Here is a 72,089-nt window from a genome sequence, read left to right on the forward strand (position 1 = left end):
TCAGGTTGTTATCCTCTCAGACAACCTTTCTGTTTTGACAGCGCTAGAAAACTCCAGGGATACTCCTATGAGCCGTTCCCTTCAGTCTTTTATTCCTCCACATGTTAAAGAAGTACGCTTTCAATGGGTCCCTGGGCACTGTGGCATTGTGTCTAATGAGTGGGCCGATTTTTTTAGCAAAGTCTGCCCTTGATGGACCTATTGTCCCTTTCGTCCCAAATACTGTTTACTTGACTCTAGCACGCTCTCAACGATTCCAGCGTCTCCACTCCTTGAGCCATGAGCCTCTCCTTAATGCAACGGATTTTCAACACCTGGCATTTCCTTGGAGTGTGCGGATGTGCAGTTCGAGGCAATTTGAGGTGTCCATGACCCTTTTCCGCTGCAGGATACCGCGGTTGTATCTTTATTTATGCCGATCGGGGTTTTCGATATCCAATCTTTGTGAGTCTTGTGGCGAAATTGAGTCTAAAGAACAATTTTTCCTCTCATGTGGGCGGCTCGCTGCTCTCCGTAGAATTTACTTGCAGATTCCTCTCGCTCGGCTCGGGCTTCCTCTATCTATTCAGATTCTCCTATCCTTCGGGGCAAGCGCCAAGGGATATGCCCTGAAACCAGTGTGCGATTATATTCACGATTGTATAATTTCATCTGGTAGATTCCTCTGTTAGAATGTGAATTCAGAACTTTTCCTTCTCCGTATTTTTTGTTTTGTACAAATTCTAGCTCTGCGTCCCAAAATGTTAAAAAGACTCCATTCCCTGTACATGAGTGCGTTTGTATCCGCTATGCACCCTGGCCAATCCCCCGCCGTGGGCATGTGCCATTAAGCCTGAGGACATCATCATCGTCATCATCGTCTTCTGTCTTAGGTCCGAGGCCCAAGGATGTCTGCCCTCGAGCACGGTGGTGGCGGCTATGTTCCGGCGCGTTTCCCTGCGGCCAAACGAACCATAGGCCGAGGCCGAGGTCGTGGCCGGGTGTCAAGCGCAATAGCGCCAGTCCTCGGTGTGACTTCCAGGCACCCGCTCGCCCAGGAGCTGAGGCTGCAGTCAGAGCAGGGTTCTGCGGCTGCGGCAGCACCCCAGGTAAGCCAATCATCAGTCGAAACACTAAGCAAAGAAGGTTGCCGAGCTTTTTGAAGCAGTTTCATGGACAGAAGTTTACAGTCATTTTCTGTACTGCAGCTGTATATAACGGTGCTGAATTGTACAGTTTGTAAAGCAAGGAAGGGACCAATGGATTATTTTACGTTGTCAGCAAATGCGGCAATGAGGCGGAACCCGCGGATTTCGGAAGTTAGGGTCTACTTGGCGTTACCCAGAGGTGTCGGACATCAGCCAGCACCTAGCAAAGAGAACGTCCCCACTTCAGCTGGTTCTGAAACAGCTCCTTGAAAACTTTCAAGTGTGAACAACTAGGTTATCCACACAGGTGTGAGGGCGAGATAAGGAAGTTTGAGCGCATAAAAGGACCGCGACTGGCACAGGGAACAATTGATAGGAGATCAGCGCTCGTATTGTCTTATTGGTTCTGTTAATTTCTTATTCGAGATGCCCCGCCGCAGCGGCTCAGTGGTTACGGCGCTCGGCTAATGAGCCGAAAGACGCGGGTTCGATCCCGGCCGCGGCGGCCGAATTTCGATGAAGCCGAAATTCTAGACGCCCGTGTACTTGCGATGTCAGTGCACGTTAAAGAGCCCCAGGGGGTCGAAATTTCCGAATCCCCTCACAACGACGTCCCTCATTGCCTGAGTTGCTTTGGGACGTTAAACCCCTATAAACCAAACCAATCTTATTCGAGCCGTTTTCCTAATAGATAACAAAACACTAGCTCAGATTTCCCTCCTCCTAAATATCAGGTCAGTGGTAGCGGTCTTTCTGATGCTATGGATGCATCTGGGCGTCTTATGACGATGGTGTTATATATGCTTAGCAAGCCCGGTGCAAAACTGCAAAGTTGTGGTAGTTCCTAGGATGTCTTCATTACCTTTTTACTCTCAGAGGATGAGTAGCCACGACTTCTGATGGAAGCGTCTTGTCTCGAGTTGTTTTTTTGGTTATATGGTCCAAGACTGCTTATGAGAACTCAAGAAGAGCATCGCCTTCGCCTCGAGCGTCAGTGGGCCGGCACTGGCCCCTCTTATGCGTAACCCACGTAGGCGACTAACAGGCTGTGTCGCACAGCAGGACTCACCTAGCATTCTTGAAGGGACATCTCGCTGTTAGTGACCGTGCCTCTGCCTGGAAGTTGTGCAGCCCACAAGGGTAGGTGCAGAGTGAAGTCGTTGCGCTGAACACCGTGGTCGGACCCGCAAATCGCCCCTTGATTATGTGAATATAACACCAGCAAAGTATAAAACATTCAACTAGCCAAGTAGGTTGTTATTCCTTACTTTTACCGCTGGCAACCAAATTGCTATGTAAAACATATGCTATATATCTGTCTTTCGTAAGACAGAATGAAAGCAGGAGTCTCACCATCGAAAAAAAACAAATCAGGAATGAGCCGCAGCATGATAACTAATGAGACAGTGTCCTATATTTTGAAGGGAGATGAGGGCGACGGAGAGCCTGAAGCTATGTGAACAGAAATGTCGGGGATGATTATGTTCGACTGCGAGGCAAATGTGATTGCGTCCTTGGCTCGGCAAGGACATTTGTGGTCGATTCCGATGTACCAACGTAAATGTGCCAAAATTCTTTTCGTCCTGTTTCTCAAAAATGTCATGGCTTCGTTCTCCTGATCTTCTTGCTGTCTTAATGTCACCTGCCATGTGCATACCGTTGTGCCCGGTGACCAACACTACAAGCCATCGCAACCTTTTATGGTAATTCTCCTGGCTGCCTAGGGAATCTAGACGAAACAGATTGCGCAATTTTCCGAATAGGGCCACTGAACCAACCGCGTTCACAGACAGCACAGTGATTCTGCCGCTGGCGTGTTCGCTTTTCAAATCAAATCAAATTTATTTCAACATTGCAACGAACATTGCAATGCTGCGAGTGCAGGCAAAAAGCCCTCAGAAGGCTTGCCGTGACTTACACTCTACTAACAAACACTTGGCTGAAACAGCTGGGGTGATCACCCTATTAGGAATGAGCACGAAAGAATAGAAAAAGTTCGGAGGAACACAAAAGAAACAAAAGAGAAAACGAATGACTTGCAATCTTCTTTCAGAGTGAGGAGATACATTCCCAGTTAACATTAGTTGGCAAACAGTACTTAACATTTGACGCCCGTAATTTGTTCGGCTGCGAGGAACTGCTCAGCGGTCAGTGCTACGAGTGTTGTACACATTGGTTCGCAATGCTAATGAAGCAAGATCTTTGAGGTATTTGTCATTTTTGGATATATAGCAACACGAGTAGTATAGCAACCACGGGTAGTAGAGCAACCAATACTTTCATTCTGTGGCTTTCCAGAGTGCCCTCTCTGAAATTGGCCTTAGCAGTCTCGAGAAACTTATTGGTGGCCGTGCCTTCAACATACTCTGATTTAGCTCGGCAATTCTATTTCCTACATACCAAGGCTTCCCAGTTGCAGAAAGCCAAAGCTCTGTCATTTGTGCAGTCACACCCTTCAGGACACAAAGCATATAATCGGGATGGGGGGTGGGGGAAGCCCCAGACCAAGACCAAAATTCCTAGCTTCGTAACTGGAGATGGCCCCTTCATACTATCAACAGAGCGCTTTCTTGTAACTGCAAGGGACATGGCTGACAGCACAGTGTCGTGGGACCTTTCAACCATGGCACCGCCTTCAAACGTGTACTTTAAGGTACCTAGAACAAAAACACAACAAATCATTAACATCAAAATTCACTTCATGCCACACAGATTAAAGCAGTAGTAAAGAACAAATGAAAATAATTAAAAATGTGAATATAACACCAGCATAAGCGGGAAACGACGCGACGTGATTCTAGAGTTGAGAGACGGAGGGACTGCTTGAGGGCGGTGACACTGGCTTCTCTTGAGTAACATGAAGTGATGAACCGAGCTGCACGATTTTGGATTGATTCCAATTCGATGGTGAGATACGATTGCCATGGGTGCGAGATGGATGATGCATACTCTAATTTTGGCCGCACAAATGTTTCATACGCGAGTTGTTTTATGTTAGGGGATGCAGATTTCAGATTTCTTCTCAGGTAGCCAAGTGTGCGTGAAGTGTCGGAGCAAATAGTTCTAATGTGGGTGACACAAGAAAGTGTTGATGTGAGATGTACACCTAGATATTTATAAGATTTTGCAACGGTTATAGGGACTGATGAAATGCTGTAAGCGTGATTCGTCAAGACGTGTTTGTGAGTGAAGGACAACGATTTGCACTTAGTAACATTAAAAGGCATCTGCCATTTATCGCACCATGATGCAATAACGTCAAGGTCCTATTGCAAAGTGAGGTTATCGATTGGGCTGCTTATTGCATTATAGATGACACAATCATCCGCAAAGAGCAGCAATTTGCATTGAATATTAGAGGGCAGATCTTTGATGTATATTAAGAAGAATAATGGTGATAACCCGGCCCCTTGAGGGACACCAGATGTTACATCTGTTAAGGGTGCCTGGATGTTATTGGCGGATGTGAACTGCGAGCGTCCTTTTAGAAAATGTTCGAGCCAGCATATCAGATTGGCAGGAATTCCCAGGAACGAAAGTTTCGCAACCAGATGATTGTGAGGTACGCGATCAAATGTCTTCGAGAAGTCTGAGAAGGTTGCATCTACTTGGAGGTTATCGTCTATGGCCTTAAGGATGTCTTGGGTGAACTCTGCCAGCTGGGTTTCGCATGACAATGATTTCCTGAAGCCATGCTGATGAAGGTCAAAGAAATTGATTGAATCAAGGTGGGACATTAAGCTTGATCATATAATGTGCTCTAGAAGTTTAGAAGATATGCTAGTAAGGGATATTGGACGATAGTTAGCTGGGCATGCGCAATCGCCTGTTTTGAAAATGGGAACAATATGGGCTATCTTCCAATCGTCAGGATTGATTCCGGTGTCTAAAGATTGGATAAATATTAGGTGTAGCATCTGTCTTGATAATGATAGTGTTTTTAAGTAGTTTGCTGTTTATTTGCTCACATCCTGCAGATGATGAGAGCTTGAATGAACTGATTATTAGGAGATTCCTTCGGGGCTAATTTGAATTTCCGGCATTTCTTTTTGACTATGGGTTTGCAAAACTGTGGGTGTAGAATTGCTGACGGGCAAGAACACAGATGAGAAGTAGTCATTTAAAAGTTTTGCGCATTGATTGGTATCAGCTGGTTCGCCATCAGGTCCTACAAGATCGAACCGATTAGATTTATGTTTAGGGGAGAGGATACGCCTGAATTTGGTGGGATTTGTTCTGAGAATGGATAGCAAGTCAAGAGAGAAAAATCTATCTTTCGCAGCACTCAACTCATTTAAATACTTTGCATTAGCTGTAGCATCTAACCCCAACGCCGTTGTGCTCACTGATTCCCAGAACGCCTGTCGCAATAACGGATTAATTCACGAGTCAGGGTTGTCATTGCTGACTAAGCATCCACCCAACCAGGTCTTAGTCATCTGGTTCCCCGGTCACCTGGAACTACCAAGAGGAAACGAAGCCGCCCACAGGCATGCCCGAGCTCTTCTATACCGGGCGTCTCCCCCTGATGACCATGAAGGGTGCCGCGACCTAATAGGTTTAGCAGTGTATGCTGACAATCTTGTGCCATACAGGACAGCCAGAAAGCAGTACCCAACACCACACAAATCCCTCAACAAGTTAGAAGAGAACACCCTTAGGACACTACAAACCAACACATACCCAACAATAGGCTAAATTACACCAGTGGTACCCTACACTACACTCTCCACAGTGTCCGCATTGTGGAGCGGTAGCTAACCTCTACCATATGGTGTGGGCATGCCAATATAATCCCTTAGTTGACCCCATTCCCAACCCCTCGGAGGAGCAGTGGGAGGCTATTCTGCTCAGCAATGATCCTGACCGTCAGCACTGGCTGGTGGGGAGGGCCAGCGCAGCAGCAGCAGCCAGTGGACTATCGGACTAGGCGGCCCACCCACATGTTCTGAGAACATTGAAGAAATAAAGATGTTTGTAATCAATACTAGCGCAGCCGTGGTATCTTTCCCATGCTTCTCGTTTTTGGCTTAGTTTAGCGGAACGATAAAGCCGTTTTTTCCTACTAAGAAGGTCCTTCATGTTTTTGTTAAACCAAATATTGTTGGAATGCGATTTGACGACAATGGTTGGGATGTACTTATTTTTTACTCGCATCATTGCTGACTTGTAACTTTCCCAGTTTTCGTGAACTGTGTTGGTTAGATAAAAACCTAGGAAGTCGGTGAAAAAGAATGAAACTTCCTTATTTATGGAATCGAAGTTACCTCGCTTATAGTCGGTGATTAATTTTTTCGTAGGCGGTCGCCTATTTGAATGTAATGACGTGCAAATGTGCAGAAACATGTGATCGCTGAGGCCCGGAAGCAGAGTTACACTGTGAATGTTGTCTGAGCAAGATGTCAGTAACAAGTCAAGAGTGTGAGGACCTCTTGTGGGGCGTTTGATGGCTTGATGCAGATTGAAGTCCAGTGTTAAGTCAAGAAATTGTTTCGATTCTTTGGAAGGTGAATGGCTAGATACAGAGAGGGAAGCCCAGTTTATATGTGGATAGTTAAAATAACCGAACAGAAAGATGTTCGAATTCAAATATGTGTTTGTAATCGCCGTTAATGCGTCATGAAGGGAGTCACAGAAGGATGAATCGCTGTCTGGTGGCCTGTAGCAAATGCCCAATATTTCTTTCAGTCCGAAGTTGTGCACGCATATCCAGGTTAGTTCTAGTTTGGTGTCGTGACAGATGAGTGATGATGACAGGGTGTTTCGGATGGCGATAAGCACTCCTCCGCCCCTCCGTCGGCGCCGACCACGACGATAAAGAACGTAGTTCCCGTTTGAAGGGAGGAATTCAGTATCTTTCACGCCTTTCTGTAGCCACGTTTCTGTTAGTAGGACAATGTCAGCACCAGTGTCGTCGATAAGGCGGTGCAGTTTTGTTTCAGGCGGTGCAGTTTTGGTAAAATGCTCCGTATGTTAGTGAAGACGATATTGAGATGCTTGCAACGTGAAGGGTCGGGGCGATTTAGTGGCGTAGCATGTTTTGCGTGGTGTCAATCGGTGCTTTGTGATAGTTTGTCGGAGAGCTGCTCGGCTTGAGCACGACCAGCTGGCTGTTTTGCAGACTCAATTACACCATCAGACACACAATCATACACACCACACACATAGCATTTATGCCCTACATGAAGCTTGTCTACGTTAAGCTTGAATGCGCATTTTTAAGGCCGAATAAATTGTATCAATTTAGAGCGAGCAGATGTGTGGCAAAAGCAAAATCTTCTCTGATGGCGTAACTTGTATCTTTCAGTTTGGGACCGCAGGCTAGGATGGTGTCATTGGTTTTAAAGTGTGCTAATTTAACAATGATAGGACGTTTTTTTTTTTCAGCATTAAATTTTCCTAAACGGTGCGCGCGCTCGATGCTGGTTGGGTCTATCTCGATGTCAAGTTCATTCGAACAGAATGACAAGACTTTTGTGTCACATTCTGCCCAGTATTCATTTTCAGTGTCTTCAAGGCCTAGGAAGAGCAAATAGTTTCGTCGCATTCGATTACTGGTATCAATACCTGCGGCCTTTAAGACTGATTTTCTTGTTTAAGTTCGCCTGTTTCGTTCTGGTTGGTGTGTGTGCTCAAGTTCTGTTGGGATGGTTCCAGTGCAAGCACGCGGTTTGTTAGTGAGGATATTAACTTTTCATGGGTGATTTGGGTAGTACATAGCTGTTTCAGCTCAGTACTGAATACTGCGTGTTGTTCCTCAAGGCGCTGCAGAGCGTCCAGGATAGCTTTATCATCCTTCTTGGTAGGGGCCGCCGCGGTGGCTCAGTGGCTATGGTGCTCGGTTGCTGTCCCGAAAGACGCGGGTTCGATCCCGGCCGTGGCGGTTGAATTTCTTTGGAGGAGAAATTCGAGGCCCGTGTACTGTGCGATGTCAGTGCACGTTAAAGAACCCCAGGTGGTCGTAATTTCCGGAGCCCTCCACTACGGCGTCTCTCATAGCCTTAGTCGCTTTGGGACCTTAAACCCCATAAACCAAACCAAACCAAACCTTCTTGGGAGGGCCTGGGTTAAGTTCTACATCACCTGGGAGCAAATGCACTAATCGCGACAGCATTACAAGCGCCAGCATGTCACAACTAAGACGCATAACTCCACGCCAGTCGACAAAAATTGGGGCACGACACCGCGACAAGGCAGCGGTTGCTACTTCGGTATTCTTTACAAGGGTTTAAGTAACCAACCTGGAACAGGAGGATGGCCGTAAACATAGTGCGGCGAACGGTGTCGGGCCCCAAGTGGCTGCCGCAGCTGCTTGGCTTAAGTAGTGCCCGATCCGGTCTTGTGACTGGTGACGTTGGCGATGCGGTACGTTCCCAGGCGGAGTGCTGTATTCGGGCTGGATTCGAGTTCGCGGCGACTGGAAGGGGTTCTAGCCAAGGCGGGTTCCACTTTTTAGCTCCACTCAGGGTGAAGGCGGTAGTTAAAGGCTGGTAATCCGAGGATGGGCACGCACTGGAAGGCAGCCAGCACGTCAGCATCTGGAACAGGAGGATGGCCGTAAACATGGTGCGGCGAACGGTGTCGGGCCCGGTGTTGTGAGATACTTGCCGTTAAAATCATTATTCCGCAGTGCGCCCCTGTTACGGTGGCAAATATCTACTTCCCCGCAGGAGTCCGTAGTACGGATGGGCTCAATGCGTTACTGCGCAACAACAGAAGAGTAGTTCTAGCTGGGGACTTCAATTCACATCATGTAATTTGGGGTATCAGATCAGACTTTAGCGGGCAATTACTTTGGCCTCGGATGTCAGCAAACGATGTGTGCTGTTAAAATAGTGGCGCCATAACTTACATGAGGGCAAATTCTCGATCAGCTATTGATTTAACGTTAGCTGTTAATGGTATAGCGGTACCTTCGTGGTGTGCAGTTGACTGCGGTTCGTCAAGTGACCACTACCCCATCACTTTCAATATTGCGTGCAGTCCAGTCAGGGCGACTGGTTCGGCACAAAAATTTATAAATACTACACTGTTCAAGAACCTTCTAGGTGAGGCCCTCTCGTCTGTTGCCCCCTCCGATAAATCTGACGAGGGTCCTCAAGTATTAAATTCCCTGTAAGACGCCCCTCGGCGAGCAGTCTTTACAGTCCGGTCAATCATTAAGAATGAGACCCCTTCGAGCTGGTGGATTGACGACTGCGAAAAAGCCTATCGTCAAAGGAAAGCTGCATGGAAGAGTCTAGCGCATAACCAGTGCCCAAAGAACTGGATAAATTACAAATTCGTTGCAGCCTGAATACCTATTTGTCTAACCGAGTCAACCGGAAGTCTTTCTATGGATTCATGGAACGTACCAATGTGCTGCCCTCTTCTCATATTTCTCAGTCCAGCGTTCTTTTGTTTTAAGTGTACGTTAACTTCTACAACATAGGCGCAGTCTACAGGTGTCGCACAAGGCTCCGTTCTTTCACCGTTATTGTTTCACATACTAATGTGTGATATCCCTATTCAAAGTTTATGTGTATGCGTCAAAGTTTATGTGTCTGCGGCTGATATTGCTTTTTTTTGCTTCTGCCAAAGACATTCATATCCTGTAGCAATTACTGCAAGACTATTTAAATGCTTTGGAAGTTTGGCTAGACAGCCTAAAGTTAACTTTAAATGTCAACAAGTGTGCCGTCCTTGTTTTCCCACAGGCAACCCCTCTTTACATCTCTCTGTCGTAACACTCAATCTTGATCCCGTAATTTCATTCAACAAAATACTTGGGTATATTATATGACCCGCATTTAGACTTGCGGCCACACATTAGAAGCATTGCGCTTAAGGGTGAACGTGGCCTTGGCCGGTTGGTGAGGATCAGTAACAAGAAATTCAGTATGCGACGAGACTTTCTACTACTACTTTATAATTCCTATGTACGGCCGGTACTTGAATTCGGCTCCGTTCTCTTTTCTGGGAGCCCAAAGTACAAGCGTGAACCCCTATTTGTTATGGAGCGACGCGCTCTGCGCCTTTGCCTAGGTCTGCCTAAATCAGTAGCCAATGCTGTGTTGCACTTGGAGGCGCGGATACCTGATCTCAATGCCCGGTTTGAGCTTCTCACTTTGCGGACATTTTTAAGGTATTTGGAGCCTGTTCCTGGATTGGCTAACCCTATATTTACAACGAACCCAGCTCTCTTCTTTGGTACTACCTGGCCTTGGTATAAGCTCGCTCAGGTGGTGTTCACTAATTCCTTGCTCTCAAATATTTCTGTATGAATGAGACCTTTAGTACTAGTCAACCACAGTCGGGCTGATTCGCCAGTCTTCTTTGACAACACCCTCCCAAGGAATGCTAAGAACCTGCACGACAATATGTTAAATGGGCTCATAGAGGAGTACCTAGACAATTCTCCTAACCATATTGCCGTTTATACAATGCCTCCCCCAGCAAAATGAAAAGGCAGCTATTGGCATTTACTCAACACCTCTTGATTGGAGCTACTAATTTCGGGCCCCTGACTATACCCCTATTTTTCTACCCGAGTTTCTAGCCATTGAGTTGGCCTTAATAAGGATTCCCTGCAGTATCACTCGGGTTATACTCTCAGACAACCTTTCTGTTTTGACAGCGCTAGAAAACTCCAGGGATAATCCTATGAGCCGTTCCCTTCAATCTTTTATTCCTCCACATGTTAAAAGAGCACGCTTTCACTGGGTCCCTGGGCTCTGTGCCATTGTTTCTAATGAGAGGGACGATTTTTTAGCAATGTCTGCCCTTGATGAACCTATTGTCCATTTCGTCCCAAATACCGTTTACTTGACTCTAGCACGCTTTCGACGATTCCAGCGTCTCCACTCCTTGAGCCATGAGCCTCTCCTTGCTGCAGCGGATTTTCAACACCTGGCATTTCCTCTGAGTGTGCGGATGTGCAGTTCGAGGCAATGTGAGGTGTCCATAACCCTTTTGCGCTGCAGGATACCGCAGCTGAATCTTTATTTATGCCGATGGGGGTTTTCGATATCCAACCTTTGTGAGTCTTATGGCGAAATTGAGTCTAAAGAACATTTTTTCCTCTCCTGCCGGCGGCTCGCTGCTCTCCGTAGAATTTACTTGCAGATTCCTCTCGCTCGGCTCGGACTTCCTCTATCTATTCCGATTCTCCTATCCTTCGAGGCAAGCGCCAAGGGATATGCCCTCAAAAACCAGTGTGCGATTATATTCACGATTGTATAATTTCATCTGGTAGATTCCTCTGTTAGAATGTGAATTCGCAACTTTTCCTTCTTCGTATTTTTTGTTTGGTACATATTCTAGCTCTGCGTCCCAAAACTTTAAAAAGACTCCATTCCCTGTACATGAGTGCCTTTGTATCCGCTATGCACCCTGGCCAATCACCCGCCGAGGGCATGTGCCATTAAGCCTAAGGACATCATCATCATCGTCTTCTCTCTTAGGTCCGAGGCCCAAGGATGTTTGCCCTCGAGCACGGTGGTGGCTGCTATGTTCCGGCGCGTTTCCCTGCGGCCAACCGAACCATAGGCCGAGGCCGAGGTCGTGGCCGGGTGTCAGGCACAATAGCGCCAGTCCTCGTTGTGACATCCCGGGACCTGGTGTGACATCCCGGGACACCCTGCCGTCATACATTTGATGGACATGGAAAAGTGTCCGAAAGGCTTCTCGAACAAGCTACTAGAGAAGTACCCCGCAAATGGCAACTTGAGCCGGAACGGCCGAGACTGAAGCGGTGCCTTCACCACAGTGTGGTCTGCGTCAACCGTTCCTTGTCAGATTTGTGCGTGTGCTGTGGACGGTGCCATTCGTGATGGTGACTCGCGCCTATTTTTTCTTTTAGCCGGCGGCGCACAAGGTTGACGTAGTCGCCCCTCTTCCCCCCCCCCCCCTCTCCCTCTGGTGTTTGAAGGAACCATCACACGTGCACACTTGTTTATATTCACCCCATCCCTCATCCCAAAACTTGTTGTTTGTGGACACATTTTATGACAATAAAATATACCAAGTTGGCAAAAAAAAAAACCGAACCATAGGCCGAGGCCGAAGTCGTGGCCGGGTGTCAGGCGCAATAGCGCCAGTCCTCGGTGTGACATCCCGGGACCCGCTCGGCCAGGAGCTGAGGCTGCAGTCAGAGCAGGGTTCTGCTGCTGCGGCAGCACCCCAGGTAAGCCAATCATCAGTCGAAACACTAAGCAAAGAAGGTTGCCGGGCTTTTTGAAGCAGTTTCATGGACCGAAGTTTACAATCATTTTCTGTACTGCAGCTGTATATAACGGTGCTGAATTGTACAGTTTGTAAAGCAGGGAAAGAACCAATGGATTATTTTACGTTGTCAGCAAATATGGCAATGAGGCCGAACCCGCGGATTTCGGAAGTTAGGCTCTACTTGGCGTTACCCAGAGGTGTCGGACCTCAGCCAGCACCTAGAAAAGAGAACGTCCCCACTTCAGCTGGTTCTGAAACAGCTCCTTGAAAACTTTGAAGTGTTAACAGCTAGGTTATCCACACAGGTGTAAGGGCGAGATAAGGAAGTTTGAGTGCATAAAAGGACCGCCACTGGCACAGGGAACGATTGATAGGAGATCAGCGCTCGTATTGTCTTATTGGTTCTGTTTATTTCTTATTCGACATGCCCCGCCGCAGTGGCTCAGTGGGTACGGCGCTCGGCTAATGAGCCGAAAGACGCGGGTTCGACCCCGGCCACGGCAGCCGAATTTCGATGAAGCCGAAATTCTAGACGCCCGTGTACTTGCGATGTCAGTGCACGTTAAAGAGCCCCAGGGGGTCGAAATTTCCGAATCCCCTCACAACGGCGTCCCTCATTGCCTGAGTTGCTTTGGGACGTTAAACCCCAATAAACCAAACCAATCTTATTCGAGCCGTTTTCCTAATAGATAACAAAACACTATCTCAGATTTCCCTCCTCCTAAATATCAGGTCAGTGGTAGCGGTCTTTCTGATGCTATGGATGCATCTGGGCGTCTTATGACGATGGTGTTATATATGCTTAGCAAGCCCGGTGCAAAACTGCAAAGTTGTGGTAGTTCCTAGGATGTCTTCATTACCTTTTTACTCTCAGAGGATGAGTAGCCACGACTTCTGATGGAAGCGTCTTGTCTCGAGTTATTTTTTGGTTAAATGGTCCAAGACTGCTTATGAGAACTCAATAAGAGCATCGCGTTCGCCTCGAGCGTCAGTGGGCCGGCACTGGTCCCTCTTATGCGTAATCCACGTAGGCGACTCACAGGCTGTGTCGCACAGCAGGACTCACCTAGCAGTCTTGAAGGGACAACGCGCTGTTAGTGACCGTGCCTCTGCCTGGAAGTTGTGCAGCCCGCAAGGGTAGGTGCAGAGTGAAGTCGTTGCGCTGAACACCATGGTCGGACCCGCACATTCGCCCTTGATTATGTGAATATAACACCAGCAAAGTATAAAACATCCAACTAGCCAAGTAGGTTGTTATTCCTTACTTTTACCGCTGGCAACCAATCTGCTATGTAAAACATATGCTATATATCTGTGTCTTTCATGAGACTGAATGAAAACAAGAGTCTCACCATCGAAAAAAAAACAAATCAGGAATGAGCCGCAGCATGATAACTAATGAGACAGTGTCCTATATTTTGAAGGGAGATGAGCGCGACGGAGAGCCTGAAGCTATGTGAACACAAATATCGGGGATGATTATGTTCGACGAACGCGAGGCAAATCTAATTGCGTCCTTGGCTCGGCAAGGACATTTGTGGTCGATTCCGATGCAGCAACGTAAATGTGCCAAAATTCTTTTCGTCCTCTATCTCGAAAATGTCATGCCTTCGTTCTCATGAGTTTCTTGCTGTCTCAATATCACCTGCCATATGCATACCGTTGTGCCCGGTGACCAACACTACAAGCCATCGCAACCTTTTATGGTAGTTCTCCTAGCTGCCTAGGGAATCTAGACGAAACAGATTGCGCAATTTTCCGAATAGGGCCACTGAACCAACAGTGTTCAAGGCAGCACAGTGATTCTGCCGCTGGCTTGTTCGCTTTTCAAATCAAATCAAATTTATTTCAACATTACGACGTACATTGCAATGCTGCGAGTGCAGGCAAAAAGCCCTCAGAAGGCTTGCCGTGACCTACACTCTACAAACAAACACTTGGCAGAAACGGCTGTGGTGATCACTCTATTAGGAATGAGCACGAAAGAATAGAAAAAGTTCGGAGGAACACAAAAGAAACAAAAGAGAAAACGAATGATTTGCAATCTTATTTCAGAGTGAGGAGATACATTCCCAGTTAAAAGTAGTTGGCAAACAGTACTTTAACATTTGACGCCCGTAATTTCTTCGGCTGTGAGGAACTGCTCAGCGGTCAGTGCTACGAGTGTTGTACACATTGGTTCGCAATGCTAATGAAGCAAGATCTTTGAGGTATTTTTCATTTTTGGATATATAGCAACACGGTTAGTATAGCACGGGTAGTATAGCAACCACGGGCAGTTGAGCAACCAATACTTTCATTCTGTGGCTTTCCAGAGTGCCCTCTCTGAAATTGGCCTTGGCAGTCTCGAGAAACTTATTGGTGGCCGTCCCTTCAATATACGCTGATTTAGCTCTGCAATTCTATTTCCTACATACCAAGGCTTCCCAGTTGCAGATAGCCAAAGCTCTGTCATTTGTGCAGTCACATCCTTCAGGAAACAAAGCATATAATCGGGATGGGGGTGGCGGGAAGCCCCAGACCAAGACCAAAATTTCTAGCTTCGTAACTGGAGATGGCCCCTTCATACTATCAACAGAGCGCTTTCTTGTAACTGCAAGGGACATGGCTGACAGCACAGTGTTGTGGGAACTTTCAACCATGGCACCGCCTTTAAAACATGTACTTTAAGGTACCTACAACAAAAACACAACAAATCATTAACATCAAAATTCACTTCATGCCACACAGATTAAAGCAGTAGTAAAGTACAAATGAAAATAATTAAAAATGTTAATATAACACCAGCAAAGTATAAAACATCCAACTAGCCAAGCATGTTGCTATTCCTTACTTTTACCGCTGGCAACCAATCTGCTATGCAAAACATATGCTATATATCTGTGTCTTTTATAAGACTGAATGAAAGCAGGCGTCTCACCATCCACTAAAGCTCCCTTGTTAAGACACCAAGTGGAACTGTACCACCCGTTGTACAGCTTTGCATTGAGGAAAGCAGCTCTGGCCGGTGAGTCCACACAGCAGCACACAATTCTGACTGCAGACTCCACAACTTGATCAGCAACGATCGACGTCAGTCTGCCAACCTCTTTGAACTTGTCCACAAAGGTTTTCAAGAAGAGATGTGCAGGTGGATGCTGCTTGCCGAACCAAACTACTCCAACCAAAATATTCTTCCATCGCAGAGGAACGGGAAGCTCATTGAGGGCAACTTGTACTGGCCACACTGAACCTTTACTTGACCTAAATACCGGTGAACCATCCGTATTTAGAGTCAAAGTTAGGTCGCTCGATTTCATTTTGTGGTCGCGGCGAACTTTCTTGTACAGCAGACCATCTGTGATATCAGTGAGAGCCTCTGGACATGATGAAGCAAGCTAAAGCAGGTTGTCTCCAACTATTTTGCCCATGCATTTCAGGAGCTGTTGCAGTTGTAGCTTCAAGTAAAGTATGATAAAAAAAGCTCCTCTTCTTCAAAACCTCTCCTAGGGTTGAAACTTCTGAGAAAATTCGGCAATGCCAGTGACTGGTACCATTGCCATCAATCAAGAACTGGCAAATCGGGCAGAGGGCATGAGTGCTAACCATTTTTAATTGCTGAAGCTTCCAGAGTTTCCGAAAACCATATATGGCTGAAGGATAAACCTCTTCAGCAAGGAGGGCGTTCAGAAGCTTCAGCAAGCCGTCCACTTGTGTCCAGGGTAACTAAGCTGCCACAAGAAATAATAATGTAAGGAGCATGGCTTGAAGTCGAGATGTGGACTGGCCAGGAAGAGCCATCTTTCAGTTTCCGGCGATGAATTTAGAACGATTATCATCTGGGTCGTCAGCTTCCTCATACACATCAGGGCTTCCCTGTTCAGCATCCTGGTTAGAAGATTCAGTGCTTCCTTCTTGTTCAGAGAGCTGAGATAGTGGCAGCAGACATTCTTCATCCTCAGTTTGTTCGTCTGTAACCTCAGCGTCACCTCTTGGTACCTCATTTTCTGCAGCTTATTGCAAAGAATAAACAAAACAGGAATGTATTAGCTACAAGAGACAATGTCGAAAGCCCGAGTAGGCATGCTTTGAGAAATCTGGCCGATTAGTGTGTCAGCATCTTATCATGGCATGCAGTGGGCCTTATTAATGCTGAATAGTTGCTCCATCCTCATACCGCTTGTTCTTTACCCAGATTGAGCATTTGAGACTATTCCATCGGACAAAATGGGAATAGATTTGAGAGGGCAGCAGCTGTAATTGCGTCTGCTGCACACAACTCTGCTATTCGCAGTGATAACATGCTGACCAAGTGAACGGCTCCAGCTCTCACAGTGCTCTAAAGCGAGCTTCATCTACAGACATGAGAAGATTTGTCTGAACCGGTGTTCTGCTGGACAAAGAGAGAGACCTGAGGAGATCCGTTATGTTGGGGGCTCAGTGTTTTTACGTTTTGTCATTCTCACTGGTATGCAGAGGAATTTTCCATAAAAACTAGTACGGGCTTTAAAAAGTATCAGTGTAATCAGTGCTGCTCACAGATTATGTCAGAACAGAAATGCATGCATACTTCTCTGCATTTGTTGCATACTTAACAGCCAAGTATTGTCAGTAAACAGAGCTTTATTTCCTCGGATGTCTTTTACGCCATCGCCTAGGATGGTGAGAAATGACGGGTCGTGGCTAATGTACGACATATAAACTCATGTTTGCCACATCTACATAAAGTATGCCGATGTAGTCGACACCTCTCACACAATTCCAGGGTTTAGTTGGAGTTAGTGTTTGGCTACATTGATGTTGATGAACTCTTCTATACGCAGCTTTTTTCATTGGCGTCTGTGCTCAAGTCCCAAGATGATGGCGGTTACTTCAATTTGGCTGCTATTTGCCTGTATTTCAGCCTGCCTATGTTATTTAAAAGGCCGTCACAACGCAATATTTGGATCCACATTTCACCTCCCCAGTCCCCTTCTGCTTCTATTTCTTGTTCCTCAAAAATGGGCTGTTTTCGGTGATTCAAAAGCTGCCCTACAATGTCTTCAATCTGCCTTGAGACATAGCGACCATGAGCAACTTGTAGCGGAGATGCGATATCTCCACCACCAGGCAATCGAACAAGATCATGAAATCATCATCCAATGGGTACCAGGCCATAGAGGCATTGTTGGTAACGCCATAGCTGACGATGCTGCTCGATCGGCTCACGATACAACCAACTCTGTCCGCATACCACTTACAAGAGCTGACACAGCAAGGCACCTTCAACTGCTCGCCCGAAACCTGACTGTGACTTCGTGGTCTGCCCCTGGAGGTTGGACACCCCGCTCGCACCACTTCAACCTCTTGCTTCAACATCATATACCATTCGGCCTCCCCCGCGGTAAAACTACGCTGTTGTGCCGCCTGTGGCTGGGAGTGGCGTTCACGAACGCCTATTCCCATCTCATCGCAATGGCAGACTCTCCAGCGTGTGACCAGTGCGGTTGTGAAGAAACGATCGGACACCTCATCTATGACTGCCCTCGTTTTGAGCGAGAGCGCGGTTCCCTAATTGCTACCCTGCACCGCTTGGACTCGCGTCCTTTAACAGAGTCCAACGTTCTGGGGCCTTAGACACAACCTTCCTCACAAAGGGAAGCGGTGAAAGCGCTCCTGAGATTCTTAAGGGTCTCGGGGTTGTATTCCCGTCTATAAATAAGTTTTCATTGCGCGCCCTCTGTCCCCGTGACATAGTGGTCGCTGGACACTTAGAAAACTCATTTCATTGCTGCTCTTTTTCCTTTTTTCCCCTTTGTTCCCCTCCCCGAGTGTAGGGTAGCCACCTGGGCATCGCCTGGTTAACCTCCCTGCGTTTCCGTCCTTTCTCTCTCTCTCTCTCTCTCTTATTTCGATGCAGCGGACTGCTCTTTTTTTCGAATCATTGTACACCCGCGCTCCATTGTTCTCTTCTGACGCAATCTTTGATGCGACAAACTTTTTGCGATGGGTTATGCCGCATCAACTCGTAATTTACGTCTCCTAGCCCAATTTCTCATTTCTGCAGGCTGCATTCTGCTATCAGCCGTCACTATGCATCCATCACAGACAATGTTTTGGGCGTTGATAGGCCATGCAAGCTCCGCCTTCTCAGGAACTCTTTAGATGCTTACCGCGCAGTCAAGAGCATGACCACAGCCTGCGGTGAGTGGTAAGGACCCTAGTTTCTCGCGAATCCGCAAAAAAAAATCGGGAGATTTTATTCCCCACCCCCCTGTTCTTTCCCAAAGAAAAAAAAGGGGACAGGGGCACGCTGAAATACAGACTAAACGGATAGATCCAAGTTATTTAAAAGGCAACGCTTCAAAGGAGCGCGCCACAGACTCGCGAAGGAAATCCTCCATTACGGTAATGCACGCACATCACGCAGCAGCCGCCGCGCCGTCATGATCCGTGCCGCCGGTGCTCGGCGTTTCGAGCTGTCCAGCTCCAGCACCCGTTTGCCCTTCTTTGCTGTCCCTACTTCGCACAACTCCTGCAGTGCCTTTGATTTCACACAGCTGACTACGCCACCTGCCCGAAGCGTGCCGATGAGCAGATCGTTTTGGACATTATTCAGCATGACAGGTGCTCGCGCGCTGATGCATAGGCCCGCCTTGACAGACGGCAGTGCTCATACGCAAGTATTGCCCGCACGACCACTGCTGATGTGGAGGCAGCCTTAACTACGTCCGTTGTTGCTGGGGTGGAGAAGGCTGTTGCTGGTGTACTTGACCGCATGATCAATACGTTCAAGGATGCCTTGTCCCAGGCAATTTACGCGCAGGCTGCTTCATCGGCTTTAGGTAACCTCACCTCGTCTACCTGTCCTCCCTCCTCTGCCACTGCTGATATTCAGCCCACCACCCCTTCTGCCTCCACGTCCGTGGGTGTAAATGACTCTGACCAAGTCTCTCTCTCTAACGCTTGTCAGTCAGATGTTGAAATGAATAGTCCACCTCAGAAGCGTCGTGCTTCCTCTTCTTCTAAATCTGACCATCATCATGGCAAGACTAAGAAAGGTTCGCCTGGAATTTCAAAGAAAACAGATGTGTTGAAAGAGGCTGTTGCGGCTTCGTTTTTAAAGTAATAATCATGGCGGGAATATCTGTTCTCCAGTGGAATCGTCGCTCTATCTCATCATCTTTCCCGGATTTACAGCAGCTTATTCTAAAACATAGTCCAGACATTATTTTGAATACAGGAGTCGTGGCTCAATCCTAATCGGCCATTTGCAATTAAAAATATCTCCGTTTTTAGAAATGATCGCCCAAACGGCAGGGGTGGGGGCTTACTAACATTGATTTGAACCAAACTGTATCATCGTGCTAAAGTGTCTCACAAAATTATGCGACCTGATTTCATTTCATTTATTTCATTTATTGTTCCCTTAAAGGCCCGAAGGCATTACATAAGGGGGGAGGCATTTTGGGGTACAACGGCGATGATGGGAACATGCATAACAATAAAAAGAACAAACATACAAACAAACATAAACGGGGTTGTATTCACATCAGGGTTCCCCAACAGGTGGTACATCATTTATCAAAGATATATCAAGCAATACTCGCTACGAAGAGCGCAGAAGTGATCAAGATCTATATGAGGTGAATTTTTACTTTCTTACGGAATGTTTTGGGATCCGTGCATGCAGCGATGTCATTAGGCAGCGAATTCCAAAGTGCTATTGCGTTGGGAAAAAATGAGTTGTTGTAAGCAGACGTGTGGCCACTGATGCGTGTCATCGGGTTACCGTGTCTAAGCCGGGAGGACGTTCGTAGTGGGGCGGTTAATACAGCGTGCCGTGATCTTGTGTTATGATAAAATGTATGAAGTAAGCATAAGCGGGAAACGACGCGACGTGATTCTAGTGTTGAGAGACGGAGGGACTGCTTGAGGGCGGTGACACAGGCTTCTCTTGAGTAGCATGAAGTGACGAACCGAGCTGCACGATTTTGGATTGATTCCAATTCGATGGTGAGATACGATTGCCATGGGTGCGAGATGGATGATGCATACTCTAATTTTGGCTGCACAAATGTTTCATACGCGAGTTGTTTTATGTTAGGGGATGCAGATTTCATATTTCTTCTCAGGTAGCCAAGTGTGCGTGAAGTGTCGGAGGAAATGGTTCTAATGTGGGTGACCCAAGAAAGTGTTGATGTGAGATGTACACCTAGATATTTATAAGATTTTGCAACGGTTATAGGGACTGATGAAATGCTGTAAGCGTGATTCGTCAAGGCGTGTTTGTGAGTGAAGGACAACGATTTGCACTTAGTAACATTTAAAGGCATCTGCCATTTTTCACACCATGATGCAATAACGTCAAGGTTCTGTTGCAAAGTGAGGTTATTGGTTGGGCTGCTTATCATTATAGATGACACAATCATCCGCAAAGAGCAGCAATTTGCATTGAATATTAGAGGGCAGATCTTTGATGTATATTAAGAAGAATAATGGTGATAACCCGGCCCCTTGAGGGACACCAGATGTTACATCGGTTAAGGGTGACTGGATGTTATTGGCGGATGTGAACTGCGAGCGTCCTTTTAGAAAATGTTCGAGCCAGCATATCAGATTGGCAGGAATTCCCAGGAACGAATGTTTCGCAACCAGATGATTGTGAGGTACGCGATCAAATGCCTTCGAGAAGTCTAAGAAGATTGCATCTACTTGGAGGTTATCGTCTATGGCCTTAAGGATGTCTTGGGTGAACTCTGGCAGCTGGGTTTCGCATAAAAATGATTTCTTGAAGCCGTGCTGATGAAGGTAAAAGAAATTGTTTGAATCAAGGTGGGACATTAAGCTTGATCATATAATGTGTTCTAGAAGTTTTGAAGATATGCTAGTAAGGGATATTGGACGATAGTTAGCTGGGCATGCGCAATCGCCTGTTTTGAAAACGGGAACAATATGGGCTATCTTCCAATCGTCAGGAATGATTCCGGTGTCTAGAGATTGGGTAAATATTAGGTGTAGCATCTGTCTTGATAATGATAGTGTTTTTAAGTAGTTTGCTGTTTATTTGGTCACTTCCTACAGATGATGAGAGCTTGAGTGAACTGATTATTTGGAGATTCCTTCGGGGCTAATTTGAAATTCCGGCATTTCTTTTTGACTATGGGTTTGCAAAACTGTGGGTGTAGAATTGCTGACGGGCAAGAACACAGATGAGAAGTAGTCATTTAAAAGTTTTGCGCATTGATGGGTATCAGCTGGTTCGTCATCAGTTCCTACAAGATCGAACCGATTAGATTTATGTTTAGGGGAGAGGATACGTCTGAATTTGTTGGGATTTGTTCTGAGAATGGATAGCAAGTCAAGAGAGAAAAATCTATCTTTCGCAGCACTCAACTCATTTAAATATTTTGCATTAGCTGTAGAATCTAACCCCAACGCCGTTGTGCTCACTGATTCCCAGAACGCCTGTCGCAACTTCAATAACGGACTAATTCACAAGTCAGGGTTGTCATTGCTGACAAAGCATCCACCCAACCAGGTCTCAGTCATCTGGTTCCCCGGTCACCTGGAACTACCTGGAGGAAACGAAGCCGCCCACAGGCATGCCCGAGCTCTTCTATACCGGGCGTCTCCCCCTGATGACCATGAAGGGTGCCGCGACCTAATAGGTGTAGCAGTGTATGCTGAAAATCTTGCGCCATACAGAACAGCCAGAAAGCACTACCCAACACCACACAAATCCCTCAACAAGTTAGAAGAGAACACCCTTAGGACACTACAAACCAACACATACCCAACACCAGCTAAATTACACCAGAGGTACCCTACACTATACTCTCCGCAGTGTCCGCATTGTGGAGCGGTAGCTAACCTCTACCATATGGTGTGGGCATGCCAATATAATCCCTTAGTTGACCCCATTCCCAACCCCTCGGAGGAGCTGTGGGAGGCTATTCTGCTCAGCGATGATCCTGACCGTCAGCACTGGCTGGTGGGGAGAGCAAGCGCAGCAGCAGCAGCCAGTGGACTATCGGACTAGGCGGCCCACCCACACGTTCTGAGAACATTGAAGAAATAAAGTTGTTTGTAATCAATACTAACGCAGGCGTGGTATCTTTCCCATGCTTCTCGTTTTTGGCTTAGTTTAGCGGAACGATAAAGCCGTTTTTTCCTACTAAGAAGGTGCTTCAAGTTTTTGTTAAACCAAATATTGTTGGAATGCGATTTGACGACAATGGTAGGGATGTACCTATTTTTTAGTCGCAGCATTGCTGACTTGTAACTTTCCCAGTTTTCGTGAACTGTGTTGGTTAGATAAAAACCTAGGAAGTCGGTGAAAAAGAATGAAAGTTCCTTATTTATGGAATCGAAGTTACCTCGCTGATAGTCGGTGATTAATTTTTTCGTAGGCGGTCGCCCATTTGAATGTAATGACGTGCAAATGTGCAGAGACATGTGATCGCTGAGGCCCGGAAGCAGAGTTACACAGTGAATGTTGTCTGAACAAGATGTCAGTAACAAGTCAAGAGTGTGACGACCTCTTGTGGGGCGATTGATGGCTTGATGCAGATTGAAGTCCAGTGTTAAGTCAAGAAATTGTTTCGATTCTTTGGAAGGTAAATGGCTACATACAGAGAGGGAACCCCAGTTTATATGTGGCTAGTTAAAATAACCGAACAGAAAGATGTTCGAATTCAAATATGTGTTTTTAATCGCCGTTAATGCGTCATGAAGGGAGTCACAGAAGGATGAATCGCTGTCTGGTGGCCTGTAGCAAACGCCCAATATTTCTTTCAATCCGAAGTTTTGCACGCATATCCAGGTTAGTTCTAGTTTGGTGTCGTGACAGATGAGTGATGATGATAGGGAGTTTCGGATGGCGATAAGCACTCCTCCGCTCCTCCGTCCGCGCCGATCACGACGCGCCGATCACGACGATAAAGAACGTAGTTCCCGTTTGAAGGGAGGAATTCAGTACCTTTCACGCCTTTCTGTAGCCAAGTTTCTGTTAGTAGGACAATGTCAGCACCAGTGTCGTCGATAAGGCGGTGCAGTTTATCTCGTTTTGGCAAAAGGCTCCGTATGTTAGTGAAGACGATATTGAGATGCTTGCAACGTGAAGGGTCGGGGCGATTTAGTGGCGTAGCATGTTTTGCGTGGTGTCAATCGGTGCTTTGTGATAGTTTGTCGGTGAGCTGCTCGGCTTGAGCACGACCAGCTGGCTGTTTTGCAGACTCAATTACACTATCAGACACAGGGTCATACACACCATACACATAGCATTTATGCCCTACATGAAGCTTGTCTATGTTAAGCTTGAATGCGCATTTTTTAAGCCGAATAAATTGTATCAATTTAGAGCGAGCAGACGTGTGGCAAAAGCAAAATCTTCTCTGATGGCGTAACTTGTATCTTTCAGTTTGGGACCGCAGGCTAGGATGGTGTCATTGGTTTTAAAGTGTGCTAATTTAACAATGATAGGACGTTTTTTTTTCAGCATTAAATTTTCCTAAACGGTGGGCGCGCTCGATGCTGGTTGGGTCTATCTCGATGTCAAGTTCATTCGAACAGAATGACAAGACTTTTGTGTCAGATTCTGCCCAGTATTCATTTTCAGTGTCTTCAAGGCCTAGGAAGAGCAAATAGTTTCGTCGCATTCGATTACTGGTATCAATACCTGCGGCCTTTAAGACTGATTTTCTTGTTTAAGTTCGCCTGTATCGTTCAGGTTGGTGTGTGTGCTCAAGTTCTGTTGAGATGTTTCCAGTGCAAGCACGCGGTTTGTTAGTGAGGATATTAACTTTTCATGGGCGATTTGGGTAGTACGTAGCTGTTTAAGCTCAGTACTGAAGGCTGCGTGTTGTTCCTCAAGGCGCTGCAGAGCGTCCAGGATAGCTTTATCGTCCGTCTTGGGAGGGGCCGCCGCGGTGGCTCAGTGGGTATGGTGCTCGGCTGCTGTCCCGAAAGACGCGGGTTCTATCCCGGCCGTGGCGGTAGAATTTCTTTGGAGGAGAAATTCGAGGTCCGTGTACTGTGCGATGTCAGTGCACGTTAAAGAACCCCAGGTGGTCGTAATTTCCGGAGCCCTCCACTACGGCGTCTCTCATAGCCTTAGTCGCTTTGGGACGTTAAACCCCATAAACCAAACCAAACCAAACCTTTCTCGGGAGGGCCTGGGTTAAGTTCTACATCACCTGAGAGCAAAATCACTAATCGCGACAGCATTACAAGCGCCAGCATGTCACAACTAAGACGCATAACTCCACGCCAGTCGACAAAAATTGGGGCACGACACCGCGACAAGGCAGCGGTTGCTACTTCGGTATTCTTTACAAGGGTTTAAGTAACCAACCTGGAACAGGAGGATGGCCGTAAACATGGTGCGGCGAACGGTGTCGGGCCCGGTGTTGTGAGATACTTGCCGTTAAAATCATTATTCCGCAGTGCGCCCCTGTTACGGTGGCAAATATCTACTTCCCGCAGGAGTCCGTAGTACGGATGGGCTCGATGCGTTACTGCGCAACAACAGAAGAGTAGTTCTAGCTGGGGACTTCAATTCACATCATGTAATTTGGGGTTTCATATCAGAATTTAGCGGGCAATTACTTTGGTCTCGGATGTCAGCAAACGATGTGTGCTTTTACAATAGTCGCGCGATAACTTACATGAGGGCAAATTCTCGATCAGCTATTGATTTAACGTTAGCTGATAATGGTATAGCGGTATCTTCGTGGTGTACAGTTGACTGCGGTTCGTCAAGTGACCACTACCCCATCACTTTCAATATTGCGTGCAGTCCAGTCAGGGCGACTGGTTCGGCACAAAAATTTATAAATACTACACTGTTCATGATCCTTCTAGTTGAGGCCCTCTCGTCTGTTGCTCCCTCCGATAAATCTGACGAGGGTCCTCAAGTATTAAATTCCCTTTTAGACACCCCTTGGCAAGCAGTCTTTACAGTCCGGTCAAGCATTAAAAATGAGGCCCCTTCGAGCTGGTGGATTGACGACTGCGAAAAAGCCTATCGTCAAAGGAAAGCTGCATGGAACAGTCTAGCGCATAACCAGTGCCCAAAGAACTGGATAAATTACAAATTCGTTGGAGCCTCGTTTAAAAGAACAATATCTAAGGCTAAGGATGATTACAATGCCAGCCTGAATACCTATTTGTCTAACCGAGTTAACCGGAAGTCTTTCTATGGATTCATGGAACGTACCAATGTGCTGCCCTCTTCTCATATTTCTCAGTCCAGCCTTCTTTTGTTCTAAGGGTACGTTAACTTCTACAACATAGGCGCAGTCTAGAGGTGTCCCACAAGGATCCGTTCTTTCACCGTTATTGTTTAAGATACTAATGTGTGATATCCCTATTCAAAGTTTATGTGTATGCGTCAAAGTTTATGTGTATGCGGATGATATTGCTTTTTTTTTGCTTCTGCCAAAGACATTCATATCCTGTAGCAATTACTGCAAGAGTATTTAAATGCTTTGAAAGTTTGGCTAGACAGCCTAAAGTTAACTTTAAATGTCAACAAGTGTGCCGTCCTTGTTTTCCCACAGCCAACCCCTCTTTACATCTCTCTGTCGTATCACTCAATCTTGATCCCGCAAGTTCATTCAACAAAATACTTGGGTATAATATATGACCCGCATTTAGACTGGCGGCCACACATTAGAAGCATTGCGCTTAAGGGTGAACGTGCCCTTGGCTGGTTGCTGAGGATCAGTAACAAGAAATTCAGTATGCGACGAGACACTCTACTACTACTTTATAATACCTATGTACGGCCGGTACTTGAATTCGGCTCCGTTCTCTTTTGTGGGAGCCCAAAGTACAAGCGTGAACCCCTATTTGTTATGGAGCGACGCGCTCTGCGCCTTTGCCTAGTTCTGCCTAAATCAGTAGCCAATGCTGTGTTGCACTTGGAGGCGCGGATACCTGATCTCAATGCCCGGTTTGAGCTTCTCACTTTGCGGACATTTTTAAGGTATTTGGAGCCTGTTCCTGGATTGGCTAACCCTATATTTACAACGAACCCAGCTCTCTTCTTTGGTACTACCTGGCCTTGGTATAGGCTCGCTCAGGTGGTGTTCACTAATTCCTTGCTCTCGAATATTTCTGTATCAATGAGATCTTTAGCACTAGTCAACCACAGTCGGGCTGATACGCCAGTCTTCTTTGAAAACACCCTCCCAAAGAATGCTAAGAACCTGCACGACAATATGTTAAATGGCCGCCGCGGTGGCTCAGTGGCTATGGTTCTCGGCTGCTGGCCCGAAAGACGTGGGTTCGATCCCGGCCGCGGCGGCTGAATTTCTTTGGAGGAGAAATTCGAGGCCCGTGTACTGTGCGATGTCAGTGCTTGTTAAATGACCCCAGGTGGTCGAAATTTCCGGAGCCCTCCACTACGGCGTCTCTCATAGCCTCAGTTGCTTTGGGACGTTAAACCCCACAAACCAAACCACTATGTTAAATGATCTCATAGAGGAGTACCTAGACAATTCTCCTAACCATATTGCCGTTTATACAATGCCTTCCCCAGCAAAATGAAAAGGCAGCTATTGGCATTTACTCAACACCTCTTCATTGGAGCTACTCATTTCGGACCCCTGACTATACCCCTATTTTTCTACCCGAGTTTCTAGCCATTGAGTTGGCCTTAATAAGGATTCCCTGCAGTATCACTCGGGTTATTATACTCTCAGACAACCTTTCTGTTTTGACAGCGCTAGGAAACTCCAGGGATAATCCTATGAGCCGTTCCCTTCAATCTTTTATTCCTCCACATGTTAAAGAAGTACGCTTTCACTGGGTCCCTGGGCTCTGTGGCATTGTTGCTAATGAGAGGGCCGATTTTTTAGCAAAGTCTGCCCTTGATGAACCTATTGTCCATTTCGTCCCAAATACTGTTTACTTTACTCTAGCCCGCTTTCAACGATTCCAGCGTGTCCACTCCTTGAGCCATGAGCCTCTCCTTGCTGCAGCGGATTTTCAACACCAGGCCCTTCCTTGGAGTGTGCGGATGTGCAGTTCGAGGCAATGTGAGGTGTCTATAACCCTTTTGGGCTGCAGGATACCGCGGCTGAATCTTTATTTATGCCGTTCGAGGTTTTCGATATCCAACCTTTGTGAGTCTTAAGCCGAAATTGAGTCTAATGAACAAACATATCGCTCCGAGCCCACACATATGAAGAGGTGATCGTAAATACGGCCCTTATTGCTCAAAACATTCGGGCCCCTGATAAATACAACAACCATAGGTGAACGCTTCACTTGCATAAACAGATTCACGCTTTATTCATGTACGATACCAAATATACTGCCAATCCTTTCGCCTTAAACAATTTATGAGAAGGCCTTTTTGAAAACATAATCCCTTCGATATTTTAGGAATGCAATGCGGATGCCGGAGTGAAAGCTGCTGTTCCCGTCGAACCATTTCAGACCCGGACATCCCGCCTCGACGCCACCGAGCACGTCCTGCAGCAGGAACGAGAGCCAGAAGCGGGGACCGCGGGCTCCGTTTCCAAGTGGCGCCTCAACACCGCAGTTAACCGACAAGAAAGCGAGCACCAAGTGCCGTTGAAGCATGGCAGCAAGAACACAGGCATCGTCTGGACAACGATTAACCGTACGGGCTTTTAAATTCATATGAGCTATTTAGAGATCTCTCGCTTCGATGCGTATTTGTGCTGCGTGTTTAATAATGACACGCCCAGCGCATGCTACAGCGGAATAATTGCTGCGCTTACCACGACACAATATATCAAGAGCTCGATTTATTAGGCCTCCGCAAAGCAGAAATGTTACGTTGCTGTAAGGCTTCTAAGTGTAAAGCAACGCCTCTGTAGGTCTTACTGTTTTCATTGCGATATTCTCAAGCCTGATTTGTGTCGCGCAAGTACTTCAGCCCAGTACCTACATGCCACTAGAAGATGCGGTCGCGTTAACAGTTAGCAAATCAACGGTATGAAAGCACAGTGCTCTCCAAACTAGCATTATTTCTCTCCATCTTCATGCCATCGTGGAGTAGTAAACATGGTGAACCCGTGCATAACTTTGCAACACCGCCCCAATAATGTGTGTGTCACTGATGACGAAAATTTGAACATAAAACATAAGGGAAACTATTTTATTTTGGCTCACTGCGAAGAGTTAGCGTGCGTATTTAGAAATACATATATTGATGTGTGGAGATTCACAGGTAGTCCACTATAATAAGTGTGCACAGTTGTTCTTGGGTATTGTCCGGTCAATTTGCACAATTGACGTGTGAACCAGAGCCAGAAAAAGCATGTAATATTTAGTAATTGATTGGATATGCTTAGAATTCACATTTAAACAATTTATACGTCTAAGTTGTGGGCTCGATGAATAGAAATTCCAAATTTAAAGTAACAGTGTTCAGGGCAGACTGATGGAAATCGCTGGTGTGCTCAGGCCCGGCAGCGCCGATTTAGGACACGCTGAGGAACTGCAGCGGTTGCATGTCTTGCCGCGTTTTTTTTTTTCTCGCACAAAACTCGCATTTGCGTTCCACGTGGCCTCACGCGCCCTATAATGAACCGATGTGGGCGTCATGCTAGCACGGCCGCTTTCCAGCTCTGTTCAGAGCCCATGCGATCTCTGTAAGAGGACATACAGCAGCTTTCTGCGGGCAGCCCGATGAGGGTTAGCACAGTTTTTTTTTCTACATATATCCCGCATTTTTGTTCTATTTTACCTCAAGTACCCGACAAGAAACTGCTGTCGGCAGCGAGCTGCCACGCACGCTTTCTATTCCTGTCACGGTCATGTGGGACGTACTACATCAGTAGTGTGCGAGCAGGCCCATTTAGGCTTGCTCCCCTTATACCTGTATAGAGCCCACATTTGATTGCATCTACCCTCATGTGCCCGGCGGGGAACCCATGTGAGCAGCAGCAGTCGTTCCCACTTTACAACCCCGCGTCGGCCAATTTGAAAACTTCAATGGGCAGCAATATTTGGGATAGCCCAGGTTTGCTTGTTTAAAGGACGCATTTGCGTTGCATTCACCTTTAAGTACGCATGCAACTATACTGATGTCAGCCGGTCTTCGAACTGTGGGCACGGTTAGCGCTTGCCTCATGGACATGCGATCCATATAGCATGAACTTCCCTAAAGGCGGCTGACGAATGTGAGTGAGCCGTTGTCCCAGCCCCACTAGCCCGTTTGGGAACACAGGGGCCCCACGTTTTTTTAAACTTAGGCATGTTACGCTTGATGCACGTATTTTTCTAATGAGCGAGTTTTCGCCACTGCGTGAACAAAGAAAACCGAGTTTGTTTATACACTCCCGCAACGGGAATTCCAAACAAACGGAGCGTGTGTAGGACTGCCAAGTGTAGTGCGCTTCTCTTCTACTGTCTCGTCTCTAGAAGTCTGAGTTGGCAGACATTCTTGCAGCAGACTGGTCTGCGGCCTATGTATGCTGTCAGGGAATCTCATGCTGGGTTACGGTGCGCCAAGAGTGGATGAAAGTTGGTATTCAAGCCCAGCTCCCGTTGCGCAAAACCTGCCGCTCTTCCGCCGCACAATCAAACAGAAGAGGAAAGGAATCCTCCCCTGTTACGCAGCTCTTTTCTTTCTCGCCCGTATGACGCCCGTGAGAAAACTGTGACTACCATGGGGCACTCTAATGTGCAGAGAGGGTGGCCTTTTAACGACCACACAGCTCAGCGTATTTACCGATAACAAGAGAAAATTCTCCCACACGTTCGATCGCGACCGCGGCGGCCGAATTTCGATGGAGGCGAAATTCCAGAGGCCCGTGTACTGTGCGATTTCAGCTCACGTTAAAGAATCCCAGGTGGTCGAGATTTCCGGAGCCTTTTACTACGGCGTCCCTCATAGCCTGAGTCGCTTTGCGACGTTAAACCCTAATAAACCAAACTAATTTTGTAATGGAAGGAACATTAAATACAACATCCAGCTGCTACTCTCAATTTTAGCCATAAGGTTGCTTCGAAGTGCGAGAAAACACTACCTGAAATTTTAACGGCTATCGGTTCATGAAGCGTCCTGACATTTGTGCTGAACCAGCTAAATCACAAAGTAAATACGTAATACTAGAAATATAGGAGTTCCGAGACCACAAAGTAGACAATGACTAGGTGCCATTGAGGCTGTCAACTTGTTTTCAGCAATTAAGGTCTCTTTTTTTCGCAGCAATGGTTTGCTCATTACTTCAATTGCATTGAAGGCTACTGCTCACAAAATATTTGCTTTTAATTTGTGTTTGTAGATATACTCTCCCAGCAGTAGTGAGTGCAAGAAATCTATGTAATTGGTTAATTATGCACACGATTAAGCTCATCGTTACTAACTCTGGCGTTTGGGAGTGTTATGTTGGGCCAGTTTGTATCGTATTCTGGAAGTTACAAGCACAGGAGAAGAAAAGAAACGTGGAGACAGGACAGGAGAGACGCTATAGGCAGCGCTTGTACTGTCCACTATTGGCGTCGCTTTTCTTGCATTGCAAGTTGCATTTTCAGGCGTAAGCTGTAATCACACCGTACACTGCTTTCCACAGATCCTGATGAGTTGACAGAACAGGAGATAATGCTACTGGTCCAGGTGTTCTGGTCAAGGATCAAGGTTGATGCCCGGACCCACGAACCTGCAACTCCTTTCTGCATTCGGATCATCATAGTAAGCAACGAATGGACGCAATGTGCATGTGTCTCGCGTGACTCAGGTCGTACTCAAACGCTGGAACCTCACTCCTAGGCCTCACTTGGTGCGACTGCTCTCTAGTTCGAAGTGAGGACATGGTCTCTGAAGTGAGGAATTGAGAGCAGACTATGTCCCTCGCAGTGCACCACGCCACTTGGTCAAGAGGAGTGGCGTGAAGGTGCTACAGGAAAGTCCATATAAGTAGAAGCAAACAAAGATTGTTTTAAGGACGAGGGATGGTTGATAGAATACGACCTCCCACGTGTCCTGGTGTCTACAACCCGCTAGAGGCTGCAATACCCCTGCGGGGTTTTGATAAAGAAGTCGTGCCGCGTCACTGAACAGCCGAACACAAGCTGACGGGATGGTCCTCGAACCCCGGCAGGAGCACAGGATAAAAGAACGCGCGCGGAAAAGGGAGTGGTCCACACAGCCTTTTATTTCATGATGACTTCAGTGAAGGGAGCGGTGCAGTCCGGAAGTGGAAGGAAAGTATTGTGTTCAGAACAACAACCAAACAAGGCACGTACTTCAGTGGCAAATTATTGCTCAAAGATGAGACGATTATCGGCTGAGTTCAGGCGCAAGATGATTGCGGTCAAAAAGATGTGGTGTTCAAAAAGTAACGCGTGCAGTTTTGACGCAACGCCGTCCTGAAGTTATACACAGGGTACTTCGCTTAAGAGTTTGCACTATTTTTAAAAATAGGTTTTTTTTAGTGTGAAGAGCGCTTTCTTCGGCATAGCATTGCCAGCGGTGTAGTACATCCGAATAGAGATAACACGTGCTAACTAGCAGGGTGTTTAACCAATATTGAATCCTTAACTTTTAACTGTTACCATTAGGCTTCATAATTACTGGCGGGTGTGTAGCGCACCGTAAGCAATGTCCATATCAGTTCTTACAATTTCTAAAACGCTGTTATCCTCGGCGCTGTGGCCCAACAATTTTGCCTATTTCGACGAGTTACGTGCACTGGAAAGGTTGCTTTGCCTGGCAGCTTCTCGAGAACGCATGTGTTTGGCGCGATTTAACCAAAATTTGTTGTATTGGGGTGGGTGGAGACCAGCAGGGGACGTAAAGTGTTGTACGCGGCATCGTGGGCTCGTGAAAAAAGCGAAAGGTTCGGGCTTCCAGCGCAAGGCTGCGTTAAAACTGCTGTGATACTAGCGAAATTGGGTATGAAGCGGTGACAGTATGAGCCCGGGGCTATAAAATTGCGAACTTTGTTTAAGGTGGTCAGTTTGGTGCAGTTAATGACAGCGCGAAGTTTGCCAGGGTAAGGAAGAACGCCTTCTTTGGAGACGACATGACCAAATATTATCAGCATCGTAGCACCAAAGGAACACTTTTTCATGTCGAGTGTTAGTACACACGTGAGTACGCGCTGAATGCGCCGTAGATAGGAAGGGAAAAAATGACAGTGGCATGCAAGTAACACAGACACAGTTCCCATTTGAGCCCGTTGAGAATATCATCTATTATTCTCTTGAATGTGGCTGGGGCATTGTTTAGCCAGAACGGCGTCACATTGAGTTCTTACAATCTGTTTGGGACGAAGAAGGCGGTTTTCCGTCGGTCAGCGGCAGCCTCCGGAACTTGCCAGTAGCCGGTGTGTAAGTGAAGGGAAGAAAAATACTGCGCTTCCTGCAAGCAATCCAGTGCATCATCGATTCGGGGTAGAGGAAAAACATCCTTGCGTTTGATCTTGTTGAGACGGCGGTAGTCTACGCAGGCTCCGATGGAACCACCTTTTTTTCGTCAGCAGGACAGCAGAAAAGACAGAAGGGCTGTGATAGGGCTGTATGATGCCGCTATGAAGCATGTCGTCGACATTGCCGCTGAGGACAGAGCTCTCAGAAGGCGAGACGCGGTACGAATGCTGGCACAAGGGGGCATTGTGTACCGAAGTCACTTTCCATCTCTTCTTTGAGCTGCTTGAACTGCTGCCGGTCGGTCCCATTACAATAGTAATGCTCTTTAGGGCAACCATCATGGCTCAATACCTCACCTATGAAATGTGCAGAAATATATACGAGTGCAAAATCCATGGCGTCCTTGAGTTAACGGAATGCAGAGTACCGGTAAATGAAGAATACTGTCCATCACATGCTATGCATTACTCTAAGTACTCTCATTATATCTGTACACAAAACACAGACTGATGTCCTAACTTGCTGAAATACATTAACCACCGCCACAGGACTCAAAGCCTATCAGGTCTGGAAGCGTTCGATTCGATAGCGTATATATAGAACAGCGTCAACTTGTATATACGTTACATTCTCATTATATACAGAAAAGTCATCATGAATGCTAACATTGCTAGTTCCGCTCGCGTTCTTTCCCGGGTTCTCCATCCCGCGTTCTTTCTAACGTGGTCGTTAAGAAGCCCTGGATGGTCTAGATACTTCCGCTGAGAAGAAATGCCATACAGGTACAATATGGAAGCTGGCTGAGCGAAGCACAAAACGCAAAATGATAAAACCATTGGGTGTCTGCAAATGATTGCCTAAAGAGGCTAAGAAATGATTATCAAGGAAGGCAGTGGCAGGAAAAGTGGAGATTGTTGCAAGCATCAAGCGTTGTTGCCATCTCCCCTCCTGAAGAAACCAGCAGGTGACGGTGTTTTTCAAGCATCGCTAGCTGACTTTACACGAGCGCTCCTTATAAAGATTATACTGCAGTTGACGATAGGATGTGAGAAATGAGGACGAGAATTTTTTTTTTGCTTGATATATTAGACGCCTTCATCAACTTGGTAGCATTACCGCAGCGGGATACGATGCCCGATCACTGGACGAGGAGTAAAATAGAGAAAATAGAAAGACAAAACAGCTGCAAAAACATGAATTGAAAAATCGGTGAACGTGCAGAAAATCCAGTTTGATATAATTGAAACGGTTGTCGGGTGCAAAACAATCGCTTTTGTGGGACGATGAGGTAGAAGGCTGAAGGACTGGCGCGTGGTGACTGATAGGTACTGGTATTTTTCATCGCTGCTGCCCCATACTTGGCAGCGAGGTTGCCGTGTGTGCTCAGTGGGTGGTAGGTATTTAAGTCGGAAGAAAGCGCTGATAAAGGCTTAAGCCTTACTTGCCCCATTGACCGAAACCCTGACTGTGTGTTTGTTGACACTCTAGGTAGAAAAAGAAGGATGGCGTCCGCATGCAACACGAAAGGGGGCGGTTAAAATAATGATTGCTCGCGCGAGGTTTCTCGAGTAGAGCAACCTGGGTCGCACAAATACCTCCGGTGGCAGCACCTGCCAGCCCAGGGCAATGGCTCACCGCTTAACCGCTATACTAGAGTGCCAGGAGAGGCATGAGGACATCCAGGGATCTATGAATATTAAGTAAGTGAAGGCTAACGATTCTGTACATAGGGGCATTAATCCATTAGCTATGGCTGAGCGTGGGCTGCAGTGCGGTGGCGACTGCCCTCACGTTGTTAGCACACGTAAGCAGTCTGAACTGTCTTAGGTGCAAACACAGCCGTCTCGTTGTCTCTGCTCGAGCGTCACAATGGGCGTGCCCAGCAGCAGCTCGACTCGATGGGGCAAAGGCGAGTTGAAGAATTCCGGCAGCTGCTTGAGAACGTGTTTTATCACGCTGCAGCGCGCATCCAGGAGCAGCTGGAGTCGATGCACGGCGACTGCAGTCATAAAATCGCCAGGCGTGCTGATGTCTTTTAGCTCTTCCGGCTTTTAGAAGTAGGCAGACTAAGTATAAAGGTAATCCTTTCGGCCTTAACCCACTCCAATAAACTCATCCGCCAAAACGCAGTCTTCAAAAACTGAGATTTTAATGAATGAGGAAACATTTTACATAGGTACGTTGACCAACAACCAATAAACCTTGTCAACGGGGTAATACAGTCATTAACATGTTTTTTGGGTCGATATAGATACATTGTGAAGAAATTAATGCTGTATTCATGGCATCATTTCAAGAAAAACTAGCTTTCAGATCAGTTATCAAGACACATCTTCTTTTCGTTCAGCCGTTAAGGCCTTCGACAACACCAATTCACCTTTCTGCGTAATAATGCGATTCACAGGAAGGTTGAAATTCCAATTTCCGGCATGGCTGGTATGCGAACGGGTATACTAAACACACATAGAGGTAGGAGGTATTTCGTTAATAAAATAGTGGTAATAACGACATGCACTTTGTAGTCGTGTAAAGATGCAAACGGTGTAACTTTACATGCAGCGAACATGTTATTGCCAGAACTATCTGAGCAGGAGAGTGCATGGTTGCCAGAACAAGATTTATATCTTAGTCAGTGCTGACAAAAATATTGTGCATGTTACCCTCCATGACTCACTGAAGTCAACAGATAGCTGCGACAATGGAAAAAAAAATAATCGAAGAAGAATACATGGCAACCGCCACCTTGCCCCTGCCAAAGTAAAAAAAGCGCAAGCAGCTTTTGTGCTGGCAACGTACACCTGTTGACCCCAAATTCAATGGTATCAAATATAATCCCCAAGTATATGAGGGAAAATCATATAAGGGCATTATTCCCATAGAGAAATAGCACTATATGAAGAATATTAAGGCAGTAATAACACGGGATAAACACGTTTTGAATAAAAGTAATATGGTTTTTTTTTGTTAAACATAAGTTGTTGTTGCAGATCATGTCAAAGTACGTTGATGTTGAATATTTGTCACCTTTTGAACACCTACGTACACCAATGTTGCAGAGAACTATGGTACTTTCAGGAGGCCGAAAAGAAAATAATATAAGGTTTTAAGAGGGAGCCTTGTGCCAGAGTAGATGTAATATTGATACAGCTCAGAAGTGGATGAAGAAGAAGTGCTTCGCCATCTCGCTGGTGACGAGGAAGAAGAAGTGGTTCGTCTTCTTGCTGGTGACCGCTCGGCAGACTGGAGCAGTTCTTGTGTCTCTGTGTGCTGTGTAATATTCGTGACAAATCTGGTGGAGGTGCGGGGTACGCTTCCAGACCCGCGTAGGCTACCGACCAATACGGATCTCACCCCAGTTCACCAGCGCCGCGGCCGCCGCCTCCGTGGAGCGTCCCCTGAATTTGGACTCCTTCCGGCTGCAACCAGGGCGACGCAACCCCGGCCTTCGGAGGCACCAGCTGCCATGGCAACTGAGACCACGCTCCCGGCGCACATCCTCTGTCATCAGCCACGAACACCCCCGTCGTTTCATGGCGACGTGTTCGAGGACGCCGAGGATTGGCTCGAGATATTCGAACGGGTTGCCCGTTACAACGGCTGGAGTGACAACCGTAAGCTCCACAATGTCTATTTTGCACTTGAAGAGTCGGCTCGGACATGGTTCGAAAACCATGAAGCTTCGTTTACGTCCTGGGAAGCTTTCTGCCGCAATCTTAAAGCCACTTTTCCGAATGCAGACCGTCGAGAGCGAGCAGAAGCTGCGTTACACTCGCGCAACCAGCGCCACAACGAGAGTGGACGCATGTACTACGAGGATATGACTCGCCTTTTTAAGCGCGCGGATCCCAACATGACAGAAGACAAGAAGCTTCGCCACCTCATGCGGGGTGACAAGCAAGAGCTCTTCGCAGGACTTGTGCTCAGCCCACCAAGCACTGTGGCAGAGTTCCTCACCGAGGCGGCAACTATGGAGAAGACGCTGGAACAGCGAGCCCGCCAGTACAATCGCGACGTCAACACCTTCGGGCCTGATCCCATCTCCATGCCTCCCGGTATCGACGCGGCCTTTCTACGCGAGCTGGTCCGATCTGTCGTCAGAGAGGAACTGCAGGCCTTCCGTACGCCGTCCGAGACGCCATCTTTCACGCCACTGAGCGAAGTCATCCGGGACGAGGTGCGCCTGGCAGCACAACAGCACCAGATTTCCGAGGTTCCTCGCCAGCCTGGTGCAAGGCCCACGTATGCGTCCGACCTGCACCAGGCCCCTGGGTACGACGTCACTGCCGCGACTCCAGCAGTGCTCTCGTCGAGCTCCCCTCGTGGTGACGCTCCGCCAGCCTATCAGCGACCGCGAAAGAGTGAAGAGTGGCGTGCCCCGGATCGTCGGCCCCTCTGCTATCACTGTGGCGAGGCGGGTCACCTCTACAGGGCGTGCCCATACCGCCGCGTGGGCCTGCGTGGTTTCGCGCCGGACGACCCGTGCCCTCAGAACGGGGAACGACCGCAGGAGATAGCATTCTTCTGTCGTCGCGCCAGAACCACATCACGTCAGGCCACCAGGAGGCTCGATCACCGTCGCCGCGACGCTACCGTTCTCCAAGCCCCCGTCAAGCCGCAGGCTACTCCGGACGCCGTTCTCCCAGTCCACGCCGGGAAAACTGATTCCAGCGGCCTCTGGAGGCAAGGCCGCTGATGCCGGGACTTGTGAAGATCCTCCTGCGCCACTACCACGCGACGATGTTTCTCCGGGAGCGAGTAGCGACAGCATCCGACGCGCTACCTCCGATTTGTGCGTCAAAATTGACGGAATCGACGTGACCGCTTTGCTGGATACTGGTGCCGACTATTCTGTCATGTGCCTGGCCCTTGCCGTAACTCTGAAGAAAGTATTGACGGGGTGGTCGGGGCCTAGCATTCGCACTGCTGGGGGTCACCTGATTATCCCTGCCGGCAGGTGCGCAGCTCGTGTCGATATCCGTGGTTTTGTGTACGTCGGCGAGTTTGTAGTCCTCCGTGAGTGTTCGAGGGACTTGATCCTCGGTCTTGACTTTCTCCACACGAACGGTGCTGTCATTGACCTCCACGAATCACGGGTCACGTTCTCGACGAAACGGGCCGTGGCACGCACTGACACAGACGATTCACGCTTCACTGCTCTGCGACTTGTTGACGACGACGTAATGGTGCCACCCCGGTCCAGTGAGCTAGTATCGTGAGGAATGATTTATTCCACGACTACGAAGGTGTCGCTGATAGCCACGTACCCCTGCTGCTCGAGAAGGGAGTAGCCATCGCTCGCGGGCTCGTCCAACTACAAGACGGTTGTGCTAGTGTGCTCCTTACAATTTTTGCCAACGAGTGGCAGCACCTCGCCAAGGGCACGGCTGTCGCCTTCCTGCATGACTTCGCTGTGGTGCCTCAAGTGTGTGCCCTGGAGACAAGCCCTGAAGAGCAGGCCCCACCATGCCCTGTCCTTCCGTCCGTCAGAATCAATCCCGATTTGGCGCCTGAGCAGAAGGCTCTTCTCTCGGCGCTTCTAACCGACTTCGCGGGTTGTTTTGCCACAAGCTCCAGGGTCGGTCGTACGCCTGTCGCAAAGCATCGCATCATCACCGACGAGACTACACCACCCGTATGCCAGCGCCCATACCGCGTTTCTTCGAAGGAACGCGAAGCCATTAAAAGGCAAGTGGACGAAATGCTCGCCGACGATGTCATTCAACCGTCGACAAGTCCATGGGCGTCACCGGTCGTCCTCGTGAAAAAGAAAGACAACACCCTGAGATTTTGTGTCGATTACCGCAAACTGAACAACGTGACGAAAAAGGACGTTTACCCGCTCCCCAGGATTGATGATGCACTCGACAGACTACGTGATGCCAGGTTCTTTTCTTCCTTGGATCTCAAAAGCGGCTACTGGCAGATAGAGGTGGACGAGCGAGACCGCGAGAAAACTGCTTTTGTGACGCCTGATGGTCTATACGAATTTAAGGTGCTCCCGTTTGGACTATGCTCAGCGCCGGCAACTTTCCAACGCATGATGGACACTGTATTGTCTGGGCTCAAGTGGCAGACGTGCCTCGTATACCTGGACGATGTCATTTTCTCGCCCACCTTCGAGCAACACTTGGAGCGGCTGCGCACAGTGCTCCGGGCGCTCCAATGTGCGCAACTTACGATCAAGCCCGAGAAATGCTATTTCGGTTTTGAGGTGCTTCGTTTCCTCGGCCATGTTGTCAGCGCGCGCGGTGTTCTCCCAGATCCCGACAAGACCGCTGCTGTCTCCAGTTTCCCGCGTCCCACTGACAAAAAGACCCTTCGACGTTTTTTGGGACTGTGCTCTTACTATCGACGATTCGTCCAAGATTTTTCCAAAATAGCTGAACCCTTAACAGCGCTGACCAGAGACGACACACCCTTCTTGTGGGGAAGCGACCAAGAGGATGCTTTCGTGGAGCTCCGCCACCGCCTGCAACGTCCACCGATACTCGCCCATTTCGATGACGCCGCAGCAACTGACATACACACTGATACTAGCAACGTAGGCCTTGGGGCGGTCCTGGTACAGTGGCAGGATGGCGCCGAACGAGTCATCGCATGCGCAAGTTGTACACTTTCGCGCTCGGAATGCAACTATTCAACGACTGAGAAATAATGTCTTGCGGTAGTCTGGGCCATCAGTAAGTTCCGCCCATACCTATACGGAAGACCATTTCGCGTTGTCAGTGATCACCACTCGTTATGCTGGCTGGCCAGCCTCAAAGATCCATCTGGGCGGTTGGCGAGGTGGAGCCTCCGTTTGCAGGAGTACGACGTAACGGTCGTGTACAAGTCGGGGCGGAAGCACCAAGATGCAGATTGTTTACCACGCGCGCCAGTGGACCTTGCTTCCCCGGAAATCACTGAAGACTTCTCTTTCCTTGGTGCTGTTAGCGCAACCGATATGGCGCAGCTTCAAAGGGAAGACCCAGAGTTAGCGCCGCTCATCGCGTACCTGGAAGGCTGCGACGGTCCCCGCATTCCTCGTGTTTTTCTTCGTGGACTCAAATCCTTCACTCTGCAGAACGGCGTCCTCTACAAGCGCAACTTTGAGAGCAGCACTGCAAGATTTCTGCTCGTAGTCCCGTCCGAGTTGCGACCTGATATCTTGAGCGCTTGCCACGACGAACCACTTCTTCTTCCCACTTCATTTTAGTATGCCTATTTTAAGTGCTTACAAGCCACTTGATGCTGTATTTATGACAGGCAAGTTCTAATGTACTAAACAGTGCTGTTTTCCTTTCTTTCATTAGAATACATAGAGGAAAGTGTCCAAGGCCTTCATAATATCTATAAATGTGCCAGCTGCAATGCTATGAACCTGAAGATCATATAAAATAAGCTCTTAAAGACTGAATACAGCCTTCAATGGCGCTCCTCAATGACAGCGCCAGTGAGCTGAGGAGAATAACGTTTTATGTTTAGTAGGAATGATTCTACAGCATTTAGGATAACAGCATAAGACGCAGAGTATTAAGCATGACTCCGTATTGTGCATAACAGAACGCTAATAATATCAGTGTTGTGATCAATCACCTTGACCTGTGTCTTGCAAGAAAGCCCAAAAAATACATCACCAAACCATGCGCCTTTGTCCCTGTAAATTTCGCGGTCTATTTTAACGATGCGCAGGCGATAGTGACAAAAACGCTCGTAATGATAGGATTTGTCCAAAATGAACTCCATCATCCGCTGTTCGGAAAGGACTGTGAATAAACAGGTTCCAGCTGTGAAGCATAAAAGGGTGGAACTGATTAGAATGACGGAAATCTTGGAAAGTACGTGGAACTAGGCCACTACTTTGAATCAACAATTATATCATTAAACATACTGGCAAAAAAAAATTGAAAGGAAGTGCAAATCCTCTAAATTTCAGATAAAATGCGAATAACACTCGTTTGATTCGCCCCGCACTTTTACCGTTCTTTTAACACTAACTTAGTAAACAGTGATAAATTACGAAATATTATTTTCATCTGGATTCGCGAAAAAACATCGTGGAGTTTGCAGGCACGTACACGAGCTTATCATCTCGCATATAGCAGATTAGTTTCGTTCTAATGAGTAAGGTCCGAGAAACCCAGACATTTTTGGGGACAGAAGTGCCACAGATCTGCAGCCGCTGACCTTGTCACGATATTTTGGGTGGCTAGGTGTTTGGCTGGAGCCGAAATTATAATTAACCGGGACAACCTGCCCACCACTGAACTCTCCGTAAGTTTGGAGGGGGAGGAGCGACAAACTTCTCCACCCCGCGTGCAAAAGATGAGGTTCGACTGCTGACCGGCGATAGGGGCCACGCCTGATTAGCCGTTGACCGGAGGCGTGAGGCGCAGGCAAGTTATTTAGCAAACCCCTTTACTCGAGCAAATGATAACAACAGAAAATTACAACACAAAGCCCCACAAAGAAGTGTGCACACAAAGGCGCGACGCGAATTACACACACAAAATGAGGACTCAAAACAACTATTGACAGGAAGGGGAAAACAACAAGGCAATACTGTACAAAAATGTTACGACGGGAAAGAGCAACAGGACAAAGAAAAGAGTAAAGCGAGTGGGGAGAAACGGTGGCTTAGCTGCGGGGTGGCAAGGTCCGGTCGCAGGGAGCGTAGGGCTGCGGAGGCGCGCGGGGCTGTGGGGGTGTTGCGGATACGGGCGAACTTGGGCAACGCGTCTTCCACGCGCCTTCGGGGCCGCCGTCACCGTGTTCTCCGCGTCAGACACTCGCCTTAGCTCGCTTGCCGACGACTTCCCTAGCTGACCCCACACACGTCCGCACGTACCGAAATCTCCAAGCCAACTGCCCGGCTCGGGGTTTTCCCGCTGCTGCCTTCTCGTGGGAAACCAACCAACAAACAAACGAATCCTCTAAGACCAGTGCGCCATCGATTCGCAGATGTTAAAAAATGGGGAGAAGAAACACGAAGAAACTGAATGGGACGCGAGGGAAAGGTACGGTCCTAACGAGGAGCGATGCTAACTTGCCAAGGTCGGGAAGGGTGCTGGGGCATTCAACCGACAGCTTCCCGTCTCCACAACGAGCGAGGGCTCGCTACTCGGCGATAATATGAGGAGTCGGCGGAGTGGCCTTAACCCTCCAGCGTCGCGAGGGGTCAGCCGTCCACGCGGGGGAGGAAAAATCATCGCCGCCACGTCACAACATGCTTGCGAACAACCGCCGACGTGGCCACCTCGCCCGCAAAAGAAAAAGAAACGCAAGGCATTCATACACTTTGTGACACAACCCCCACCAAAAGAACGATATTCTCAATAACATTCCAAAACCCCAAAAATACACAAATGTGCTGCATGCACGAACTGTCTTGCCGGAGAAGGAAACAGAGATACAATAGGTGCACTTCACAGTCCCTAGCGCGCGCCATCTCGTCGCCTGATCAGTTTTCGCCGACGGCTCGATGGATCGCGCACACCTCACGCAGTCATGTCACAGTCACTGCAGACTGTTTTACACTGCACTTTCAGTGGAAACAGTTCACACTGCAAATTCCATCCAAACAATTTGACACTGAAATGTCAAGGAACACACAAACATATTGTGCTGCGTAACATCCCCAAGCAGTACAGAATCCTTAACGTAGAAAAAGAAAAGGAATGGCCACCTAGGGGGAAAGGAGCTTCGGATCGTGATCCCTGTCTTCATTTAGTACGGCATTGAGTGAGACTTCACCGTACCTCTTGGTGCTCAACTTTCCACACAGAAATTTTCCTCCGCCTACTTCGACTGTGCGGCAGTTGGCGCGAGAGATCTCTCGAGCGCCGACAATATGACGCTTCTCCCGTACTGTTTTAACGCAAGCGTGTCTCTGGTCGTCTAGCTTTTGTAATAGCTCTGTAGGAAGCAAGATGACCAAGCGCATCTTTTCTTTGTTAGCGTTACGCTTGTCCGTCTCCCTTAAGCTGCACAGAGCCAGAATTTCGCACCCAGGCCTCACGTGAGAATAACCCCTTTGGCGGGAAGTTACCGACTGTACGTCATGTGCGGGTTGTACGCTTGGCTGTCCATAAACCGCAGTCTCGCCCTACCCCCACGTATGCCTGTACACCTATCTGCACTCCTGGCTCCTGCTCCGAAAATGGGCCATCCGTTAAAGCTACCGGCCCTGCATCGGCTGCTTGCTGCGGTTCTGTCCGCGCGTTAACTGCGGCATCACGATGATCCGCTGATTCCCCTACGGGGCACAACTGTGCTCCTTTCTCCCTGTCCGGCTCTACAGCCGACGCGTCTGTGCACTGCTCCTCGACTTCGCTGACGTAACTGTTTAGCCAGTTCGCCTGAGGCGTCCGCGAGCTCTCCTCTTCTCGCACCGCACCGACGAGCTTGGCCTTTCTTTCCTCATCATCATGAGGGCCGGGGCACTCCACAGCTCGCTGCACGATCAGCCGCTCGGGAGCCGCGACATCGCCGGGATGTTTTCATTTCCCGAAAGTCTGCCCGAGTATCCCATTCTCAAGGTCAGGCGACATTGTTGCCTCCAATGTGACGTCTGAGGGTGGTGCCGGCACTCGGCTGAACCACTCTCCTAGCGTATTCGCTTCAGGTGTTTCCGGACTCGCCTCTACCCCGATTGCATGGTCGAGCTCACCAGTTCGTCCTTTGACGATACACAGTTCCTTCCCTTGGAACGTGAGCTCAGCGTGCTCGGGACGCGCCCGTACAGCCGACTGATTTGCTGCCGCCACTTCTGCTACTGCCCTGCGGTGACCTTGCCGGTAATTCCGTTCTCCGGCCTCAAGCACTGTAAGGGATCGGCAGTGTACGCGGGGTCATCGGAACGCGGCTGGGGGCGTTCAAAGCGAAGCGTCTCCTTTCTTGGAACGCGCCCGCTCGCGAACGCGCTGGGAAGAACGGGTGTCCCCCGCCCCGCGGTACCAATTCACGCACGTGCTGGCACGAATGTATATTTGTGTTTGTTTTAGAGCGCAGCTCTTTGGCGTCCATTCCTGTGTTTCGCGTCGTCATCGGCGTTGTCGTCGGCCTCGTAACCAGATCCGCCCCCCTTTCATCCGCAGCTGGGGTTGACTCACTATCGGCGTCAGCGGCATCAGTCAGTCGCTGCTATCTCTTCCCTCCTCCCTTTATCGTGTTGTCCGCTTGCTGCGCGCGCTTCTGCCCCCATCGTTTGCCGCTGGGTGTACACGCCGCCCCCCTCCCCCCTCTTCCTGCGAGTCTCCGGTTGTCAAAGCGCCGGCTCTAACGTAATTCCTTTCTTCGTCCTCATCCAATGCAACCGTGTGCGGTGGCAATCAGAGAGCCAGATCGGTGGCGGCGGATCTGTATATGTGCACCGCCCGAGCCGAAATTGCCGCTGCCTTTCACCACTGCGAAATTATCTGCCAGTTCTTTCTGAGCCATGAGCGAGACGACCGATGGAAGTCCTCCGTCTGCTAAAAAAAAAATTCTGTGATAGCGCATACATGTGTTGCTCCATTTCTTTGCCTCAATCTATCGAAAAGGTGAAACAGCTTATTTGCTGCGCTCAAATTTCGCATTAGGAAGTAACGTAATCGTCGGTAATTTTTTATTTTATTTTGTGGCGGAGAGAATGTTCGATTCCGCACGTGCTGGCACGACCGTGCGTTTGTGTTTGTGGAAAGGGCGTTTTGCCCTACAGAAGCTGGAGGGCTGGCCATGTTCTCGGTAAACCAATCATGTGAGCAGTGCAACATGATTGGGAGCTACCAAATGTGGGCCGGGTCTTTAAGGCTTTAAAACCGGGCCCCGGAGCCGGAAGCGGGGTTCTGCGCTAAGGTGAGATGCTATGCATCTTCGGCTACGCCGAGTAGGGGCCTCCCCTAGTGTTAGCCAGTTCCACCCTTTTTGTTGTTTGTCCTTTTGCCGTTCAATTTGTCTCGAGTGTCTAAAATTCTATACGCTGTAAATAGCTGTATATAAATCTTTCAAGTATTCGCCTTACCCCTGCGTCTCAACTCATCACAAGACCGTCTCTGACGGGGCACCCCTGGTGCGAAGAACAAGCTTCAGTCTTCAAGTTAGACAAACCGTCTCTGGCGGGGCACCTCTGGTGCGAGGAAGGAAGATAGAAGAACCTGTGGAAATTTACTGGCGCAGTCGACAGGATCCTGCGGCCATCGGAAGACGGCGCAGGAAGAAGATTGAACGCAGGGAGAAAGGCGACGGTCAGGCAACAGCAGCGTTCGAGAAAGGACCTGCGGAGAGACGGCGGCAAGGACGCAAGGACCACGGCAGTAGTCCAGCGACGCGGGACTGCGTCCGGACAAGGAAGGCAGCGCGTCGAGAACTCGACGGTCACCGGCGGGTCTCAGCAAGTGACGACAACGTGCACAGGACCAGTGGCGTGGGACAGCTCATCGCAGCGTCCGGTGAAAGTGGCGGTGGATTGCGACTCCAAACAGCTGGCAATGCGGATCGACGCATCGAAACTGTGAGTTTCCTTCGTCGCATTGTTCACTGCCCTGTGCATGTGTTCGAGCCGGTAAGACAGTTGAGGGGTACCGACGGCGGTATGGAGAGTTACCCATGCCGGCCCTCACTCGATGTGAGGTACCAGGTTGAGTTAGCGAAGGCGCGTTTAACGGACCTTCAGGCTCAACTTGCGAAAGTAAATGGCGGAAAGGCACTGCTTCGCGAAGGAGAACCTCAGGATGTTAAGTATGTCTTGAAGGTAATAGAATCAAGACGCCAGCAGGTAGAGCTCGAGATCTCTAAGATCAAGGAGAGTAGAAGAGCCAGTGATTCAGCCATGGAGAACTTTTCCGAGTTCCGTGAGGTGAGGCCGCCTGTGCTAGAAGATAAAGGATTATGCTTGTCATGCACAGGTCAGGGAAACAGCAGTGAGGACGCTGAAAGCAATCAGCCGGTATGCGGGAACGCATCTTTGTTAGGAAAGGCCGCAAAAGGTTCAGGAAGTGAAAACAGGATTCCTGAAGGACGTGGAAATATCACAGCTTTTCTGCCACCGCGGGCGGCTAGCAAAGAACAGGAGCAGCCCAATTCTCATGATCTACGGCCAATCGAGGCCAAGGTGTTCGATAACAAACAGGACAGCGGTGGAATTCCTGCAGGCTCTATGACTAAGATTGTGACCTCCGACACGGAGCTTGTAACAGGTGAAAATCTGGCGTTGCTGCTAACACACACTGTGTCAGGCATAGGGCATGAATTGCCCCGTAGCGTTACTGGTGGCAAGAGCCCTTCATCCGAAGCAGAGAGCGGAGGTGGGCCTGCTCGGCCGACCGGGCAGAACGCCGCGCAGTTGTCGAACGCACCCGGTGTGTGTCCGGCCAGGTCGTTTGAGGACCCGGAAATGAGTGGCGACTTGCCGCAAGGCAAGCTCAGGTGAAGTGACTGCGAGGGAGCTCATGTAGCCTCAGTGCTAGACGATGCCACGAAGCCGGCAAGTGCCTATCAAGCAGGCAACGGCAACGTTTGCCCGTGCAGTAATGGTGCAAATGGCCCCAAGCGAAGTAGAGTAGCAGGAGGCAGGTGCGTATCTTTCACACTGAAAGTCGGCGCGTCGAACGGTGCGTTCCGTGCTGCAGTACGCCAGATCAAATGTAGTAAAACCGGCCTCACTGGTACGGTTAGACTGAGAAGGGGATATGCCCCTTACGCAGGACGCGGCCCGCACTGGAACGCCGGAGAGAGCGGGCCCTCAAGGGCGTCGCGTGCTGAGGTATTTGAACTTATCGAGTACCACGACGTTTTTGATCCAGGAGGGCACCGGCTTTCGAGCTCTCGCCCCGCTGTGGCACCATCCTGATGAGCATAGTGGTCATTAGGTGTTAATCGTGTCGAATGAGACACGTGTGGGCTCGAACGCGCACAGGGACGCTCGGTGCGACTAAGGAGGCTCACGTGGCCACTTAAGGACATCGTACGAGTGTTAGTGAACGCTCCAGTTTCGAGTGTCGGTGTGTGTGTGTGCTCGTTCGCGAGCAGGACGCGGGTGTGCATGCAAGTGAACTGGGTACATGGACGCCGTGTTACGGCGCACGGCAGGCATGCTGCTGTATGTATTTCAGTGTGCAATTTGCGTAATTTTGTGTTGGTCCCGTGCACATTTTTTGCTTTTGGTTTGTTTGATGCCAGTGCTTGTGTAGCTGCGGTATGTCACCCACAGGGTGGTTTTGTGACCCGTACCGATCCCTTTGTTATAATTCTAAAAGTAGCATTTGAGCCCTTTGTAGAATCTTGGGAAGGGCGTGTAAGGGAACGGCAGTGTACGCGGGGTCATCGGAACGCGGCTGGGTGCGTTCAGAGCGAAGCGTCTCCTTTCTTGGAACGCGCCCGCTCGCGAACGCGCTGGGAAGAACGGGTGTCCCCGCCCCGCGGTACCAATTCACGCACGTGCTGGCACGAATGTATATTTGTGTTTGTTTTTATTTTATTTTGTGGCGGAGAGAATGTTCGACTCCGCACGTGCTCGCACGACCGTTCGTTTGTGTTTGTGGAAAGGGCGTTTTGCCCTACGGAAGCTGGAGGGCTGGCCATGTTCTCGGTAAGCCAATCATGTGAGCAGTGCAACATGATTGGGAGCTACCAAATGTGGGCCGGGTCTTTAAGGCTTTAAAACCGGGCCCCGGAGCCGGAAGCGGGGTTCTGCGCTAAGGTGAGATGCTATGCATCTTCGGCTACGCCGAGTAGGGGCCTCCCCTAGTGTTAGCCAGTTCCACCCCTTTTGTTGTTTGTCCTTTTGCCGTTCAATTTGTATCGAGTGTCTAAACTTCTATACGCTGTAAATAGCTGTATATAAATCTTTCAAGTATTCGCCTTACCCCTGCGTCTCAACTCATCACAAGACCGTCTCTGACGGGGCACCCCTGGTGCGAAGATCAAGCTTCAGTCTTCAAGTTAGACAAACCGTCTCTGGCGGGGCACCTCTGGTGCGAGGAAGGAAGATAGAAGAACCTGTGGAAATTTACTTGCACCTTCCGTGCTGTCTCAAACCTCACTTCGCTTTCGTTTGAAGCGGCATCAGAGCCTTCGCTCCTGCTATCATTTCCTCGTGCTCAGAGAGCCTCAAGTTCTCTCTGCATCTCCAGCACCCTGCGCGCCAAAGCGCTTTGTCTAGCTCGTCCTCCTCACGACGACGCTCATCCTCCCGACGAAGGCGCTCGTCCTCCTCGTGACGACGTTCGCGTTTACGCTTATCTTGTGCTTTATCCCTTTCGTCCTCAAGACGACGGCGTTCATTCGCCTGTCGACGGCGCTCATCCTCAGCGGTAGAATTCACGAAGGCTGGGTCTCTCGAGGCCCAGAGCCCTTCCTCGCCTGATGAGGATCTCTAAGTCCTCCATCGTAGACACACTCTCAGCTGGGACGGCGCGCGCTTTCTCACTTGAACGCTATGCCTCGCGGTCAAGGCCAATTGTGGTCAGCAAGTCCTGTCGAGCACGCCAGTTTGTCACGATATTGTGGGCGGCTGGATGTTTGGTTGGCGCCGAAATTATAATTAACCGGGCCAACCTGCCCACCACTGGACTCTCCGTAAGTTGGAGGGGGATTAGCGACAAACTACTCCACCCCGCGTGCGAAAGATGAGGTTCGACTGCTGACCGGCGATAGGGGCCACCCCTGGTTAGCCGTTGACCGGAGGCATGAGGCGCAGGAAAATTCTTTAGCAAACCCCTTTACTCGGGCAAACGATAACAACAGGAAATTACAACACAAAGCCCAAGAAAGAATTGTGCGTACACAGGCGCGAAGCGAATTACACACGCAAAATGAGGACACAAACAACTATTGACAGGAAGGGGAAAACAACAGGGCAAGAACTATACAACCATGTTACAACAACAAAGCAATACTGTACAAAAGGTTACGACGAGAAAGAGCGACAAGACAAAGAAAAGAGTAGAGCGAGTGGGGAGAAACAGTGGCTTGGCTGCGGGGTGGCAAGATCCGGTCGCAGGGAGCGTAGGGCTGCGGAGGCGCGCGGGGCTGATCAGGGTTGCGGATACGGGCGAACTTGGGCCACGCGTCCTCCACGCGCCTTCGTGGCCGCCGTCGGCGCGCTCTACGCGTCAGACACTCGCCTTAGCTCGCTTGCCGACCACTTCCGTGGCAGATCTCACACACGTCCACACGCACCGAAATCTCCAAGCCAACTACCCGGCTCGCAGTTTTCCCGCCGCTGTATTCTCGTGGGAAACCAACCAACCAACAAACAAATCCTCAAGGCCCAGTGCGCCAGCGATTCGCAGGTGTTAAAAAAGGGGGGAGAAGAAACACAAACTGAATGGGACGCGAAGGAAAGGTGCGGTCCTAACGAGGAGCAATGCTAACTTGCCGAGGTCGGGAAGGGTGCTGAGGCATTCAACCGACAGCTTCCCGTCTCCACAACAAGCGAGGACTCGCTACAGGGCGATAATACGAGGAAGGGGCGTAGTGGCCTAGACCCTCCTGTGTCGCAAGGGTTCACCGTCCACCCGCGGGAGTCATCGCCGTCGCGTCGCGACATGCTTGCGAACAACCGGCGCCGTGTCCACCTCGCCCGCAAAAGAAAAAGAAATGCAAGGCATGCACACACTTTCATATTTGAAAGGCTGTGCGCTAAAAAGACGTTCACAGGAAAAAGGAGAGAGACGACAGGAAAGCTGATCTTCTTTCCTGTCGTCTCTATCCTTTTTCCTGTGAACGTCTTTTTAGCGCACAGCCTTTCAAATATGAATATGTACCAACTAGCCCGTCAAACAGCCTTACTACTAGCACACGCTTTGTGACAGACCTACACCAATCGCTGTGTCACCAGAGCAACCTAATGGTCTGAGAATGCCGTCTCAATCCTGGGCACCAAAGGTTCGAAGCGTTAGCTCTGCCTGCTTGGGGTTTGGGGCGAGAAGGAGTCGACAAGCTGACGTATGTTTCCCGCCACAAACTTCGAGGCATATGCTGCTACTCTGATAAAGCGTCAGCAGCTGGCAGTTACTTTTGGATTTTACTGCAAGCTCGATGCTGCAGGCTTCCGTAGCGTTGCTTTGTGTATCAAGCAAAAGCGTTGGAACACCGTTCTTGGGACAGTCAGAAACGACTGCCTCTTTCTATCAGGAATGGTGATACTCGGTGAAATACAGTTGCAGCGCCGAGGACGGTAAATTGTTTGCTGAGGCTCGCACGTACTCTTATCCCTCATTGGACGTTAATGCGTTACACCAACGCCTTGACGGCGATCAGAACTCGCTGCGGTGAACTCGACCAGCAAGCGCCAAACGAGCTATTAGTGCATCACGCCACGACGCACGATAGACTGGCTGCAATGCACAAGGAAAAAAAACCGACGGTGGCGCCAGAGTCTTGTCACGAACGAACAAGGGGCTTCGAGAGTTCAGAGCAGATTATGAAGCAGCTGTCCGTGCGTGGGTTGTTTTGCGGCGATCGCTTTTTTCGCAGACAGTTTTCTCTTGTTTGAACCCATAACCTACGGATTTGAAGAGAAAGACAGAGGCAAACTCTTCTTAGTCAACATCTCATTATCTGGCATAGCGTTGTTTGTGTGGTGTCTCTCACAGGCTAGTTTTGCTTTCGCGTCTATCGGTAGGAACAGTATATACATCCTGCACAGGCATCGAAGTTTAGACACAAGTTGGATTCATTCCTCGCGGAACGCTGCGTTTGCTCTGGCGTATAGAGCGCTTTGCCTTCATGAAGGGGACAAGGCTTGAAAGACTGTGCTCTGGTCGCGTAGTAGCATGACCTCGCTCTTCATCCACTTTGTGGGCTGTCTTGTTGCGTTTTTCCAGCAGTGCGATGCTCTGTGTCCCTTTGATAGCAACATTTGTCGTCCCTTTGTCGATAAAGAGGTGTCTGGCCACCTTACATTTCTTCACGAAAAGATTTAGTAAATTTTGGCGCTGTATGAGCAATAAACCAAACCGTCATACTGTCCTTTCTTAGACCGATGCATTTGTTATTGGTATAACTGTCACATGTTTTAAGACCCCAAAAGAAGTTTATTGATGTACTGTTCCTGAATTATTATTCTTACACTATGCATTACCTTCTAGGTCTTATGACAGGAATGAAACATGGCGACAATAAGTGATGTAAAATTTATGTCTCTTAAATTCTGGCTTTCTCAAGAAGTGCATGTTGTTAATTTACCTTCTCTGCGTTACTGTGTGAATTTATTTAAAAGTATACCATTCGCAACCAAATGTTTGATATAGCCACACCCCTATGAATTACTAGTCCCAGGATTTATTTAAAGCCGCAGGCACAGCTGAATACTTCCCCGACGTATGCCAATGGACAAAGGGGCTTACCTCTCCATTGTCATTGGTTATCCAACCACGCCTATCGCAGAATGAGCGCATGGGAAGATTTTTGCACGGCCTCCTCACTGAAATCCACGAGGAGCTCAACGCCATTCCGCGGCCCACCGCCAATGGGACCCACGGACGGCTGGACTGGAGTGAGCGTAACTGCCTCGCCTTCGTCTCCCATCTGCTCGTGGCGACGACGACAGGGGAGGCAGCGAGGCAGCCCAAGCTGCGGGACGTCTCCGCAGCTCTCGGAGTGCTTCTTTGCCGTTGCTGCACCAGGATGCTCTCCTCATCTGAAACTCACAGCGGCAGCATGGTCAGTGCGACCAGATAGTGTTTGCGACTATTTTTCCAACTATCCTAACTATTATTCCAGGGCTCAGTGAGAAACACCTGCGTGACAAACATTGCGAGGGGTTAGTTATACCTAGCAGACATTTATTTCTTTTTCCCGAATAGGTAGGTCTGCCACTGGACCATCGGGTTACTGTTCTCCCATCTCAGAACTAACCTAAGCAAGAACGGTATTTCTAGCGCGATTCCTTGCTTGTTTTCTTTGCACTGTGGCGAAAAACACGTAACAGATTTCAATTTCTGCCCTAAACATCGTCTATAGCCGAGGTCTGAAATAGTCCTCACAAGGCTGGCCGCATTGGGCACAACTTAAGTTTCCGTAATGCTAGTCGCCTAACGACGGAGAGGAGATACTAGAGTCCAAGGTAAAATGTAAAAAGCCAATTGAACTCCAGGAGAATAATTCAGCAGGAAATAAAACCATGACGCATATTTGAAAACCAACGACGAAAACTAGCACTCGTCGGCCTAAACTTCCTTTGTTTTATACACAAGTGTTTTTTCGTGTTTTTTTAGCATATTTATATCTTCAGGTGGTAAGAGAGCAAACAAAAAACGATTAATCTGGAACAGTCTGAAATCCTCAGGACCTGCGGGCCAGAATGAAAAGCCCGGTTGGTCACGTGTTTTTGATCCCTGCTATAGTGCTATTGGTCGTATTAGTTTTTTTGTTCGGCATCGCCAACCTCGCACGCTTTCTGTATATGGTTTGGACTTGTTCGTTACGGCAAGCGCATGTAGCACTCTGTCATGTACAGATTCATCACCTGGGAAAACCATATGTCACCAGGGGCAACAGTGTTTGCAACACTAAGTAATGTACACAGCCAGCGCACGAATGCAACTCAAAAATATAAAACATGTTACAAGAAGCAAACATTCTTGGCTCTCTTTTACAAAAGGTAGAGAAAACTGCAAAGGCGCACGACGAATTGCGCAGATTTCTCCAATTAAAACTGCGCACATGAAACGCGCGCGAGTCAAGAACATTTAGAGGTGATTGCACAGCTCAGGCTCATTTACAAGAGGCATGAGGTAGGACGTTAGATATAGCTAGTGTAGCTGAGTGCTAATGGAATTAGGCCGTCCTAGTTTTTGGTCGTAGGAGGAGAATGAGGATCTCAACTTAGAAATCGCTTATTGAAGAGAGCAGAAACGCTGCCCTGGGGCTACTTTTCGCCACCTCTGGGCGCCCGGGCTCCATTGAATTCGAACTGCTGATAAAGACAGCTTGTGAAATTCATCATTTTTTAGACGACTGGTGAACGTACTTAAAGTAAGCAGGACATAAACTGACGCAGATAATCTGACCGCTGGAGTTATTACAGACATTCTCGTTGAAATTGAAACTAGGCCTCCAAAACGCACAGCCTAAAACCCCTACTGTGCTCTAATATTGGTAATAAGGGTATTAAGTCGCCACTGAAATGACCAGTTGTCAGTGTCATCATTAACGCTGTTTCTTTCGCAGGTGCAGTGGATCTACGAGACGCTGTTCACAGCGGGGAAGAGCATCAACCATGTGGCCCCTTTCCCGCTTAAAGAACTGATAGCCCAGCTTACGTCCAGGGCTTTTTGCGACCAAGGCGTGCCTCTGTATGAGCTCAACATGCTGCTGGATCTCGTCAGACTCAGAAATAGTGGCTGGGCGTTCGCAGCTGCTGAGGCGGAGCATTACCAACAGGCATGAAAGCAAGCTGTTGTTAAGAATTCCTCCCAAAGAACATATAAACAGTTTTTTTTTTCATCACACAATATGATACGCGAAATCTGAGTCAGCAATTGCTCAAGTCGTCTTCTCTGTGTCGCTGGCGGCGAAGATGCTGTTTCTCCTCCTGCCGAGCGCGCTGGGAAGGCGCCACGACGCTTCGGCCGGAGATGTCGACATCGCTGTAAGCCGGCGCGCTTACAACGCAGGAGGTGAACGGGCAGAATACTTCATATCGTTGGCTTTTAAAGCAGACTTATTATCGCCTTCTCTCTGAATGTGTTGGTCGTAATACATGCGAACAGCGCAAACAGTCAAGAAATATCACAAAGGCGCAAAATAAAACACGGCGATTTGTTTGGGCCAATAGCAACTTCCAGGTTGTGATGACGCCACAAGGTCATGTTATCTCCATGTGTAAGGAGATAGCGCCACCCAGCGTCGATTGTGAGGCAGAAAACGAAAAAGCACGAGGAGCGCGTGCGGAGGGGTACGCCGGGAGAGGTGGAAGAGGATTACGTGGGAGAGAAGAGCGCGGTGGGCGACGGACGTGGACGAGTTCTGTTGGCTGCCCGAGAGTTCCGGGCTTGGGGCTCAGCCGCAGACGTCCGGGCCACCAGACCCGGACATCCGTCGTCGAGAGCCTCAACCACCAGGTCCAGGCGCCACTCTTCTCCGTTCATCCGTCAGCTGCTCCACACAGGCCGTCTCTGGCGCCTACGTGGCGCACCCGGGGTACCAGACCTGGGAACCGTGCTGGGAGCCCACAGACGCTGACGCTGCGGCAGCGTTGAAGGCCAACGTGGGAAACGCCGGCAACAGTGCATCGACACTGGAACGCCCAAAGACTGCCTGACTGCCCGACACCCAGCCAGTCCTCCCCGCTCGATACTCGTATGAGAGACAAGTAGTGTGCCTTTCCTTTTTGACTTTCTTTTTCCTGTATTTTTCGCGAGGATTTTGTTCTGTTCTCCCGTGTGTTTTTCCCGTGTGTTGTTGCGTTGCTCTCTTGTCTCTTTCCTCTTTTCACGCCCATACCGAAATTAGTTTCCTTTACTATAAAAGCCGCCTCGTTTATTGCTTATACCTTTAGTGTATATGTAAATTCAACCTGCTTCTCTCCCACATCCTCACAAATTTGGCGTTCGCGACAGGACGAGGCCGGTTTTTATTTCTTTGCCTGTAGTGTTAATTTAGGCACAGTATGAGCGCTTCAGGGTTGCTTGCTTTAGGCGAGGGCATGGGCTTGCGCGGCGCGGAGTTGCAATCGTGGGTGGAGGCCGAGCTTCGTAAGGCACGGGAAGAGAGAAACACTGAGCGTGAAGCTACGAAGAAGAGATTGGAGTTAGGGCGTGAAGCTACAAAGCAGAAATTTGAGTTAGAGGCACGGAATTGAGAGACGGAGAAGCAGAGATTAGAGTTAGAGGCATGGAATTTAGAGACGGGGCGTGAGGCTGCGAAGGAACGTTTGTAGTTAGAGGCGCGGAACATGCAGCTACAAATAAGGCTCATGGAGGGTGGTGCAAATCCTCCGAGGGACAGTGGAGAGCGTAGCGTCGCACCGGCTGGCTCGATTAACCCGCACAGCCTCATACCACAGTTCAATGAAGCGTGGGATGACCTCGATGCCTACTTAAAGAGGTTTGAGCATATGGCCACGGGGCAGGGCTGGCCAAAAGAAAAGTGGACAACGGCGTTGAGCTTGTGCCTTGGCGACGAAGCATTTAGGGTCTTCCGTAGGCTCTCGCCTGATTATTCCGTGGACCATGACAAAGCGAAGCTTGCCTTGCTTCAGAGGTTTAGGTTTACCGCGGAAAGGTACGGAGAAAAGTTTCGCCAGAACAAGCCCCAGGATGGCGAAACGGCCTCGCAATATGCTGCCAGGTTGTTTAGCTTCTTTGACCGTTGGGTCGAGATGCGGGGAGAAGGCCGCACTTTTGAGGTGGTTCGCGAAATGGTCGTGAGCGAGCAATTCCTGAACAGCTGTCATTCCCGTTCAGCCCTTTTCTTACGTGAGCGGGAGAGCAAGACAGTTTGCAAGCTGGCGGAGGCTGCCGATCATTTTCTCGAAGCACAGCGGCAAAATAACTTGTTGTTCTTTAAAGAGCAGGGGGAGCAGACGTTAAATAAGGCCAAGGACGAGGTTTCTGGTTCACAATCCCGCCTTCGGTGTTTTCTTTGCGAGAAGACTGGGCACAAGGCGTCGGATTGTCGGACGAAGCCGAAGCAATCGTATTGCACCTGGTGCCGCGAGGAAGGACATGATGCCCAGTCATGCAGAGCTAAGAGACCAGGAGCCCGTGAGGAGTCCGCCTGTTGCATGACACCTCGATATTCATATCCCGATAACCCTGCAGAGGTAACGCGCGTAGAGGGCCAGTTGGGGGAGATGGTCTGTCTTTCCAACCCTGTAGAAACTGCTATGCCCGTGGGGCACGGTGAGGTGTTCGGCCAGCCTGGTTCGGTATTACGGGATACGGGCAGCACCGGCATTGTTGTGCGTGAGTCCCTTGTACCGGCAGCAGCACTTACAGGGAAAAGGGCTACATTATTCTTGGCATATGAGACCCGTGTAGAAGTTCCGGAAGCGGAGGTGGTGATTTCTTCACCATACTTCTCGGGTAGGGCCATCGCACGGTGCTTGTCTACACCCTTGTACGACATCATAATAGGCAATGTCCCTGGGCCTAAAGCTCCATTCTCGGTCGACCCGCCAGTTCTAACTGATCAGCCAGTTTCCCTTGCCGTGACGAGTTCGGTCGATGTTCCTTCGCTTAGGGTGACAGCGAAAGTTTCAGAGAGTAGCAAAAGCCCCACTCTTAACACACTCCACTTGTCACGGCCGGAGTTTGGCCTCAAACAGGAAGAAGACCCGACCTTAGACGTGTGTCGCAGAAAGTTGGGGCAAGCATTTCGTGGCAAGGGACAGACAGCCCATACTTTTCGTACAGATGACGGTGTTCTTTTCCGAACATACCAAGTATGTCCCGGGCGAGTCTTTGAGCAAACGGTGGTACCGAAGTGCTTACGCACGCAAGTCCTCATGTCGGCGCATTAGAGCGCATTATCCGGTCATCGAGGGATACGCAAAACGATAGCTAAGGTGCTCAGTGAGTTTTATTACCCCGGTGTACAGGCTGACATTAAGAGTTATGTCAGATCGTGTGATACGTGTCAACGGACTGTGTCGAAGGCAACGGAGAAAGAGTAAATAACAACGTAGGACGGGAACATTTAACATCATGGTGGAGAGCGAGGTCGGTTTGGAGAAACCGGTTTCACAAATGAAAACGGAAGTACTAGCTGAAAGAGTTCTCGAGACGGTGTAGTGGTTTGATGTGAAGAATGCAATACGGAAGAATTTAGCCCACACCTGTTCTTGTATTGTCTGTGTTTTTTCATGTTTGTTTTTGAGTTTCCGCTGCCTACTTTTTATGCCTTCCGTGATTCTTCGTCCCTCTATGGACGCTTTACGTTGACTTTTCATATACTATCTGTGCTGTGTGTGCGAATGTCTGTGTATGCTTGGAACATTGACGACCGTCGTATGTTGTGTGGTGTGCGCGCTGTGTTGTGGTGTTCTGTGGTGCGATCGTCGGACACGTCTGGGGTCACTCTCCTGGAGTTGAGTTCCTTCCCTTGGAAAAAACTTCCGAAGAGGGGGCCTTCTGTAAGGAGATAGTGCCACCCAGCCTCGATTGTGAGCAAGAAGACAAAAAAGCACGAGAAGCGCGTGCGGAGGGGCACGTGGAAGAGGATTACGTGATAGACAAGAGAAGAGCGCGGTGGGCGACGGACGTGAACGAGTTCTGCTGGCTCCCCGAGTTCCGCGCTTGGGCCTCAGCCGCAGACGTCCGGGCCACCAGACCCGGACATCCGTTGTCGAGAGCCTCAGCCACCAGGCCCAGGCGCCACTCTTCTCCGTCCATCCGTCAGCTGCTCCACACAGGTCGTCTCTGGCGCCTACGTGGCGCACCCGGGCTACCAGACCTGGGAACCGTGCTGGGAGCCCACAGACGCTGACGCTGCGGCAGCGTGGAAGGCCAACGTGGGAAACGCCGGCAACAGTGCATCGACACTGGAACGCCCAAAGACTGCCTGACTGCCCGACACCCAGCCAGTCCTCCCCGCTCGATACTCGTATGAGAGACAAGTAGTGTGCCTTTCCTTTTTGACTTTCTTTTTCCTGTATTTTTCGCGAGGATTTTGTTCTGTTCTCCCGTGTGTTTTTCCCGTGTGTTGTTGCGTTGCTCTCTTGTCTCTTTCCTCTTTTCACGCCCATACCGAAATTAGTTTCCTTTACTATAAAAGCCGCCTCGTTTATTGCTTATACCTTTAGTGTATATGTAAATTCAACCTGCTTCTCTCCCACATCCTCACAAATTTGGCGTTCGCGACAGGACGAGGCCGGTTTTTATTTCTTTGCCTGTAGTGTTAATTTAGGCACAGTATGAGCGCTTCAGGGTTGCTTGCTTTAGGCGAGGGCATGGGCTTGCGCGGCGCGGAGTTGCAATCGTGGGTGGAGGCCGAGCTTCGTAAGGCACGGGAAGAGAGAAACGCTGAGCGTGAAGCTACGAAGAAGAGATTGGAGTTAGGGCGTGAAGCTACAAAGCAGAAATTTGAGTTAGAGGCACGGAATTGAGAGACGGAGAAGCAGAGATTAGAGTTAGAGGCATGGAATTTAGAGACGGGGCGTGAGGCTGCGAAGGAACGTTTGTAGTTAGAGGCGCGGAACATGCAGCTACAAATAAGGCTCATGGAGGGTGGTGCAAATCCTCCGAGTGACAGTGGAGAGCGTAGCGTCGCACCGGCTGGCTCGATTAACCCGCACAGCCTCATACCACAGTTCAATGAAGCGTGGGATGACCTCGATGCCTACTTAAAGAGGTTTGAGCATATGGCCACGGGGCAGGGCTGGCCAAAAGAAAAGTGGACAACGGCGTTGAGCTTGTGCCTTGGCGACGAAGCATTTAGGGTCTTCGGTAGGCTCTCGCCTGATTATTCCGTGGACCATGACAAAGCGAAGCTTGCCTTGCTTCAGAGGTTTAGGTTTACCGCGGAAAGGTACGGAGAAAAGTTTCGCCAGAACAAGCCCCAGGATGGCGAAACGGCCTCGCAATATGCTGCCAGGTTGTTTAGCTTCTTTGACCGTTGGGTCGAGATGCGGGGAGAAGGCCGCACTTTTGAGGTGGTTCGCGAAATGGTCGTGAGCGAGCAATTCCTGAACAGCTGTCATTCCCGTTCAGCCCTTTTCTTACGTGAGCGGGAGAGCAAGACAGTTTGCAAGCTGGCGGAGGCTGCCGATCATTTTCTCGAAGCACAGCGGCAAAATAACTTGTTGTTCTTTAAAGAGCAGGGGGAGCAGACGTTAAATAAGGCCAAGGACGAGGTTTCTGGTTCACAATCCCGCCTTCGGTGTTTTCTTTGCGAGAAGACTGGGCACAAGGCGTCGGATTGTCGGACGAAGCCGAAGCAATCGTATTGCACCTGGTGCCGCGAGGTAGGACATGATGCCCAGTCATGCAGAGCTAAGAGACCAGGAGCCCGTGAGGAGTCCGCCTGTTGCATGACACCTCGATATTCATATCCCGATAACCCTGCAGAGGTAACGCGCGTAGAGGGCCAGTTGGGGGAGATGGTCTGTCTTTCCAACCCTGTAGAAACTGCTATGCCCGTGGGGCACGGTGAGGTGTTCGGCCAGCCTGGTTCGGTATTACGGGATACGGGCAGCACCGGCATTGTTGTGCGTGAGTCCCTTGTACCGGCAGCAGCACTTACAGGGAAAAGGGCTACATTATTCTTGGCATATGAGACCCGTGTAGAAGTTCCGGAAGCGGAGGTTGTGATTTCTTCACCATACTTCTCGGGTAGGGCCATCGCACGGTGCTTGTCTACACCCTTGTACGACATCATAATAGGCAATGTCCCTGGGCCTAAAGCTCCATTCTCGGTCGACCCGCCAGTTCTAACTGATCAGCCAGTTTCCCTTGCCGTGACGAGTTCGGTCGATGTTCCTTCGCTTACGGTGACAGCGAAAGTTTCAGAGAGTAGCAAAAGCCCCACTCTTAACACACTCCACTTGTCACGGCCGGAGTTTGGCCTCAAACAGGAAGAAGACCCGACCTTAGACGTGTGTCGCAGAAAGTTGGGGCAAGCATTTCGTGGCAAGGGACAGACAGCCCATACTTTTCGTACAGATGACGGTGTTCTTTTCCGAACATACCAAGTATGTCCCGGGCGAGTCTTTGAGCAAACGGTGGTACCGAAGTGCTTACGCACGCAAGTCCTCATGTCGGCGCATTAGAGCGCATTATCCGGTCATCGAGGGATACGCAAAACGATAGCTAAGGTGCTCAGTGAGTTTTATTACCCCGGTGTACAGGCTGACATTAAGAGTTATGTCAGATCGTGTGATACGTGTCAACGGACTGTGTCGAAGGCAACGGAGAAAGAGTAAATAACAACGTAGGACGGGAACATTTAACATCATGGTGGAGAGCGAGGTCGGTTTGGAGAAACCGGTTTCACAAATGAAAACGGAAGTACTAGCTGAAAGAGTTCTCGAGACGGTGTAGTGGTTTGATGTGAAGAATGCAATACGGAAGAATTTAGCCCACACCTGTTCTTGTATTGTCTGTGTTTTTTCATGTTTGTTTTTGAGTTTCCGCTGCCTACTTTTTATGCCTTCCGTGATTCTTCGTCCCTCTATGGACGCTTTACGTTGACTTTTCATATACTATCTGTGCTGTGTGTGCGAATGTCTGTGTATGCTTGGAACATTGACGACCGTCGTATGTTGTGTGGTGTGCGCGCTGTGGTGTGGTGTTCTGTGGTGCGATCGTCGGACACGTCTGGGGTCACTCTCCTGGAGTTGAGTTCCTTCCCTTGGAAAAAACTTCCGAAGAGGGGGCCTTCTGTAAGGAGATAGCGCCACCCAGCCTCGATTGTGAGCAAGAAGACAAAAAAGCACGAGAAGCGCGTGCGGAGGGGCACGTGGAAGAGGATTACGTGATAGACAAGAGAAGAGCGCGGTGGGCGACGGACGTGAACGAGTTCTGCTGGCTCCCCGAGTTCCGCGCTTGGGCCTCAGCCGCAGACGTCCGGGCCACCAGACCCGGACATCCGTTGTCGAGAGCCTCAGCCACCAGGCCCAGGCGCCACTCTTCTCCGTCCATCCGTCAGCTGCTCCACACAGGTCGTCTCTGGCGCCTACGTGGCGCACCCGGGCTACCAGACCTGGGAACCGTGCTGGGAGCCCACAGACGCTGACGCTGCGGCAGCGTGGAAGGCCAACGTGGGAAACGCCGGCAACAGTGCATCGACACTGGGACGCCCAAAGACTGCCTGACTGCCCGACACCTAGCCAGTCCTCCCCGCTCGATGCTCGTATGAGAGAGAAGTAGTGTGTCTTTCCTTTTTGACTTTCTTTTTCCTGTATTTTTCGCGAGGATTTTGTTCTGTTCTCCCGTGTGTTTTTTCCCGTGTGTTGTTGCGTTGCTCTCTTGTCTCTTTCCTCTTTTCACGCCCATACCGAAATTAGTATCCGTTCCTATAAAAGCCGCCTCGTTTATTGCTTGTACCTTTAGTGTATGTGTAAATTCAACCTGCAATCTCCCACATCCTCACACCATGGTCGACCTGCCCCCTAAGTGGGGTACCTAGGCGGCCCGCCTAGGCTTTCGTAAATTTTTCGCTGCCGGCCAACGACGCCGGATATTCTGCACCACAAGCTCCTCAACGATGTCGTGTTCGAAGAGAAAGAAATCTGCTCAGAATATAGCAACGGTTGTTAAACATGAAGCTGCCGTCTGTGCATTTACTTCTTTTATTACATGGTGCAGAAACAACCACATATTTATAGTTAGTTTCCTTTTGCGCCATTAAGAAGGAAATTCAAGCACGCCTTCTTGCATCTTCTTTTGTCAAATGAGCACCTCTTTCTCGCTTGCCGTTCCTAGACGGTATAATTTCTTGAGCGTTACGTTCGAGGCGCTGTCATTTCAATGGAATATTGAGGCTGCGCAACATCATCATAATCATCATAGTCATTTATTAACTTCTCAGGCTGCTGTAGGGACATTACATAAGGGTGGGATACAGGCGTAGCCGGCCGCCATGCATAGATATGAAGGGAAAACTAATAACAGAACTAGGCAAAGGAAAAAAAACATACAGCAATACAGGGTGCAGCAACAAAACAAGTAAAGTAAAACATGTTTATTTATTTATTTATTTATTTATTTATTTATTTATTTATTTTACCCTCAGGGCCTTGCAGGGGAGTGGGCAGGGCATATAGAACAAAACAATGGAGAAAAAGGAAACGGGTACATCAAAGATTAATACTGTGTATACAATGTTAGCTAGACAAACTACATTAGTGCAGAAAAAAATCGTCAGAGTTTACACAACACCAGCCAAAGCTTTGCGAAAGTTATTTACGTCAGTAATAGATACAATTTCACGAACAAGATCGTTCCATTCCTTAGAAGTACGGGGAACAAATGACTGTAAGAAAGAAACTGTTTTACATAATGGGATGGCAACTTTGTGGGGATGATCAATGCGGCTAGATAAGTAGTAAGGTCTATGAAATAAATTATTGTGTAGGCTGGAGTGATAATATAACTTGTGAAATAGTGTTAGCCGACAAATTTTTCGTCGCGAGGCCAATGACTGAAGACTAAGGTTAGCTTTCATTTCCGTTATGCTAGCTCCTCGGTTATAATTAGAAAGAATGAAACGAGCGGAGTTATTTTGAACACGTTCAAGCGAAGTAATTAAGTAGTCAAGGCTAGGATCCCAGACTGCTGGTGAGTATTCTAGCTTCGAACGTATTAAAGTTTTATAAAGAACTGATTTCAAAGAAGGCGCGCGAGAAAAATACGTCGCAGATAACCTAAAGTTTTGCTAGCGTTATTATGTAATCTATGTGAAGCCTCCAAGATAGGTTAGAAGTAATGTGAATGCCTAGGTATTTATAAGAATTGACGTTTTCAAGTGGAATGTCTTTCAAGTAGAACACGGGAGACGGATTAGCAGAACGGGATACACGCAAGACCTTGCATTTGTTAAAGTTTAGTTCCATTAGCCACTGATTGCACCAATTAACTATAGCCGTAAGGTCGCGCTGTAGGATGTTGATATCGTTATCGCTTTTAATGTCACGAAAAATCACACAGTCGTCGGCGAATAAATGTAAGTTAGAGGACACATGAGAAGGAAGATTATTGATATAAATTAAGAATAGTAATGGTCCAAGAACGGAACCCTGTGGAACACCAGAAATTACATTAACAAAGGGTGAGTTGTAACCATTAGCAGTGACAAATTGGGAACGGTTAGTCAGAAAGGATTCAATCCATTTGAACAAGTTATTGTCAATATTTAGGTGACGTAATTTATGAAGAATCAAGTAATGGCAAACCTTATCAAATGCTTTTGAAAAGTCTCAAAAAATGCAATCAGCGTCTGATGACCTGTCAAGTATATGTTGCAAGCTGTTTGTGAAAGAAATTAGTTGAGTGTCACATGAATATGAATTTCGGAAACCATGTTGTACAGAGGAGAAAAATGAATTGCTTTCGAGAAAGTTCACAAGTGTAGTCAATATGATATGCTCGAGCAGTTTGCAACATGTGCTAGTGATAGATATGGGGCGATAATTAGGAGCAGATGTCTTGCTCCCCGATTTGTGAAGTGGAACGATCTTCCCGATTTTCCATTGTTCAGGTAGAGTGCCTGTGTCCAATGACTGTTGAAATATATGTGTTAAAATAACTGAACTATAGACAAAAGTATTTTTTAGGAATTTAGCATTAACGAGGTCGTATCCTGGACTGGAATGATCTTTCAGAGTACTAATTAGCCGAGCAACACCGGCTGGGTCAACAGTCATGGGAGGCATCATCGAGTAGTCATGATGATGTACATCAGGTAGACGGGTGCGGCTGTGGGATAAAAAATTGTTCACAAAAGTATCGTTTAATACAGTAGCACAGATGGTATTATCAACTGGATCACCACGCGAGTCTATGAAAGCAATAGGATTGCTGGCTGTGGGATTTATAACTCGCCAAAATTTTCTAGGATTTGTTTGCAGCATGTCCGGTAAGGTGTTAGATAAGAAATGGTCTTTGGCATTTTTTAGGGCGGTTATGTATGTTTTGGAGGCAGCTTTGGAAGCAGCCCAGCGCGAAGTAGCTGGTGAAAGTTTTGCGGTGCGATACAGCCGTTTTTTCTTGTTTGATAATCTTTTGATATGGGCGTTGTATCATGGCACGTGCGGGTTCGAGACGATGTTTCGTAATTGAATATATTTGTTAGACGGTCAACCTCAGCTGCAAAGATATCCCAGTTTGATTGAATGCAGCGATCATAGAAGTTTGAAAGAAAAGATTGCATGAAAACGCACAGTTCATTATTTATTGCTGCGAAATCTGCTCTCTTATAGTCGCATATTTTCTTTTTTGCCTTGGAAGGTTGGGGGGGGGGTGCCGCGTTGAGATGAAAAGTAATTAATGAATGATCACTAATACCTGGTAACTGAGTGATGTCGGATACATAATCAGGCCTAGTAGTCAGGATAAGATCAAGAATGTTTGAGGCATTCAATGAAACTCTAGTTGGTTCAGTAATTAGCTGTGTCAGTGAAAATAGAGAGCATAAGTTAATGAACTCATCGCCTTGCACCGAGAATGGAGGCAATGTGGGCATGGAATTGGTGTTCCAAAAGATGTTTGGAAAATTAAAGTCCCCGAGTAGAATTATAGGAGCCGAAGGGAATGTCGTGCTGATTTTGTTAAGACAGTCATGCAATTCGTTTATAAAGGAAGGTGGGGTAGATGGGGATCGATAGCATACACCAAGTATTAATTTACGATGGTCAAGAGTTAACGACACCCAAACTATTTCAAGGCTAGTAATAATATTGACGCTTGAGGATGGAATGTTATTAGATATAGCGACTAGAACTCCACCACCACGATGAGCAAGGCGATCACATGTGTATATGGAAAATTTATCTGCGGCCGCCGCGGTGGCTCAGTGGCTATGGTGCTCGGCTGCTGGCCCGAAAGACGCGGGTTCGATCCCGGCCGCGGCGGCTGAATTTCTTTGGAGGAGAAATTCGAGGCCCGTGTACTGTGCGATGTCAGTGCACGTTAAAGAACCCCAGGTGGTCGAAATTTCCGGAGCCCTACACTACGGCGTCTCTCATAGCCTTAGTCGCTTTGGGACGTTAAACCCCATAAACCAAACCAAACCAAACCAAAATTTATCTGCGTTCTCAAAAATTTCGTGGTCTTCAACGTGCGGTGAGAGCCATGTTTCTGTAAGGGCAATAATATGCGCAGAGCATGTATCTATAATAGATGAAAGTGCATCATGTTTATTCTGTACACTCCGAACGTTGGTAAATAAGACAGAGTTGCGATTTGGATGGAGAATTCAGACCACCACCCCTCACGTGCCCCTAGACAGAGGCGGAGGATGAAGCACCTGAGCGACTAACGTTGCGAGCTGTGCGTGTCCGAAGTTCCTGAATGCTATCAGATATTGCGTCGTACGAGTATAACCTTTCATTCATGGACAGTTTATCGTATTTAAGCTTGAACTTTGGAGACTGGGGCTGAGATTTTGCAAAATCGATTAGCTTTTTGCGGGCGGCCCGTGTGGCAACCGAAAAATCTTCGTTTACTGTTACTTCATCGGATTTTAGCAGACTTCGAAGTGAGAGCACTTTATCTCTCATTTTAAAGTTGGAAAATTTTACAATAATGGGGCGACATTTGTCAGGAGAAAAAGTGCCTAAGTGGTGGGCACGCTGAAATGAGTCCGCGGGAAATGATTCATAAACAGCCTTAATCTGATTTGTTAGTTTTCTTCTGTTTCGAGCCATGATTCTTCTGAATCGGGAATGCCGTAAAATATTAGGTTATCCCGTCGACACCGATCTTCTAGCTCATTGAGACGTGATTGTGACCGGCAGTTTTCAGCTTTAAGTTCTTCTACTGATGTCTGAGTCATGGCTATTTCGTCTAATAGATGGTCGAATAAATCTGATTTGGTTTCTAGGTCGTCTAGCCGCTTGCGAATATCAGTGATGTCTGATTGTATACTTTTTTGACCGGATTTTATGGATTTTATATCAGCAGCCAACTCAGTTTGAGACTTCGCGCTTTGCGCGGAACGGGTGTGCAGATCTTTGAGCAGCTGAAACAGAACTGTCATTTGCTCAGCAGGGTGATAAGGTAAGCTATCAAGTTCAGTCACAGCAGGTAGGCGTTTAGGAGGGCCAGGATTAGATTCAACATCGCCACAGCATAACAGGAGAAACAACATCGAGAAGCACTCACATAATATTTCGCACAAAGTTCCGGGGCACGGGAACACCACTAGGCATCTGTCATCAGATTTCTTCGCATATAGTGGAAATTTTTTACACACCTGCATGTCCAAAGAGCGCTGAATCAAGACGATGCCTTGAGCTCTGTTCCCGTGCCCAGTGAAGCCTGCGTTGACGGGGGGGGGGGGGGGGGGGGGGGGCGCTTAAGTAGCTGACGGGTAGTGATGCCGTTGCCGATGATGCCAGACGAAAATCGTCGAGTTGTACCGGGGGAAGGTGACAGTAGGAAGGGAGCGTGAAGCCGTGATCAGCGGGTTGTGGGCTCGGTACCGAAAACGACGTCCAGGACACTGGCTGGTTGTACTGCGCAGCTGATAGCAGCAAAGCGAGTAAAGCCAGGAAAGCCTGCATGTCGAAAGAGCGCTGAATCAAGACGATGCCTTGAGCTGTGTTCCCGTGCCCAGTGCACGGGAACACAGCTCGGATTGCAGTCCATGTTAGCTGATACTGGCGGCAGAGAAAAATATATTACATTGAATTGGTCGATAAGGGATCTATATTGCTGAGGCGTATTCGAGTAAACTGCTAATATAGGTTTCAAATGCTGGTTGTCTGATTGCTGAAGGGAGGGCGGGGCATGGCAAGTGACCTGATGAATTCAAGCTATCTGGAAGCACTAGCACACAGTTTCGTTATGTGATCTGCCCAAGTTAGGTCAGTCTTTATCTCGATGCCGAGGTGCCTGTACGAATTAGTTTTAGACGTGGCTATGGAGTTCAGGGAGTAAGCTAATCAAAATTAAAGCGTTTACCTAAAATGTGCTTGAATATGCATGTGCGTGAATGGTACATGTGCACATTGTGAAACATTGCGATAAGGACAGAGAGCAGGGCGAGTTGATTGCGATCCATCCTTACAAAAGACGAAGGTCGTGGACATGTCGTGGACAAGGCACGTGGCTCATGACCTTCGTCTTTTTGAGGTAAAATTTGCGCGTCTTTCTGAGTCACTTGTGTGCCGCTAGGCGCCTGGTCATTAACGTGGATTGTTTCGGACGTTCAGAGGAGATAAGCGCACGTGTTTTAAATGTTACGTATGGGTTGAGGGTGTGTTGGTAGTATCCACAGAGGGTATAAAAAGACTGCGGCAATCTTTTCGAATAAACGTTGGTAGTCTGCGCTTGTGTGTGCTGCTGTTTTCTTCCTTGTGTCCTTGCTTTTGTTCGCGCAGTTTTAATTATGAAGGTTCCAAAGAATAGAGGAAAAAACGAAGCCCCTGTAGGACGAGACTTTTCGAGTCTTCTCTCTTGGCTCCGAGGCCCAAGGATTTCTGCCATGGAGCACGCAGGTGGCGGCGATGTTCCGGTGCCTTTTGCTGCTGCCAAGCGAACAATAGGCCGAGGGCGTGGCTGGATCTCAGGCACAACAGCGCCCGTCTTCGGTGTGGAATCCCGGCAGCCGCTGGCCCAGAAGCTGGGGCCGCTGCCAGCGCAAGATTCTGCGGCTGCGACAGCACACCAGGTACCCCAATCATCAGTCGAAACACTAAGCAAAGAAGGTTGCCGAGCTTTTTCAAGCAGTTAGATGGACAGAAGTTTGCAGTCACTTTCTGTACTGCAGTTGCATATAACGCTGCTGAATTGTACAGTTTGTAAAGCAGCGAAAGGACCAATGCATTCTTTGACTTTGTCAGCAAATACCGAGATGAGGCGGAACCAGCGGATGTTGGAAGTTAGGCTCTACTTTGCGTTACCCAGAGGTATCGGACCTCAGCCAGCACCCAGCAAATAGAACGTCCCCACATCAGCTTATTCACAAACAGCCCTTTTAAAGCTTTGAAGTGTGAAGAGCTAGGTTATCCACACAGGTGTGAGGGTGAGATAAGGAAATTTGAGCGGATAAAAGGACCGCGACTGGCGCAGGGTACGGTTGATAGGAGATCAGCGCTCGTATTGTCTCATTGGTTCGGTTTTCTTCTTATTCAAGCTTTTTTCCGATAGATAGCATAAAAAATCTCTCAGATTTCCCTCCCCCTCAGTATCAGGTCAGTGGTAGCGGTCTTTTTGTAGCTTCCGGATGTATTTGGGCATCTTACGATGTTGGCGTTATATACGCTTCACAAGCCCGGTGCAAGACCCCAAAGTTGCGGTAGTTCCTACGATGTCTTCTTTGCCTTTTTACAGTCACAGAGTGAGTAGCCACGACTTCTTATAGAAGCATCTTGTCGCAAGAGTTGTTTTTTTTTTGGTTAAATGGTCCAAGACTGCTTATGAGAACTCAAGAAGAGCATCGCCTTCGCCTCGAGCGTCAGTGGGCCGGCACTGGTCCCTCTTATGCGTAATCCACGTCGGCGACTCACAGGCTGTGTCGCACAGCAGGACTCACCTAGCATTCTTGAAGGGACAACGCGCTGTTAGGGACCGTGCCTCTGCCTCGGAGTTGTGCACCAAGCAAGGGTAGGTGCAGAGTGAAGTCGTTGCGCTGCCCACCATGGCCGGACCCGCACAATCGCCCCTTGATTATGCCCACCCTCTAATTAGCGTGCTATCTGCATAGGATCGAAAAAAAACTGATCAGGAACGAGCCGCAGCATGATAACTAATGAGACAGTGTCCTATATTATGAAGGGAGATGAGGGCGACGGAGAGCCTGAAGCTATGTGAACAAAAATTCGGGGGATGATTATGCTCGACGAACGCGAGGCAAATGTTGCTGCGTCCTTGGCTCGGGAAGGACATTTGTGGACGATTCCGATGCAGCAGCGTAAATCTGCCGAAATAATTTGGTCCCGTTTCTCAAAAATGTCATGGCTTCATTCTCCTGAGTTTCTTGCTGTCTTAATGTTACCTGCCATGTGTATACTGTTGTGCCCGGTCACCAACAGTACCCGCCGTCGCAACCTTTCATGGTAGTTCTCCCGGCTGTCTAGGCAATCTAGACGCAATAGATTGCACAGCTTTCCTAATTGGGTCACTGAACTAACCGCGTTGACAGACAGCACATTGATTCTTCAGCTGGCTTGTTCGTTTTTGAAATCAAATCAAATCAAATTGATTTCAACATTACAACATACATTGCAACGCTGCTGGTGCAGGCAAAAAGCGCTCAGGAGGCTTGACGAGACCTAAACCCTACTAACAAACGCTTGACAGAAACAGCTGTGATGATCACCATATTAGGATTGAGCACAAAACAATAAAAGTTCGGAAGAACACAAAAAAAAAGAAAATGAATGGCATGCAATCTTCTTTCAGTGTGAGGAGATACATTCCGAATTAACAGTGGTTGGCAAACAGTATTTTAACATTTGACACCCGTAATTTGTTCGGGTGCAAGGAACTGCCCAGCTGTCAGTGCTGCGTGTGTTGTACACATTGGTTCACAATGCTAATGAAGGAAGATCTTTGAGGTACGTGTCATTTCCGGATATGCCGCAGCGGTAGCGGGAACTAAGCACTTAATTTTGCAATGCGGTGACGCGTAGAATCTGCAATTCATCAAATATTGATTTTGACTAGGTGCTAAAGTTGTCATTTTTAATAATACGTACAGTCAGGGACAAAAGTCTCCGGACCACGTGTTCCTCAAACGAAGCTTATAGCTCTACTATCAGACAGCGGCTGGAGACCCCACTTGTGGAGATGAAAGTACAAAAATTTACCTTTTACCTCCACAAGTGTGGTCTCCAGCCGCCGACTAATAGCAGAGCTATCGGCTTCGTTAGAGGAACACGTGGTCCGGAGACTTTTGTACCCGACTGTACAGCTTTTTAGAGCGCAGCTCTTTGGCGTCCGTTCCTGGGTTTCGCGTCGTCGTCGGCGTTGTCGTCGGCCTCGTAACCAGCTCCGCCCCCCTTTCATCCGCAGCTGGGGTTGACTCACTATCGGCGTCAGCGGCATCAGTCAGTCGCTGCTATCTCTTCCCTCCTCCCTTTATCGTGTTGTCCGCTTGCTGCGCGCGCTTCTGCCCCCATCGTTTGCCGCTGGGTGTACACGCCGCCCCCCTCCCCCCTCTTCCTGCGAGTCTCCGGTTGTCAAAGCGCCGGCTCGAACTTAATTCCTTTCTTCGCTCCTCCACCAATGCAACCGCTGTGCGGTGGCAATCAGAGAGCCAGATCGGTGGCGGCGGATCTGTATATGTGCACCGCCCGAGCCGAAATTGCCGCTGCCGTTCGCCCTGTGCGGTGGCAATCAGAGAGCCAGATTGGTGGCGGCGGATCTGTATATGTGCACCGCCCGAGCCGAAATTGCCGCTGACGTTCGCCACTGCGAAATTATCTGCCAGTTCTTTCTGAGCCACGAGCGAGACGACCGATGGAAGTCCTCCGTCTGCTAAAAAAAAAAATTCTGTGATAGCGCATACATGTGTTGCTCCATTTCTTTGCCTCAATCTATCGAAAAGGTGAAACAGCTTATTTGCTGCGCTCAAATTTCGCATTAGGAAGTAACGTAATCGTCGGTAATTTTTTTCTGTAACCTAAAAAGAATGTTAATATTAGTCTGTGTGGTAGTGCCGCTGATCGGGAAATACTAGCTGAGCGTGGGAAAAACGCAATGAAGTATAGAGTAGCAATTTAATGTTTCTTTTGTGTGAAAAGAAACTGTAGTCGCGACAGCAAGCCGACTGTGCGAGCGCGTACAGAATGAACGTGGGTGACTTGCGAGTTCCAACACATATTCGCGTGGAAAATGACGCCCAGGCTCTTTACTTGTGACGTTATCTCTTTGTTGTGACAGCCAATATACAGGTTGATATCAGTATTTATTTTTTGTTGCGAGGACGTAAAAATTGGGCTTTTGTCTTGGAGGTATTTAGAACCAGTGAACTTGAAATGCTGCAGTTGTTTATCAAATTGAGTACCTTATTAACTTCGACTTGCACTTCGGGTAAAGGCGGGCCGGGAAAAAGTAAGGTAGTGTCATCAGCTTAAATTATGAACTGGCTATTTGAGTCGATCTTAACTATGTCATTAATGTAGATGTTCAGAAATAGGGGACATAGAAAACCGCCCTGCGGGACACCGCCACGGACCGTTCTCAGTTCAGATTTAAAATCATAAATTTGGACCTGTTGCTGGCGATTACGCAAGTGGCTCTTCAGAAGGTCTAAAGGCATACCGCGAAATCCGCAATATTATAGTTTTTCAGTAAGAGTTCTGCGGTTAATGCGGTCGAATGCCTTCGAAAAGTCAATAATTTACGCGAGCATGTACTCTTTACGCTCAAAGGCTTTCAGAATAATTCTTTCTGGAGGAGCAGTGCAGTTTCTGCACAGCGTTTTTTTGTGAATCCGAACTGATAGGGTGTAATGATGTTATGTTTGTTAGAAAGCTGCTCATTCTCTCATGAATTATTTTTCTATGCCCTTAGAAAAAACTTGGAGAATTCCCATTGGCCTGTCAGATATGCACACATCCAGCATTTGTAACCAGCCGGAGGAACGACGCTTACCGCAGCATGGTCAGGGCAAGAAGGAACCACTGTTCATTGAGGGCACAGCTTTTATAGGCACGAGCAAGAGCGCTGTACCTACTGCGCATTACTGTTGCGCATCGGCGTGATACAATCACAGATCTGCGGCACTGATACAAACACGGCACGTGTCCGTTACATCCTCCCTCGGGAAAGAACAAAATGAAACACTTAAATATAACAGTGACAGTTAGGGCACTTGATTAAAGTGTTCGTCATAGTGTAGCCTCTGTGGGGGCCGGGTGGTCCGAGTTGATCTTCTCACGGTGGGCGGCGACGGGATGCTCGACGGAGAATCGCGGCCACTTGCTGGTCGCGACGATTTCTCACCGTTTTCAGCAGAGGTCACTCTAGAGGATTGTGCACCTGATTCAGCTGGTGTCGTAGGCTGCTGTGTACGGGGGTGGGAACCCGAACAAGTGTCGTCGTCGCCGTCACTGGTGTACTGCCTCGCCGTCCTAAGCAGATGCCGGTGAATCCGTCGCAGCATACGTTGATGTTTGGTTTGTACCAAGTAGGATCGTGGAGCGCTTTCAGCAACGACCTTTGCTTTACGCGACCAACCAGCAACATCCTGAAGTCGCACCGTTGAGCCTCTGTGTAGTGCTGCCAAAGGCTTTCCAGCCCTGGTTTGGTGGCGTTTCCTTGACGAGCCACCCCGCCGAAGTCGGGAAGGTTAGAACAAAGTCGCCTTCTCTGAAGAAGCTCACCCGGAGAATGCCCATCTTCCAGTGGTGTAGAGCGATATGCAAGAAGACCAAGCCAGAAGTCCTCCAGGGCCTCGAGGGTCTTTTTCAGGATCCGCTTCACGATCTGCACTCCTTTTTCCGCCAAGCCTTTCGACTGCGGAGATAACGGGGGCTCGATGATATATGATGAAAGTCATATGCTCTGGCAAACGTGGCAAATTCATGGCTCGAGAACTGGGGTCCGTTATCCGTTCCTACTTCCACTGGTATACCATACCGGGCGAACATGGCGCTAAGGGCTGCGATCGTGGTTTCCGCTGTTGTGTTGTCGAGTGTGTCGACCTCGGGAAAATTAGAAAATGCATCATACGCAACTACGTCCGACTTGCCCGCATAGGAAAGATATCTACTCCAACCCGGTACCAAGCACATTTTGGAACGGGTCGCATTAGCAAGGGTTCTTCTGGCTGCCTGTACGCGTATTTTCTGCACGTTGCATAGCTTTCCACACGGGCAGTGATGTCGCCATTCAGACCAGGCCAAAAAATAAGTTCCGCGCCCTCTCCTTA

General features: G+C 48.6%; 1 protein-coding gene across 1 annotated transcript; it reads left to right on the forward strand.

Moving 5' to 3' along the window:
- The first annotated feature begins 887 nt into the window (after positions 1-887).
- LOC149356413 (uncharacterized) lies at positions 888-52,997 on the forward strand. Its single transcript, XM_089576335.1, has 3 exons — positions 888-1,088; positions 50,994-51,269; positions 52,779-52,997. The coding sequence occupies exons 1-3, from the start codon at positions 888-890 to the stop codon at positions 52,995-52,997; spliced, it is 696 nt and encodes a 231-aa protein (XP_089432461.1).
- The last annotated feature ends 19,092 nt before the right edge of the window (positions 52,998-72,089 follow it).

The sequence above is a fragment of the Amblyomma mixtum genome, chromosome 3 (assembly GCF_055824585.1).
Source record: "Amblyomma mixtum isolate Tamu chromosome 3, ASM5582458v1, whole genome shotgun sequence".
NCBI classification, from domain to species: Eukaryota; Metazoa; Arthropoda; class Arachnida; order Ixodida; family Ixodidae; genus Amblyomma; species Amblyomma mixtum.

What these genes read in the sequence shown, in the direction of transcription:
- LOC149356413 (XM_089576335.1), top strand. Translation starts at nt 888, where the DNA reads ATGTCTGCCCTCGAGCACGGTGGTGGCGGCTATGTTCCGGCGCGTTTC. An exon ending in CGGCTGCGGCAGCACCCCAG is followed by an intron (nt 1,089 to 50,993) that starts GTAAGCCAATCA and finishes CGCCTATCGCAG; the next exon opens with AATGAGCGCATGGGAAGATT. An exon ending in AAACTCACAGCGGCAGCATG is followed by an intron (nt 51,270 to 52,778) that starts GTCAGTGCGACC and finishes TTTCTTTCGCAG; the next exon opens with GTGCAGTGGATCTACGAGAC.